The sequence below is a fragment of the Myotis yumanensis genome, unplaced genomic scaffold (genome assembly GCF_028538775.1).
Source record: "Myotis yumanensis isolate MYYU_CA2020_CCGP unplaced genomic scaffold, mMyoYum1.0.hap1 SCAF_4, whole genome shotgun sequence".
NCBI lineage: Eukaryota > Metazoa > Chordata > Mammalia > Chiroptera > Vespertilionidae > Myotis > Myotis yumanensis.
The window spans coordinates 67,500,408-67,561,355 of NW_027223755.1; the positions used below are offsets into that span (position 1 = coordinate 67,500,408).

The 60,948-nt window shown below is 37.9% G+C and overlaps 1 protein-coding gene across 2 annotated transcripts; it reads right to left on the minus strand.

Annotated features, from left to right (window-relative positions):
* Window positions 1-18,990: 18,990 nt before the first annotated feature.
* On the minus strand, window positions 18,991-53,291 carry FEM1C (fem-1 homolog C). 2 transcript variants are annotated; one of them, XM_070412486.1, is made up of 3 exons: window positions 53,155-53,291; window positions 51,552-52,301; window positions 18,991-23,572 (listed from the first exon to the last, which is right to left on the minus strand). In XM_070412486.1, the coding sequence occupies exons 2-3, from the start codon at window positions 52,093-52,095 to the stop codon at window positions 22,263-22,265; spliced, it is 1,854 nt and encodes a 617-aa protein (XP_070268587.1). In that variant the 5' UTR covers window positions 52,096-52,301; window positions 53,155-53,291; the 3' UTR covers window positions 18,991-22,262. The 2 variants fall into 2 exon arrangements, with proteins under 2 accessions (XP_070268587.1, XP_070268588.1); XM_070412487.1 differs by lacking the exon at window positions 53,155-53,291 and adding an exon at window positions 52,499-52,821.
* Window positions 53,292-60,948: the final 7,657 nt, after the last annotated feature.

The window sequence follows — 60,948 nt, forward strand, 5'->3', positions numbered from 1 at the left end:
TGTCCTCTCTGCTTCATCACTCTAGCTTTCTTGCTTTACTGAGAGCCCTGGGATTCCCCATGTCTCTAGAGCAGTGATTTTCAACCTTTTTCATCTCATGACACACATAAACTAATTACTAAAGTTCTGTGGCACACCAAAAAATATTTTTTGCCGATCTGACAAAAAAAAAAAGTATAGTTTTGATTGATTCACACCGGGCTGTTATTGTTGTGTTAGCTGATGTCATTTTTTTACTTGACAATCTAAGGGAAAAGAGGTCAGTGCCCCTGACTAAATAGTCAGGTATTGCATGTTTTAAAAGTTTTTGTGGCACACCACTTGAAAATTGCTGCTCTAGCCCTAGCTGGTTTTGCTCAGTGGATAGAGCATCAGCCTTTGGACTGAAAGGTCTTGGGTTCGATTCTAGTCAAGGGGACATGCCCAGGTTGCAGGCTCAATCCCTAGTAGGGGGCATGCAGGAGGCAGCTAATCAATGTTTCTCTCTCATCATTGATGTTTCTATCTCTCTCTCCCTCTCCCTCTATGAAATCAATAATAATATATTTTTTAAAAAAAGAAAATCACTGCTCTAGAGTATATAAACTTGCTCAAAAATCCACACCTCAACTGTGAAATTATTAGAAATTCTCTATGGCCTGCCCTTTCTCTGATAACATCTTCTGGTTGCTATATCTCTAACAACCTTTGAGCTCGAGAAACATGCCCAGATCCCCTCTGTCTGCAGAGGGGTCAGGAATGCTGGGCAATTTCAGAAAAGACCCAGCACCAGGTTTCCCCAAGAACAAAGGTCCTTTGGCACAAACATCATCCTGGGCCCACAATTCCATTTGATAAAGCTCTGAGAAACAGTGCTCTGTTCCTCCTGTGCACGAATTTCTGTTTTGAGGACAAGTCCAATGCCAAGGCTCACTTTCCTACACTCTCTGGGAGGACAGGAGGAAGGCAAGGAAGAACTATAGCATTTCTTGTTGTTTTTGAATGAAAAGTAATTTTCCCCCCACTTGTTAGGTGGTTGAATCTGCTGGGACTCTTTGTGAATTCCAACTGAGAAATAGCCCAAGACAAGTAGGCTTAAGCAAAGGGGAATTTATTGTCTCAGGGAGATGGAAGGTGGGTCTTGCTAGATACATAATTCAAATCAAATGATGCCAGGAATCAATCAAACTCTCTCTTGCTAAATTATTCACCTAATTTCCTCTGAGTTGGCTTTGTTTTCAGCACACTCTCACATTGAAACCCCCCCCCCCCCCCCCCCCCCACCAAAGAACCCAGGCTTTCACCCAATTAGACTAAGGAAAGAGAACTTCTCTCTTTCTTAATAGCTTTACATAAGTCCCAGCACTGATTCATAGTGGACTGACTGGAGTGGCATGCTCTGCTTGAACAAATCAGGTGATCGAGAGATAAAACAAGCTGATTTGCCACACTAGTCCCTCCCCCTGCTACTCCAAAGGAAAGTTGAAGTGATGCCACCTGAAGAAAGAAAGGATGGAAGTCAGACAAGAAAATTAATGCCCTCTACAGTGGGCTTGTGGTGGTTTTGGGTAGCAGATTGTGTCAGATACAAGCAAGGAGTGCTCAACGGTCAGCAGTTTCAAGGATCAGTCATGTCAATCACCCATAAGCTAAATGCCATCAAGAGAGCAGGGAAATAACTTGGAGAAGCAATGCACATCAGATTGTGGTCTAGAAGGGAAGACACAGGCTCTGGGTGGGCAGAGGTGAAGCCAGAAGAATCAAAGTGGTGGCCCTCTTGCCCCTGTCTAGGGGAGATACTGCTGACAGCAAAGGTATGTCACAAAAGCAAGGCTCATCTGGGTAGCCTGGCACCACACTGCTGGCCCGAACCTCCACCACCAATCCTACTACACCACTCTCTCAAGAGGCTGGGGACAACATCCAAAGGCCAAGCCCAAGTCACCTGTCTTCCTTAAGGCTATTTAAGGCAGGAAGAGGCCCCACATGGGCCCTAAGGCTTCCTCCCAAGACCACACACAGAAGTAGAAAGGGAATCTATCAAAGAAAAATCAGGGTGCTAATCAGAGAGCCCAGAAGAACAAACATAGATAGCCCTCTCTTAAGACTCATGACTTTTCCATTCATAATAGCTGTTCACTCTGTGCTAGATCTAGAAGCATGACCATTACCAATCACACCCAAAGGAAAACAAATCTTCTAGTCAATACTTATTTTTTATATACCCATCCATAAGATCAAATTACTCTATCTTCCTACTTCTTTCCAGATCTCCCCAACCCCACCCCAAAAAGGTCTTCACTACCTTGGTACTTACAAATTGGCAAAAGTACTAAGAAAGTAATCATAGACTGTCAGTTTAAAAATCCCTCAGATGGGCAACAGAGTCCTTTTAATATGGCAATGAAGAGAAACCAGTTCTAGGACAGGAATTGATAGGGAGGACTTATAATCTGGTAGATAGAGCACCTGAATTAATCTGAAAAATAATCATATTATTTTAAATCTTAGAACACATATACTTATGTGAATAGAGCATTAAGTTTCTTATACATGGGTTGAGGGTTAAGTTTTAAGTTTCCTTTCTAAGGCCTATGCAAAGCGATTGAGGAGGTGACTCAGCTGTGAACCCAGCAAGCAGAACCGATAAGCATGGTCAGACCAACCCACCAGCAGTCAAAACATCATCTCATCAACAACCCGAGCCCAACTGGGGGTTTCCCAGTAACATATTGGGACCCTCCTGACAACAATACCATTCCGGACACATGCCTGAGATCCAAGGCAGGTTGGGGAGTGGGGGACAGCAGAAAAGAAGTTGAGAGCATGAGAGAATCCTCACTAAATAGTCAGACATCATAGGCTTCTATGTCTATTCCTTAACTTAGAGAAAAAGAGAGAGAGAGAGAGAGAGAGAGAGAGAGAGAGAGATTCGCATTAAGTGTGCCAAAATATTATTTAAAGAAAGCTTCACATGCACATGCATATACACAGGAGGGGAAGAAGACCATCCTTTAGAAACATAGAAACTTTTGTGTCCAGATTTGTAATAATGACCAAGACATTGTTCAGTAGAAAAGGCAAGTTGCTGAACACTGTGGTGAGAATGGTACCCGCTGTGTAAAAATAAGGAGTAATTACATATACATTCATAATTGTACATGTTTAAAATATGTCGGAAGAGTATATGAGTAAACTGGTGAAAGTGGTGGCAGGGGCTGGACGTTGAGAGACCAGGAATGAAGGGATGCTTTTCACCACTTTCTCTGGTGCAGTTCCTCCTGAAAGTGTTGTGAAAGCAAAGAAAAAATTTGAAATGCACTGGTTTATATTACACCACAGATCTACAAAAGAAGGGAACATCCACATACATTTATTATCTACTCAAAACTGTAGATGGAAAAAGAGGGAAACGCATTGCACAGTTAAGCCAACAGGAAAGTAAGCCACAGTGCTGGGGGTTCACAAAGATGACCCTGACCCTTTCAGAGAACACAGCCTTTACCCACCCTCCTAGCAGCGAAGTCTTGAGCAAATGGGATATTTTAAAAGAAATCATCGAGAAATCCTGAATTGCTTGATTGATGTATGATTGAGACCTGGAATTTGCTTCAAAAAAATTTTTTTGTTTTGTTTTGTTTATTTATTCCTTCTGTAGTAGAAGCACAAGCATCAGCAACATGACTTTCTAACCTTTGGAGAAACAATGAGATGTGGGTGGAGGAGATTCTAAGAAGCCAAGGAGCACTAGAAGAACAGCGCCCAAATGCTTTCATCGACTTCTGGGAAATGTCTTAAACATACTCAGGACCATGGAAGAGCAGATTTGCTGAAGAGAAAGGAACTTTGAAAGGAATGAATTTTGAAAGGAATTATGAAAGGGAAAACTTACATGCCTCCCAAAGGGGAATTCAACTTATTGTTCTATTAACTAAAGACTACTCTAGAATTGCAAAATAAGGAGTTGCAAGTATATTGTTGACATTCTGAATATATCTATATTATATTTTTAATTATATTTTTAATAGTAAAAAGGAAAGAAAGATATCAGCTGTTTGAAAGAACATATGAATCCTCCAACACTGCTGGAATAATTGTTTTTAAAAAGTATGCTCCTCTCTGTTAAAAATGCGAATTGAGGAATAAAGGACACTTGGTGTGTGGACACTTGATAAACAGCATCTGCTTTAATCCTTCCAGCCACTGTGAGGTAGGTACTGTTATGCTCCCTATTTGTCAGATGAGGAAACAGGCACCAAGAGGTTAAGTATTTGCCCGGAGCCACTCAGCTGGAGCAGAGGAGCGAGTTGCTCCATTGGGAGTGGGCTGGGAAAGGCGTGCTGATGCGGGGGTGAGGAGACTCAAAATCTCCCAGGTGCTCCTAACCTCACTTCTATTGGGGCCAACCTAATTTCACACATGGCCTGAATTCCCTTGTGCTCAAATTAATTTGTAAGATTGTCCTACATTTTCCTTTAGAGAGTGATTATTTGAAGGCTCCTCGTCACAAGGGCATGAACATCTTTCCTAAGTGGGAACTGTTTCTGCTAATTAAGGAAGAAGAACACTGGAACAAGTCTCTAACTCACCTTCTTTAGCTGCAGCTATGAAAATGGACCCTGGAGATTCAAAAGAAGAGAGATGATAAAAGGCACAGCTGGGGCACCATCCTTTAACTGATTGAGAAAGGTGTTTTGAACACGGCTTCTGTCTGACCCAGAAATAAGGCTTCTACAACTGAAATTTGTTCAGATACTCATCATACATATTGCTGCCTCTTCTCTCTCCCAAAGTGCCTCTGGAGCCACAGAAAATCTCAACTCAAATATTCCTGAACACCTCCTCCCTTTGGCAAAGGATGGCCAAAGCTGTCTAATTTTAGGGTCTAACAGTTGGCATGCAATTAAAACTATATTTATTATGGGCTTCAGGGGAGAATAATTTATGGTAAATTAGGATCATTGCAATACAAACATGCTCCCACGGATCAGGATTTAACTAGCTCAACCAGGGACAGTAAGAACTCTGCCATTTTTACAACATGAGGCTTATTGTTTCAAAACAAGCAAAAGATCAGGCACTTCTGGTCCACTTTTTAACATCAATCCCAGTGCTGCAGTGGGGTTCCTGTCAAGACTATATTTCAGCATGGCTACTGATCTGAGATCAAAGGAAACTATAAACAAGAAAATGTATTTCCCTTTCTGAAAAGAAATTTATTATTGTTTATGTTCAAAAATCAGACTGAGAGGTTTTTTTTTGTTTGTTTTGTTTTGCTTTAAAAACTTTGCTGACCAGAAATTTAGGCTGGGATAGATGAGTTTAATTATACTGGTTTATTTTGTGATATTGATTTGCTAAAAAATAGAGTGAATAAATGCATATCTTATTATTTAAATGAGAGAAAAGGAAAAATAAATAAAATAGCTTACAGTATGCAACCATCATTCTCCTGAGAACAAAGTTACCATAATACTCTTGGCAATTCAGGACCACCTTTTATTTAGTTTAAGAGTTTTCCACCTCCACCATAGCCACTTTACAAAAAGATATAAAGCATATAAAAATACACAAAAGTATGTGTCCCTCCCAAATAAAAACTATAACACAATGTTCTATGTGGAGGCAAGACATTTGGTTTTTGAACTTTTTGTGTGTGTGTTCAGATATAGAAAGAAGTCTAAAACCTAGAGCTAGGGTTTAGTTTTGCAGCTCTATTATTTCATTTAGGTTCTCCAAATTGAGTACTTTGTTATTGGTAACCTGAGACTACATTCTCTGGGTTATGTTTCTGCTGCTTTTTATCCTGCCCACTCACTATTATGCATTGGCCCAGGCATAAGTTCTTACACATGATTTCTAACTAGTACCTTTATGGCCAAACCCATTCAGCATAAAGAGAAATGGAGAGCTGATAACTATCCCTGAACACCCATCCAACTGAGGACACAGAGACCCTCTCCCAGTTCATGCTGAAACCTAATCCCTACTGTGATGGTATCTGGGGGTGGGGCCTTTGGGAGGTGGTTAGGCAGAGCCCTCATGAACGGTTTGAACAGGTTGACCTCTAGATGGAATCCATATCACTTGCTTCCTGGATCCACCTACAAAAGAGGCGGGGTCTCCAGACTATCCAAAAATTACCTAGTCATTGTTGCCTCATAACATACAGAGCCGCGATAGCAAGGACAGAGAGAAAAAAATCTCCCAAAGTACGTACAGAAGGTGGGTTCTCGGCCTGACCCAGATGTGCTTACTGCATGGAGGACAGGAGTGAAAGGAGAACGCATCTGCTGCGAGGCACAGGCTGGCCAGGGAGAAACCTGCCAGAGCTGAGCCATCAGATGCTACTTCTCCTCGAGTAAGGGATAGAGAGGTGGCCTGCAAATGAAAGATCGTTCATGGAAACACAAAGTCGGGGGAGTAGGAATTTCTCCATCAATTTAAGGTAATAAAAATATTGTTTGCGTGAAGGGCTGAAAAGCAAGTTGACTAGTTTATCTCTAGAAGACCCTCCTCCAATCACAACTCAATGCTAGAAGAAATGCAGGCTCGGTGAGGGCATCCAACTCATTATTATTTTATATGAACATTGCTCACATTTTACTGGTACTTATCTTTGGCAAATTAAAGCACACGTTGCCCTGCTCCCATACCCAACACCTATTCTACTTGAACCTGGTTATGTAAGCTAATGATCTTCCTACTTCTCCTGTCTTTCCTGTCATTTGCAAATTAAGTTGCCTTTCTCTTTGGTGGCTTTATTATCCTTCTGTATCTCTGTGACTATTGTGCTAAATTGTAGGTTCTTCATTTCAACCGAGGTAGCAATAGGGCAGTAACAGACTTACTGTGAAGAATGACACCATGTTGAAGGTGCTTAAAAAAATAGTAGAGAAAAGAAAAAAAACTAAACACCCACTCTTTCTTCCATCTTCTCAAATGCACCCTCATCATTCCCCATGTGTTGAATGCTAGGCTAGGCCTTGGCCCTGTTAAGTCACATGACCTTGCGAGCCTGATCACCTGGCCTGATCTGTGCCTTGTGTTTGATCTGCACATCTACCATTTCTCTTGACAGCAAATCACAAGTGAAAAAAGTGTCATCTTAATTAATTGTGAACATTTCTGAAAACAGAAAAGCAACAGAAACTGAATATGGACCTTTTTAAAATGTATGACATGTAGTTGTTATTTTAAAACACATATAAAGAAGATTTATAGGAACAAGGGCAGCATTAGAGTAAATGAATATCTGTATCACAACAGAAGTCGATCTGAGAAAGTCATGGGAACTGATGTAGCATCTAAAGCCATTTCTAAATATGCAGATTCTTAACACTACTATCTTTGAAGCCTTAACTATCACTAGGCATTTAAAGAGCATAAGGGTCTCTTAGCATTCTTTTGCAAAACAGTTAAGCCAAGGTTTTATTAAAACCAGGGTTTGTTGCTCTTGCCAGTGTTTCTCAGTGGTTAGAGCATTGGCCCATGCACCAAAGGGTCATGGGTTCGATTCCTGGTCAAGGGCACATACCTGGGTTGCCCAACCCCAGTTGGAGCCTGTGCCAGAGGCAACCAATCAATGCATTTTGCTTACATCCATGTTTCTCTCTCACTCTCACTCTCTCTCTCTCTCTCTCTTTCTCCCTCTCTTCCTCCCTCCCTCCCTTCCACTCTCACTATAAATCAATGGGAAAAGTGTCTTCTGGTGAGAGTTAACAAAAAAAATTTTTAAACCATCAGGGTGTGTTACTAAAAAGATAAAATTTAACTGTTTCAGCTAAGATGCTTCTATTGCAAGCAATAGAAACTAATACCACCTAACTTAGCAAGAAAAGGGATTTATTGACAGGATATGGGGGGGGGGGGGGTGATATTCACTAGGGAAAAGCTAAAGAACCAAGTCTCAACAGGGACAGGAATCAGGCTGCTCTGGAATCTAGGTAATCGAAATCAACAGGGAGTCACTTTAAGATGTCATTGTTGAGTTTAACGAGTTCAGTCCTTTTTGTTTGTTTGTATTAACTCCACAGAGATGGTGCATGTGAATGCCCTGCCTTGGTCAATGTCACACTAAGACTGTAATCATTGGGAGAGGGTTAGTCTATCAAACAAAATCAGAAAGCTGTTACGAGAAGACAAGAATGGATGACGCTGGGCGGTGGGGTTGGGGTTTGGATGGTGCAGGGATGGATAAAGGTCCACTCTAGACCACTAATGATTTACTGATGGAAGACGTTTTCATCTTAGTTGTGTACTTTTAAGTATTAATTTGATGACAACGAGTAATTTAATACACTAAGAAAAGTCTCTTTATGCATTGGCTTAGCAATCAGGGACAGCAACTTTGCATGGTGATTGTCTTGAATTTGCACCAGAGGGAATATCATATGTCCCTGAAGGCATTGTCTTCCTTTCCTGTTAGCTCACAAATTCTTTTCATCCATTTCTCATGGTGTGCAACCCGCACATTTAGTTTGTGCTTCTTTTTTTCTGTTTTATAGCTCCCATAAGCTAAATATTATTACTCTTTTCTTTTTTAACTTTTGCACTATTGTTATTTGGGGGAGAAATATATACTCCAAACATGGATGGTCAGACTGCCTTAATATCTCCTCCCATGAATCTTTAAGTAGGAAAACATTTTTTTAAAAGCCTTTTTCATTGTGGATTTTATATTTATGTTCCATGTGAATCAAAGTCACTTACACAGTTCATTTATTTATGCCTATGGGTTTTTTTGTTTTCTTTTTCAAAATTCTAACAGATACTTTCAGTATTCTACATAAACCAAATCATTTCTGGTGGTATGTGTATGTGTGTGTTGAGTGTGTATGGATGGATATTTTTTTTTCTTTAAGATTCTGACAGCTAAGGAAATATTTGCTGTTTCCTTTCTGAGACAAAATTAAAATAATGATTTAAAACATTTTGAAGCTCAATTTTAAAAATCCCATCATCACTCACAAGTGCAAATATACTGCCAGTCACTGCCGCTGTTTCTAGGAGTGACAGAAATGACTGGGTAATCATCAGCAGGTTGCCTTTTGTTTGATAACTGTTAAGAAAGTGACAAGTTGCCAAGCATTTGTTGAGTCCTTGATTCCTCATCTTACCCGCACACTCTTCATTCAATCCATCAACAATCCTTTAGGAACTTCCTCTAAGCATTAGCCTATATCCTTCCACTTCTGTTTTCATTACTATAATCCTAGGCCCAGCCATCATCATCTTTCATCTGGACTATATAGTAACAGCCTTCTAAAATTTACCAACTTCCACTTACAACTAATTCTCCAGACAGCAGCCAGAGTTATATTTCAATAACATATAGCATGTTAATTGTAGGTCAGACCCTCTAATGCAGTGGTTCTCAACCTGTGGGTCGTGACCCCTTTGGGGGTTGAACGACCCTTTCACAGGGGTCGCCTAAGACCATCGGAAAACACATATATAATTACATATTGTTTTTGTGATTAATCACTATGCTTTAATTATGTTCAATTTGTAACAATAAAAATACATCCTGCATATCAGATATTTACATTATGATTCATAACAATAGCAAAATTACAGTTATGAGGTAGCAACAAAAATAATTTTATGGTTGGCGGTCACCACAACATGAGGAACTGTATTAAAGGGTCGTGGCATTAGGAAGGTTGAGAACCACTGCTCTAATGGCTTCCCATCATACCCATAATAAAATCCAAACTCCTCCACACGGCCACCAAGGCCTGTAATGCACCTGTCAACCTCTCCTACTCACATGTTTTGTCCTTGTCATTCCTTAAATAACCAGGCTGGAGCCCACTTCTGGGCCTTACACTAGCTAGTCTGTCTCAAACACTCTATCTCTTGAAGGTTGGACAGCTCTCTTTCCTATTTCTCAGGTCTCAGTGCAGATGGCAGGTCCATGAAGAGACCTGAAGTGATCACCCTTTCTAAATTGCCACCACAGTCCCATTCCTATTCACTCTCCATCCCTCTATATTGTTCACACATATATTTCTTTCCCTGACGAGCACACATTACTATCTGAAATTATTTTCTATATGTCGCTCTTCCATTAGAAGATAAGCTCTATGAGAATAGGAATTCTGCCTTAATTGCTGCTAATTCTCCAGCTCCTGTGATACTGCCTATCACATAATATGCTCTCAATCAATGCATGTTGGGTGAATGAATTCTCCTACTTCTGGATACAATGGTTATTCCCATGAGCTATTCCCAGTTGTCATCATAGAGAAAACTTATTTCAGTGCTAAAGACGTGAGAATAGATGTCTGAAAATGTGGTGGTATAAAAGAAACAAAATTGGAAGGACCCTAGAGATCCCAATCATCTCAGACAGTCTCCTACATCGTACCAAATCCCATTATCCCTAAAAGACTGTCAGTAATACACTATTCTCTGTGCCTTAAAGATCTCTAGCAAGAATGCATAGTCACTTGTGTGTATAGTACCTTACAGGATGAAAAATGATAAGAAAGTGCCCGTTCTTTGGCAGACAGAAGAAACCAGGAATCTGGGCCTTCTTAAAAATCTAGGCCTATGTCTTGACAGTATAGAATTTGCCTAATTTCCTTTGCAGTTGTGGTTTAACTCTGACCCTACTTTCTTAGTCTTTTTAAAATGGAAGCTGATGGGTGGAAGCTCTAGTGGCAAGAACTCCGCACTTGGAGTCAAATAACAAAGGCTTGTCATCAGGAGCACTAACACTTAACAGCCTGTGACACTGGTCAAGTTTCAGATGAACATATTCCCTTATCTGTAAAGTGGAAATGATGCACCTACTTCACCAGTGACCAGGTGGAGTCAGCAAGATGTGGCCATAACAGAGCCCAGTCCAGCACTTGGGTGGAAGCGCTCAGTGCATGTTAGCTTCCTTCCATCCTTCAAACTCTGTAGCTGTTTTCCTTTTGTCCTTCAAACACTCACAAGAGAATGATCTGGCATGCTATATATGCTTTTAGAGTTGTGGTTCTCAACCTTCCTAATGCCGCGACCCTTTAATACAGTTCCTCATGTTGTGGTGACCGCCAACCATAAAATTATTTTCGTTGCTACTTCATAACTGTAATTTGCTACTGTTATGAATCGTAATGTAAATATCTGATATGCAGGATGTATTTTCATTGTTACAAATTGAACACAATTAAAGCATAGTGATTAATCACAAAAACAATATGTAATTATATATGTGTTTTCCGATGGTCTTAGGCGACCCCTGTGAAAGGGTCATTCGACCCCCAAAGGGGTCTCGACCCACAGCCTTATAGGCTTTTAAGGTTTGTTTTCTGAGCCTCACATAATCAGATGAGTTATGCCTAATCAGCCAGAGATGCAGTCTTCTTTGGAGGGTAACAGCTTTAGATTTTGAAAATACATGGCCTTGACTGCATTTATTCTCAGTGCATCACTAAAATGACAAGTTTCATTCCTCACAACTATCAGGAATTCTGTTTCTTAGCAACACCCCTCCCACAAGCAATAAAAGACAGAACATGATTCCCTTTGGGCATTAGGAGTCTGCTCATACTACTAAAAATGTGGCAAATTTTCCCTTAGATGCAGAATTAGTAATCATTCTCTACTTCTGAAAGACAATACATTTGAGACCCTTCAAAGTAAAGCATTTGAAAAGTTTGGAACATTTTTCGTTCCAAAACTTGCTATTTCAGGGCTTGTTTTTAAAGATATTACAAAATTTTAATGTAATAGGTCTTACATGACCCAAAATTGAGAATTAAGCTTTTCTAATTTGTAGCTGTTTCCTCCTACCACCTTCCAAGTTCACTGTTCAAGAAAGTATAACAGCTTTCTAGTTTTGAACACCAGCTGCACTCTTTAGTTATATATTCAAGAATTCAGAAAATAAAAAATTTACATTTTTGGTCAAGTATAAAGTAAGCTCATTGTACATGTAAAGTTTATTTAAAGGTTAAAATCCAAATAAATCCAGTATTTATCTTATTTTATTATCAATTTTGTCACCAAATAATAATAGTTACTACATTTACTAAGAGATTATGTGCCAGTTGTTCTATTGAGCACTTCAAATGCTTTATTTTCTCTTCATAAAAACCTTATGTGGTGACTAAGATTGAAGTTCTCCATAGGATGTAATGGATGCTCAATAGTGCTATGTTCTCCTGAGGAGATATAAGATTTATCAATGATTGGTGATGTGGGAAAGTAAATAAATGTTTCCCAAGTTTAAAAAACAAAACAACCTCATGTGATAGGTATTATTAATTCTCATTAACTGTGAAACTAAGACTTAGAAACATTAAGGAACCAGCTCATGGTCACACAGCTAGTAATAGAGACCCATGCATGTAAGTAATATATTAATCTTTATACTTGAATAATAACCTATTTTGTTGAATCTAATTAAATGAATAAATAAAACCACCTGTAATTTCCTATTTCTAGGAAAGGTAGTCTTCAGTACTACCGAAGGAACTTGAACACATTCATAATTAATACTTAATCCTTTAACTCCGTAATTGTTTGTTACAAAGAAGGCACCTTGAATGATTTGAATGCACTAAAAAGGCCCCAATGAGCTTTGATGGCTTTTGGAACAGATAAGTTTCTCATCACCAGAGCCAGACTATTTTTTTCAGCTGTTTGACAATCAGAGTAACTTACCACATCTTCTCTGCAATTCTGTCCTGTCCTGTGGGTAACTAGGAGACCAGCAAGCACAACAAATGTAGTCACTATTATTTAAAGTGTGTTCCCATCTGATGGATCTAATTTTTTCTTAGACACCTGACATTTGAATGGCTATCATTTTCTATGACTAAAAAAAATTCTTGCCATTATAACTTAATAGGCCTCTCCTGAACTTTCCACAAAAACTCCAGCAAATATACTATGTGTTATGCTGTTGGCAGAGTCCAGCAAAGTGCATGATCATTTAACTATATATTAAAGTATCTTGAGAGGGATTGCTCTCTCTCTCTCTCATATATATATACATACATACATATATGTAAAATGTAAACTTAAATATATTCTATATAAATCTATATAACATGTATGTATTTCTATATAGATGTATATATTAAATGAAGTATCTTGGGGGTCAGTATGTAATACATAGTAAAAGGGGTACTTGTAATGAAAAGATATATTAAATAAACATTTCTTCTTTCAGCTACCTTGTGATGTTAGTCCATTGCTAGAGGCATAAGATATTCTCTTAAACATTAAACACTAAATATGTGTAAATAATAAAAATAAAAATTGTACTCTGTACACCAAAATAACCCAAGTGAATTTTTCTAGTAAATTAGAGGAAATGCAATATACAAACTTTCATCCTCCCTGTTGGCCTGGACATTGCAGGAAGGTTTACTTGAGCTAGGTCTACAGTGACTACAAAATGAAGACTGCTCTGTGGCTCAAAAGATTCTCAGCCCCAAATCTTGGCCTCATTACAGGTTGCTCTAAGCAACTTTGCTTTTTATTGTGGCAGAGAAAAAAAACAATGTTCACATTCAAAACTAAATTCCAGGGGCATGACCAAGGTCATATAAAGACTCTCAACACAATTATAATTCTATGCTTTGCTGATCCATTAACAAAGTATAATTGAATTCTAGGGAAAATATCAATGTAAGAATGACCTTGATTCAACTCTAATTTATAAAACTGAAATCCCTTAGTAACTCTGGTACTTGTGACAATTTGAAATGAGACTAGTGGACTAGCTTTGAGACTACCTACTCATTCCAAGCACATGGAAATGGTGGATGAACATACCTTGCCTCCCAAACCCCCAATTTGTTTTAATACATAGCTGAGTTTGAAAGAAAGGAAGACTCTTAAGTTTCAGAAATAAAGAGGGGAATTCAAAGCTAAAGTGTAAGTGTACAAGCTAATGCCAACATTGATGGAGGTGGGGTATCTAATGGCCAGGACTGAAGGTTTAGACCTACAGAAGGCATCTCCTTGAATCCCAACTAGACAGAGAGCTGAAACTAAATTCTACTAGTACATATAAGAACCGAGAAAGACTACTCCTTGAGTATAGGAGCCAAGACCACCTTATCTTTCTAGTCCAGTGAAACAGCTAGGAGCCTTGGTTGTCTATCCATTAATACAAAGTGGATTGAAAACAATATGCTCCAATGAGAAAGTAGAACTTTAAGCCTGCACTTGCTGCATAGAATCCAAATTTACTTCACTCTCTTCATATAGGATGCCCAAGCTGAACATTTTATATAAATGCTGAAACCCCAGGGGCCTGGTTGGTCTGGAGAGATATTTATTCCCAAAGTCCTGGACACAGAGATCTTCCACTTGAAGAAATAGCACCTGTTGAGGATAGCAACAAAAATAAAATTACAGCCTCCAGGAGGAAAGGCTTCATCATGAAAAAAAAAAAGCACTATAAATAAGAGGATTCATAGTATAACTACAGGGGAGCATAAAGTAGGAATGTTTAAGGAGGTGAGAGAGAAATTGAAAAATCAGCAAGAAAACTTGAATAGAACTTCTAAAAATAAAAACATAGGCATTGAAATTTTAAATTTTCATAGATGTATTAACATATTAGAGATAATAGAATTAGTGAACGGAAGAAAGTTTTAAGCAAATTACAGAATCTAGTATAGAGAGATGAAAGATATGAGAAAAGTTCAGAGACAAAGAAGAGATTGGAAAAATCTAACAATATGTATGATAAAAGTTCTAGAAGGAAAGAATAAAGAGAATGACGAAGAGTTGATAGACAGATATAATGGGCGATAATTTTCCAGGATTAAAGAAAGGCATGAGTCCACAGACTAGACTCATGCTGAGTCACCAGAGGATAAATAAATCAACCCCACCTAATCAAATCGCAAAGAAACAGTAAAATGCTGAAGACAGAGAAAATCTCAAAGTAAATGAGAGAAAAATGAGTACCCAAAATGAAACATGGAATGACAGAACTCAGCAACATTAGAGGCCAAAAGACAATGAAAGAGTATCTTCAAAATGCTGAGGAAAAAGCTGTTAGACTGAGACAAACATAGTTTGACACACACAGTACCTTCCTCCCCCTGCTTCAAAATAGAAATATTAAAGTTACTTTACATTATCTCTAAAGTCTGAAAATTAATAAAAAGAAGCCTCATTTAAAATGGAGTTGGTTAGACTAGAAGAGAGAATTTTCATTCACATGTCACTCAATGCATGCACTAAACTCCAACAGGAAGAGGCATACCTTTCATCTCCAACAGGAAGTGATACCATTCTACTACCTTAGCAGAAGGAAGAAAAGATTTCTCCTTGCCTAATAACAGCTCAGCCAATGAGAGACCGCCATAGCTATACTTCAAAATTTCAATTTCCTCCAATGGCCCCTCCAAGTCCATAACTGAGTGTTCCTCTCCTTTGTTTCTCTGGACTTGCACTCAGTTTACCATTAGACTGCAGGCATATCCCGAATTGCAATTCTTTTTTTTTGTTCCCAAATATACCCATTTTGCTGGAGAAATATTTTGCTGTCTGTTACAAGTTAACAGAAGTATTTAAACTGAAGACAGAGAAAATCGCAAAGTAAATGAGAGAAAAATAAGTACTCAAAATGAAAGGTAAGAAATTGTTTTCTTAAAAGTAAGGATTAGAGTGTACTAGTAAGTAATGGTCAAATATAGAAAGAACCTGGCAGATACCATCTTAACCAAGTGATCAAGGTAAATATCAGTGATAAGTCATACTGGTATCATGTACCCACTGATGTGATGTAATGAGGAAGGCACTTCACCTCTGTGGTATTCTTCCCTAGAAAATGACAATCCTGATAAAATCATAAAAAATTATCAGATAGATTCTAATGGACAGATATTCTAGAAAATATCTGACAGTAGTCTTCCAAAATGTCAATGTCTAGGAAAACAAGGAGATTGAGAAACTGTTACAGACTAAGGAGATATGATGACTACAACATACACTGTAGTGTCTTAGATTGGGTCCAGGAACAGAAAAAGAACATTAGTAGATTATTAGAAAAACTGTGAAATATAAATAAAGTTTATAGTTTGGTTAATTGCATTGTACCAATGTTAACTTCTTAGTTTTCATAAATTAATTTTGATAAGCAGGTACCATGTAATATGTTAACAGTTGGGGAAGCCAGAGAAAGGATATATAGGAACTCTCTTTGACTACCTTTGCAACTTTTCTGTACAACCGAAATTACTCCAAACTTTTAAAAAGTATTAAAGTATTCAAGAAATAAAAATATTCTATAAATCTTACTAATTTATATAATTCACCTGTAAAATAACAATTTTTATAATTCACACAAATCTAGACTTGTTCAAAAGTAAGTCAGTGATAGAAAACTAAGCACTATAAACACGTTTATTTTTAAGATTATAGAAAAATCAGAAAGGTTTAAATGTATAAGCTCTTTATGTGTAACTAAAGATCCCAATTTCTTTAAAAAGTTACATTTAGATGAATAGAAGGTATCCTAACATCAGCTACTCCAGAGATTAGCAAGGAATTGTTGCCTACTAACAAAGAATGTGGACTTATTTTGCTACTTGGTACATATATTTGTCTAAGATTACCTTGAAAGTGCATGAGGACTATCTCCAATTTTCCTTTAAAGCTCCACTATAAACAAGTCACACACATTTAAATGCATCCTTGACCTAATTCTATTTTCAGAATTTCCCAAAATTTAACTACCATCCACTACTTTAACAATTTGTCCTGAAAGAATTTAACACATACACATAAAATATACTTAAGGATTAACTGTGTATACCTGGGAGATGAGATTGGTGGTTTTCTTTTTGCTTATTTTCCAAAGTCTTAGTAATTATCATTTGACAGTGCCTGGTCCTGCAGGAATTCAATATTATAACTAGCATTACTTTTACTATTAAAGAATCGAGGTGGGGATAGTGACCCAGAACCCGGACCCAGATACCTGTAAAGGAGTGGGGCCCAGTAAGGGGTATGTGAGGGGTTGCGGGGGGGGACGGGGAGAGTGGGTTCCTGGGCAAGAGGCTCCAGCAGGAGCTGATACTCCTCAGGATAATTCTCTGGTGACAAGAGAATTTCTGCCTTCCCTGACTTGGTCCTTTTCAAATGGGCGGACCATCCACAGAGCAGCCAGAACAGTCAGTAAAGATCTGAAGCCTCTCCAGGGAGTTCACCAATGGCTACAGTCACAGAGCCTACCTACTGTCACAGTTCCGTCACAGCCCACTCACCACCACCACGTGGACACCGGTCACTTCTGCCTGGACATCCTGGAGGACAAATGGTCAGCCCACCCTGCTCTCCATGCAGGGCTTGCTGAGAACCCAACACCAATAGCCCTTTGAACACACATGCTGCTAAGTTCTGGAAACACCCACAACCTTTGAGAACCTGCAAGGAAACTACTCACAGCAGGTCTCCCTCCAAGAGCCCTGACCTGCCCATCTTGTGTTGCCATTTTTCTCCTGATGGTCTCTTTTCTTTCTTTGATTGCTGTGTAGGACGCTGTATAAAGTTGCTGTGTCATTTTCGTTTTCTGGTTTTTTAAATGTCTCCAGTTGAGCCCTTGTAATGAGATTAAATATTTTGTTTTAAGAAATCAAGGTGGCTGCTAAATTCTAGGACTAAATATTACCACAAATAAAGTTTTATAATCTACAAAGACATTCAATTGTAAGTACCAATCCTAGGATCAATTAATACTGGTTAACTATTATGTAAACCAGTCAAAGTTATATTTGGTCTTTCAGAAAAGGAAAAAAGGAAATAAATAAGGCTCAAATATGTCTTTAAAGTAGATCTCACTTTACAAGAGATTGTTTACTGGAAAGTTTTGGAAATATTTTTTCTAGAATAGATTTTTTTCCATTTTTATTTTTGGCAATAATGTCAAATAATTTAAACCACTTCACTTCTTGATTTACAGCAAAGTATACAGTGGTTAATAAGCACCTAAATTGTTTTAGTTTAACTACTACTCTTTAAATCCTTCTTTAATGTGAATGTTTAAAATGTATTCCTTTTTAAGTATAAATTTTCAATTTTCTAAGGCAGAGAACTATAGTTTAATTTTTATATCAAATATTAGGAAAATAAATTATACATCTGAGATAATTACATAAAGTTGAGTTCATTTTACTAGAGATCTTATTTAAAAGTCTTTACAATAAACAAAATGTAAGGTAGCATGGCACCAAGGAACCAATTATTTCACAATTCCCATAACCCCAAGTTATTCAAGAAAGAACCTGCTGATAGTACAGAGATGGGAGAAAGGATTAAAAAAATATTTTAAAAGGAGTATCTTGAGGACATAAGACTTTTCTTTGTTCAAATCCTTAAAAATATATCCTTACCCTATAAATTTCAACTTTCTTTTAAATATTGGTGGTGGTGTTCAGAGACAACCACAGAACCAAGGGTATAGAAAACTATGGTTTAAAAGGGTCCTGTCAAAAGGATGGCAAAGCATGTACTTGTTATGGATGTGGCAGGTTAATGATTCAAAAGGGGGAAGCCTACTCTACTGAATATTTGTCTATGCATGAGAGTGTAGAAATTACAGCCAGTGCATTTTCTAGACCTATTAAATCTTTTTGTATTAGGAAGATTACATATAAGGAAAAGACAATGAGCACTTAGGTTTTATGATTTAAAAGTGATGGAAATAAATTTCTAAAACTTACCTTCACAGTAATATATTTATGACATGCTTCTGATACTTAATACCAAAGCAGTTTAAAAACAAAGAGTTAAAAGCAATCCCTCTCCCATGCATTTGACAACAAGTCTTCCCATCTTTAGTTTCTATGGTCTTCAATGAAACCCCCCCCCCCCAAAAAAACACAAACCTGTACCTAAGTCATCTTTTTTACATAGAAATATTAATAATAAATGCTGTCTTAAGTTCTAACCATAAATTGTTTTTTGAAGCAAGAGTCTGCTATCAAAAAGCATTAAGATAACATCAATCAAGTATTAAGAGTTAATAAAAATACACTTGTATTTGGTGCAAATTTAATTTTATTAGACCTTACAATGAATGTTGTGGCATATCATTTTCCATTGTGTGACAATTTATTGGCTGGCACCTGAATACAGTACTTCTTCTGAAAAATACACAATGGGAATGGACAAAAGGGAGAGAAACTAGTTGTTTAATGACCTATAACGGGAAGGGGGGGAGATGATGACCAATTAATTTTAGTTTCCTTAGTATCTAACTCTAAAATGGTTAAAGTTCCAAGCAATAATGCTGTTAGAGTGCACAAGAATGATTATTCTCTCATTCAGCCCCCACAATTCTGAGAAATTAATTTACAAGGATTATTATACCTGTAAAATTCAACCTAGGTTTCTGCTGGGCAATATGATTTTAAAGAACTAATTTTTCAAATATAGCCTAACAATTTTCCCAAGTCACAGATGGGGGTCTCTAAAATATTATACATTAGGTAGTCACTTTACAAGTGAGCAATTACTTAACTTCAAAATCATACTGGGCACAAAATTATCTGTTGCTGATTTGGGTTTATGTGCCTATCATATTTATGGATAAGAAAATGACGATCTTTTAAATCTATAATCCACTTGTCTTTATAAAGTGGACTAGTATCAAATCTGAGTAGAGTGACCATTTCTTTTACAGAAATGATCACTAGTGGAACATCTAAAATTCAGCAGGCCTTAACAGGGCATTTTTATAGAAATGTAATAAAAACTTACATATTAACTCCAGCCAACATCACGATGCTACAATGTAGTTTAGATGGACTCAAATGACAATTAGCTCATTAAGTATTAAATTACTCATTTGTGGTTTTTTAAAAAACCCACAAAATTTTTATCTTATTCAGTCTCACAACAATTTTGAGAATACTTTCTGACAAAGGCCTAAACAGTGTCTCAGGTCACATTACCAACCTCCTCTAAAAATCATGGACAATTTTTAGCTACTAAACTAACTGATTTTTCAAGCACTCCTAATGGCATTTGGGGAAATGGCAAACAGAGAAGAATTGCATCTTAAGTGAAATAAGGCATTTCAAGTTATCAAGATTGATGAACAGTTCTAAGTTACCTAAATTTAGTGGTGGAAAAATGCTAAGTAAAGAAATCCTTAATTTATACTAGGGTTGTACAATTCAAGTTCACCTGTACAACAGTGTGAGATGTGCCTTACTATAAGAGCATGTAGGCCCTTCTACCCACTCCCAAAAAAGGAGGAAATATTAAATCACTTAAAAGTCCAATTGCTCATCTTTTACCCAAAAATTATTGCGATCAACTAGTGTAGATTTATTCTACTGGCAACAGTTTCTTTAAAAAAAAAAAATTAGCTCAGGCATATATAATTCTTGTATCACAAGGTTAGAGTCAATGGTTTCAAAATATTGATGTCTGATATTTCTAGAATACTTGTCTAAATCACAAATTATTCTTAATGTATGTGGCAGTTCAAATATTTCATCAAATTTGCCCATGGTAAGATATTAAAATCTCTTCATCAAAAGATTAGAGAGGAACCATTTAAATCCAATTCACCTCTTTTAATGGTGAAATTAAATTTACAACCTAGTAAAATAAGGATATCTTTTTAAAAATTAAACTTCAATTATTTAACCACAAAATCTAATGCTGTTTTATTTATTTACTATTCTTCATTACAAGTATTTTACTGAGTAAAGATGAAATAAACCTAATGTGACTGTTTGCAATGATGACTCCTTAAATACTAGTACATCAACCCTCAGAATAAAATGACAGAAAAATCCCAGTGATCCAGCTCACTAAACTCACAGGTAAACCGAGTTTTTCTCAAACCAATAAGGAGTTTTTATTTATAACAATTTCATTAAGTAAGACATTTGCAGGGCAAATATGCCATCATAAATTTTATTGTGAAAAACAATAAAGTGCTGAATAATAATTACCTGAATCTTTTTTAGTACGTTTCATTTATCTTAAGTTAAAAGAGCCCTTTCTGTGGCATTAGTAAAGCTGTTTAAAAAACACTGAGGGGGAAAAAAAAGTAAAGAAAAGCTAACTTTCAGTAAGGGAAAAGCACTGCAATCTTGTGTGTTTAACTATGGTGACAAATAATTGAGACCAAAATAATTCATGCAAGTTATCTTTAAAGGTATACTTAAGCTTGAAGAAAGAAAGAACACTGTTACTGACCTTTGATACAATGGCAGTCAATTGCATACTAAAATATCTTAATTATCCTAGATGTCTAGATTTGGCTTGGCAAGCATCATGCCATTGACATGCTTTAGCTCTTTTTGTAACTAAAAATGATTTGCAGTTCAATTACTGAATATTTCAATGTGACTCATTAAGCTGTGTGATAAATTTTAGTTTAAATTTAAGCTTCTCTATACCTAATCACTTCATCAGCACAAGCAGGACAATGCTGGCACAGCATGAAAGGTGGGTCACTTTAAAAAGATTCCTCCTTTTACTGCATGATATATTAAGATGACAGACCTAAATTTCAACTGGGTTAATGAATTAGATTTGTTTCCCAAATTTAGCACATAATAACTTCAGTGGATTAGAGAAAGAAATCTCAGATGTGGAAGGAAAAAAAGCTTGAGCTCAGGTAGCTAACCAATAGCTCTAAAAATTGCCATGCTACAAGAGTACTTTCATAAAATGAACTTTGTAACAAACTCAACAGTGTTTTGAGTTGAAGTTGATCAACTGCTGCATAGAAAATATGCTAATATACAACAGTCAAGTTTAAGCCGGTGCGTAGAGAAGATAAAGCACTTATGGTAACTGCATATGGTAACAAGTCCATAAAGTTTGTACATAAAGTTTATGGGTCCATAAAGGGATGGGGAAATGATAAGTAGAAATGGTTAGAAAAAATATAAAGTGAAAGTGGGAGAAGCTTGGAAAAAAGCAGAAAGGAAGACCTTCAATTGTATAAAATTCACAAACCAGAAGGGTATAAAGATACCACTGAAGAATGGTTAACTCTGTCCCAAACACCCAACAGCAAACAAAACTAGAATGAATAAGCCTTTGGCAGACAATTTTAGAAATTTGAATTATGACATTACATTTTTCAATAATTCACAAACAATATATTATATGGTATATTTATAGTAAATACTGGGAAACCAATCCTGTAAATTTGATGCTTATAATGTTTTAGCCAATGGGAGCACGATGATATCAAGCTAAATGAATGCTGGTGTTATCACAACAGTGCTCATTTATGAAACAACTGTTAATAATTCGTGCTTTAACAGTGCTAAAATACAGTCAAATTATCATCTGTGAAGTGAAACAAAGGTCTCTAGCTTTTCTGGGATATGCCCCTTATAATATATTCTATGATTCACTATGACACGAGCAGCAAGACACTGCAATGTGGTATGATTTATGGGCTGGATCAAATTTTTAGCTATTTCTTTCTCGTCCAACAAGTCACTAGCAGTTTGTTTGTGCAAGTTTGTGGCATCAAAATGTGCACCTGATTTGATAAGGAGATTCATGATGTCTGGATGGTTGTTCAGAGCAGCAATATGCAGGGGACTGTTGTCATCGGAGTCTCTGACGTTCACATCAGCACCACATTCTATCAGTATGGCAGTAACTTGCAGAGATGGAAATTTGCAAACAGGATACCGCCCTACACATGTAGTATTCCTGTCCACAGCCAGATGAAGAGGGCTGAAGTTATTCTTTCCCCTTGGATGCAGCTTAAGAAATCTGTATATAGTCTGCTTTTTGAAGTAGTCCTGTTCTAGAGTACAAGGAACTTTTTCTAACAAGCAAATTAAGTGCAAAATGATGGAAAGAGCCTTATTTAACTGTAAGGGGTCAGCTGGACACTGAGTCTGTTTGATAGCTCGCTCTATTTCAAGGACACTTTTGCACAATATGCCCATAAGATCATCAAATGTAACAGTGGTACCCAGCAGGCCTTTAGCCCTATCCTGTAACATAAAAGAAAACAGTTCTGCAAACGATAATAAGCTGCTGGCAGTCATTGGGCTTAACGGGTCCAAATTGTTCTGTTGCATATCCAAAGCATACTTCCATAGGTTGATGCATCGTTTGAAATTTCCAGAGTCTGCATAGACAGCGCCTCTATACCTAATATAGTAAGAGGTATCAGGATGAGAAGGACCAAGAATACGTTCTCTAATTAACAGTGCCTGCATTCTCATCTCATCAGGATCAGCAATAAGACCTTCTAGCTCTTCTGAACTGTTTACCTCCTTGGCATAATCATAAGCCATTATTAGTGTCTGAGGTACTGGTTTGCTAATTATATTAGTCCTATCACTGTACCTCATGTTCATTGCCTTTTTCCAGTATTTTAAAGCCCCAAGTAGATCTCTTTTTTTGTCTACAAATGTAGCTCCCAGAAGCTCTAAAGCATTGATCCGCTCTGTTTTGCTAGTCTGTGCATGGTGCGTCAGAAAATCCACAATATTTGTGTGACCAGTCACACTTGCTGAGAGAAGGGGAGTCATTCCATAACCATCCTTTTCCATCTTGGCACAATACATTAGAAGCATCTTCATGATGTCCAAACTTCCAGATTCTGCACAATCATGCAATGCAGTATTACCTTAAGGGGAGGAAAAAAAAGAGATAAAATATCTTGAGGGACCAGGATCCAGTGTAATAAATGCATATACTTAAGAACCTACAGAATAACAGGCAGCTCCAACCTACCCTTAATGGGACATATTTTAATTTGATTACAAATAAATAAACTGATACCGAGCACCTAAAACTAGTGTCTGACACGCAACAAGGATTAAAAAAATACTTGTTAAATTTGTTGAATGAAATGAAATGACCAAATTAGGCATGAAAAGATATCCAAGAATGAAATTCAAAATTAATCCATGGCCTCTTGATATTTTTAAATAATGTTTCCAGGTGCATATCTATAACTAAAACCTAATGAAATGAAAATAACCAGCTATTCACAGTTTTGCTGATAGTCACTTAATTTCCTGGGTCAGCTTTCATATTTGGAAATAAGAAATCTAGTCTATAATATCTAAGATTCTCCAATTTGATTTTAATAGTAGTCAGAAATTATTTCTGGTTGTCAAGAGAGCTGTTTAATCAAAATTCTTAGTAGCAAAGTACTTTCCTCAAAAAGCTCCCATAGAAAAACAAGTCCACTGAAATCTGAAAAATATGTGGGTGGTTCAATATGAACTTTAAAAGGAGACATCTGAAGTGTCTTTTCATAATAGATTATTTCCCACTATAATTTAATTTTTAAACAGTCTTTTTAGATGTACTAAATGTTCTAACACTGTCTTCTTCTTCCCACATATGGATTAAAACTGACAACAGGCACTGGCACATTAGTAAAAACATGTATAAAACATATTAAGACATTATAACCACCCAACTGTTTTAGCTACCTAAGTTTAATAAAACATTTTACTAATTATCAAAACAAAAATTATTAGAGGCCTTTGATATTCACATACCATGTTTACAGAAAATTTCAACAATTAGTCATTTTAGGCATGTGTACAGAAAAGCTTATAACACAGTCGTCTGAAGACAGCTATCCTAAGAAAGGCCTGCCTGCAAAGCCATTGGCTGAAATCTGACAACCATCTGGGAAACAGTTCCAAGACATACATAAAACTTTTCCTAAATGATAAAGGTGGCTCACCGTATGCAGTTTATGCTGAACACCTGCATTCCTTCTGGGAGTTTACAATTTTGGATATGTGCTCAGGAAAGGGTGCCTACATGACCAGCAGCACCTAATAAAAATCTTGGGCTCTGAGTCTCTAATGGGATTTCCTAGGCAGAAACATTGCACACATGCATTTGTGTTGTTAGGGGAAGATTGTAACCCTTGTGACCTCTCATGAGAAGAAGAGAGCATAAAAAACCCTACATACAGATTTCTCTAGACCCCACCTGTGCCTTTCTCATTATGATCTATCTGCATCTCCTTATTACATCACTGTAATAAGTCTTAGCTGTGAGTACAATTATATGCTAACTCACCTCCAAACATGGGGGTGGCCCTGGGGACCCTGCATGTATACTAAGAAAATGGTTTAAACCTATAACTAAAATTCAAAAACAGTGAAGATAATAATAGACTAGGACTTTATCTCTCCACAAGTTTAGTCTTCAATAGTATCTACAGGGACTAATTATTTGGATATGTTTATTCTGATCCAGGATTTCAGTGGTCTACAATGGAATGGTGTCTGACAGAATGTTTAGCAATATGTATGGTAACCAAGCACTGAAAGAGTACAGAACTTCAAACTACTGATGTTAATTTGCTGAAAATAATTTCAATTAAACATAACTACTACACAAAGTATATTTTTTAAACTCTTGAATTAAGAATTCCTAATATTCTTATTTTTCTTTAAGAAATGAAAATGTAAACAAAATATAAATTCAGGGGTGGTCAAAAGTAGGTTTGCAGGTGTTTGTATGCAAATACAATAATTAATAATAATACAAGAATAAACTCTGTATTTTGTGTACTCACAATTATACTTCTGCCTGCCCCATATAAAGAGAAGACTTAGATGGCATTCTCTATTCACTAACAAAATCAAGAATAATTATACAGCAAAAGCCAGTTTTGTTTGAGTTGATGTATTGGGAAAATACAGAATATACATATTTTGAATGCCCCATATATAGAAAAAAAATGGTAGTTTTAAAAAAAGAATAAGGAAGACTTTCACATTTAGAATTGGCAGAGGTAATATGATCACCTTCCCACTAAGAACTAAAAAAACTGAAAAAATGTATTTTTAAAAATCTATTTGACTTCATGTAAGAGCTAACAAGGGAACAACATCCAGGAAAGTAAAGAAAATAAGAAAAGTAAAGCCTACAATTTAGGGAAGCTTCCCTCAATGGCTGCTACCAATTCTAGAGAGACAGGTGAAAAACTGAGTAGAGCTTTTGACAACCATACAGAGCTAGAGAAGAAGTTGGAGTCCAGAGCCCACCGAAAAGGGAACTTTGAGCCTGGCTAGTGTGGCTCAGTGGTTGAACATCAAACTATGACCAAGAGATCATGGTTCAATTCCCAATCAGGGCACATGTCTGGGTTGTGGGCTCGATCCCCAGTGGGGGGCATGCAGGAGGCAGCTGATCAATGATTCTCTCTCATCAGTGATGTTTCTAAATCTCTCTCCCTCTCTCTAAAATCAATTAAAACATTAAAAGAAAAAGAAGGGAATTTCAAAATTCCCCTACACTTTGGGTTATAGCTCTGAAGGTCTATACTGTAGAAGTTAAGGTGAATTGCAAACATCATAGGAACTACAATCCAATTTTAAATCATCTCAATATTAAAGTAATCCAGGACTGCTCATATATATAATAAAAAACCAAAAAGCAAATACAAATACTATTTAGAAGAAGATATTATCATACTAAGGCTCAAATTATTTTTTATACAAGAGGCCCAGTGCACGAATTTGTGTACCAGTGGGGTCCCTCGGCCTGGCCTGTGGGATTGAGCCGAAACTGGCTCTCCAACATCCCCCGAGGGGTCCCGGATTGCAAGAGAGCACAGGCCAGGTTGACGGACCCCACCGGTGCACAATCAGAGTGGGGAGAGACACGGGAGGTTGGCCAGCCCAGGAGGGACCTTGGGAGGGCTCCAGGGCATGTCCGGCCCATCTCGCTCAGGCCGGATTCCAGCAGCAGGCTAACCTAACGGTCTGAGTTTCTGCCCCTGGTGGTCAGTGCATGTCATAGCGAGCGGTTGAGCGGCCTTAGCATATCATTAGCATTACACTTTGATTGGTTGAACAGCCCACAGGACAACCAGACACTTAGCATATTAGGCTTTTTTTATATAGGATTCTTCAACATAACGTTTTTAGTTTCCAATCAAAAATAATGGACAGAAGGAAAAAAAAGGAACCATAACAGAAAAACCAAGAGAACTAAGAGCTAATAGAAAAGTCCAACAGAAGATCAAGATAATATACTTATCAAACACAGATTTTAAAAAGAATAACTATGCTTAGCATATTCAGAAAAATTAAAAAACAATTTTGAGAATGAGACAGGAAATTGGAAACTACAAAAGAAAAAACCAAATGTGCATTCTAGAACTGAAAAACTCAGTGGGTGGCTTTAAAAGCAGCCCACATACTGCTGAACAGAGAACTAGTGAATGAGAAAATAAAAGAAGCATGGAGGTGAAGGGATGGCAAAGCAGGAGACTATAAGAGAAAGAGGGAATGTTGTCAGAAGAGTTACATACTTGAAACCAGAATTCTAGTGAAAGAAAACTGGCCCAAAGCAATATCTAAAAAGTTAAAGTCTGAAAATTTTCTGACGCTGATCAGAGATTAAAGTATAAATTTAATAAGTTTTAAAAACACCAAGATACATTTTTTAAAAAATCACTCTGGCCCTAGCTGGTTTGGCTCAATGGATAGAGCGTTGGCCTGAGGACTGAAGGGTCCCAGGTTCAATTCCCACCAAGGGCACATGCCTGGGTTGTGGGCTCGATCCCCAGTAGGGGGTGTGCAGGAGGCAGCCAATCAATGATTCTCTCTCATCATTGATGTTTCTATCTCTTTCTCCCTCTCCCTCCTGTCTAAAATCAATAAGATATATATCTTTTTAAAAATCACTCTGAACCACACTAGTGCAAAACTGCTGAAAATAAATGACAAAGAGAAGAATCTTAAAATCAGAGAATAGGTGGAAATGACCTGCAAAAGAGCAACAGTTAAACTGACAGGGAAGTTTTCATCAGGAAAAACAAGCCAGGAATCAACAGAATATCTTAAAAGCAATAAAGAAAAATAACTGCCAACTTAGAATTCTATACCCATATCAAAAATATGAACTAGATAGGGAGATGGCTGCCGACGGGAAGGCAGACTACAAGATAGTGTGAGAGGGAGAACAAAAAGAGAGCGTGTGGATGTATGGGGAGTGTATATTTGTGGGTGAGGGACAACTATACTCCAAGGGACTGTTGGGGACTGTCGGACCGGGCTCCCCTGACTGGGCAGCCTCCACTGCTGCTGAAATTTCTCCCGGAGCGACCAGCTCTGCTGCGGAGACCATGCCATCTTGAAGGGGAGAGTGGCTGTTATCAGAAGTCTATACAGCCTGGGTCTCTACAACCACAACACCCAGCAACTAGCTGTGAACCCAGGAACACTGGATCTCTAGCAGTGTGAATACGCAGACTCAGATGAGCTCTGTACCTTCTCACCGAAAGGTCAGATTTCGCCTAGGGAAAGGCGAGGTCTGCGATCCAGGCCGGAGACAGAAATGCGCAAATGGGATCTAGAGGTTCAGGAAGTCTGCACCCCACAAAATCCACAGCCGTTGGGGCTAGCATGATCCACGAATGTGGAAGCGGATCCGCAGGGCTGCTGGCAGAAGTGAACTGTAAAAATCAACCTATAGCTGGACTGGGCGCAAAAAGGCAGCCTGAAATTTTTACCAGTGTGCTGGCTGCTTAGTGCCAAGGGTAAAAGTTGCAAGTTCGTGCACTTACTCTGGCTCTTTTTTTGTTTAAATCCTTGCTTTTGATTACTAAGCCCAGTATATAGGATCACCCAATTGGGGACACTCTAAGAGACTACAAGGGAAAGTTGTTTCTGTGGAACCTGGGGATCAGAGCGGGGAGAATCAGCTCTGGGGCAGTCCATTCTCCCAAACCAGTATTAAGTGTGACAGGGAAAACAAAAGCTAAATACTGGCTAGAGAGGACTTATAGCCCCAGAGATCAATTCAGAAACACTGCCACCCAGGGGTGGAATCACAAATTGACCCTTGTGTAAATACAAATAAAGGAATCTAAGAAACAAAGAAATACTGCCTGCTTGAAAATCAGGACTGTGGTTTACAATACAGAGGAGCAGTGGAACACAGGGAACTTCAATACTGTCCTGACTACCTACAGGAAACAGGCGTGACAAACAGAACAGTAGAGTAAGTAAATGACTTTCACTACTGCATATTTTTATTTTTTCATCTTTTACCTAAGAAACTAATTTCTTTTCTTTTTTCTCACTCGATTTTTACCTTTTTAATTATTATATTTTTATTTTTAATCAGTATTATTACTACTACTATTTTACCTTTATTTTTAAAAAAGTATTTTATTTTCTCTTTATTTTATTTTGGGATTAGTGTTCTACATTCTATTTTCATTTTTCCTTTAACATCATATTACTCTATATCAACGTTACCTTTATGCCAACACGCTCTTCCTCATTTTTCGCATTTTGTTGTTCTGTTTCTCTTACCCATTTCCTGATTTAGATTTTACCTATTCCTTCTTTTGACCCTGTTAAAAATTCATCCTACTTATATATCTAATTTCCGATCCCCTGCTCTAAGTCCATACACACCTCTCTCTCCTCTTTCTTTACTACCCGATTTTTTCTTCTTTTTTCTCTTCCCTTTTTCTTTATTGTTTGTTTGTTTTTGCTGTTCTTGTTATTATTCTTGTTTTGTTTTGTGGGGGGGTTTTTTTGTTATAGGTTTTTGTGTTTTATTTTGTTTTGATTTGCTTTCTTTCTCTCTGTCCTATTGTTGTTTGCTTGATTGTTGATTAGATTGGGAGTTTTTTATGCTTGTTTGTGAGACTTTCTCTTTTTTTTGTTTTTGCTTGTTTATTTTTTGCTTCTGTTTTTCCTCTCCTCGCTTGTTATTAGTTGTTGTTTGTAGTTTCATTCATCTTTGGGCTTTTGTTGTTTGCATTTTTTGGGATTAGTGGCTGTTCTATTGGAGAACTCTCCCCATATAAATAGTTTTTCCCCACTTCTTTTTTTACTCTCTTTCTTTTCCCTCTTACTTTTTGTCCTTTTCTCAATATCATTTTTGTACTTCTTTCTCTCTTTCTTTCTTTCTTTCTTTCTTTCTTTCTTTCTTTCTTCCTTTCTTTCTCTCTCTCTCCCTCTCTCTCTCTCTTTCTTTCTTTCTTATCCCCTAATTCTCTTTTCTCTAGTGGTCACCTTTATTTGGGGTTACTAGCATTGTGAATACATTTGTGTTCAGTGCCTTGTGCGTTGTGCCTTGTTGTGTTGTATTTTGTGCCTTTAAATCAACGCAGAAAAGAGAGAGCTACAAAACCAGACACCTGAAGAAGAGAGATCATGGGGAGACAAAGAAACTGCCCACATATGAAAGAAAAGGAGGCATCACCAGATATGGAAGTAAATGAAATGGAGGCAAGCAATATGTCACAGTTAGAATTCAGAGAAATAGTCGTAAGGTCGCTGAAAAGAATGGAAGACAAATTCAACAATATGTCTAAAAACCAAGAGGAAATGAGGAAGACCCAAGAAGAAATGAAAAATGGCATTGCTGCTATAAGGAACTCAATAGGAAGCATCAACGGTAGACTAGAAGAAGCAGAGGACCGCATCAGTGAACTAGAAGACATGGTAGGAAAAAATACCCAAGCAGAGCAGCATCTAGGAAAAAAACTTAAAAAACAGGAGGAGAGCCTAAAGGAACTTTGGGACAACATGAAACAAAACAACATCCGCATAATAGGGGTGCCAGAAGGAGAGGAAACTGAGCAAGGAATAGAAAACCTGTTTGAAGAAATAATGACAGAAAACTTCCCTGATATAGGGAAGAAAAAACTCACACAAAACCAAGAAGCTCAGCAAAGAAACATCAATCCTAAATGACTCACTATATCAGATGGAATTAATTGACATCTTCAGAACATTTCACCCCAAAGCCACAGAATATACATTCTTCTCAAATGCTCTTGGGTCATTTTCAAAGATAGACTATATATTGGATCACAGGCAAAGTCTCTTCAAATTCAAGAAGATAGAAATCATACCAAGCATCTTCTCAGATCACAATGGCATAAAACTAGAAATCAACTACAATAAAAACAAAAAAATCAAAAACCTGGAGACTAAATACCATGCTATTAAACAATGACTGGGTCACCAGAGAGATCAAAGAAGAAATAAAAAGCATCATGGCAATGAACGACAATGAAAACACAACAATCCAAAATCTATGGGACACAGTGAAAGCAGTCTTGAGAATGAAGTTCTTAGCTCTACAAGCCTACCACAAAACACAAGAAACAATGGTAATAAATTACCTAACCCTACAACTCAAAGAGTTAGAGAGAGAGCAACAAGAAACGCCTAGCGTAAACAGAAGGAAGGAAATAATAAAGATCAGAATGGAGATAAATGAAATAGAGACCAAAAACACAATACAAAAGATCAACAAAACCAAGAGCAGGTTCTTTGAAAGGATAAACAAGATTGATAAACCTCTAGCCAGGCTCACCAAGAAGCAGAGAGAGAGGACCCAAATAAACAAAATCAGAAATGAAAGAGGTGAAATAACAACCGATCCCACAGAAATACAAACATTATGAAAAAATACTATGAACAACTCTATTCCAACAAAAAGGACAATCTAGACCAGCGGTTCTCAACCTGTGGGTCGCGACCCCTTTGGGGGTCAAATGACCCTTTCACAGGGGTCGCCTAAGACCATCGGAAACACATATATAATTACATATTGTTTTTGTGATTAATCACTATGCTTTAATTATGTTCAATTTGTAACAATGAAATTGGGGTCACCACAACATGAGGAACTGTATTAAAGGGTTGTGGCATTAGGAAGGTTGAGAACCACTGACCTAGACGAAATGAACATATTCTTAGAAAAATACAAGCTCCCAAAACTCAACCAAGAAGAATAGAAAAACCTGAATAGGCCAATAACTACCAAAGACATTGAAACAACGATCAAAAATCTTCCAGCAAACAAAAGCCCTGGTCCAGACGGCTTTATAGGGGAGTTCTACCAAGCATTCAAAGAAGAATTAAAACCTATCCTCCTCAGACTATTCCAAAAAATTCAAGAGGAAGGCACACTGCCAAGCTCTTTCTATGAAGCCAGCATTACCCTAATCCCAAAACCAGATAAAGACACCACAAAAAAAGAGAACCTCAAATATCCTTGATGAACATAGATGCTAAAATCCTCAACAAAAACTCTAGCAAATTGGATTCAGCAATACATTAGAAAGATCATACACCATGACCAAGTGGTATTTATTCCAGGGATGCAAGGATGATACAATATCTGCAAATCAATAAATGTGATACATCACATAAACAAACTGAGAGACAAAAATCACATAATCATATCAATTGATACAGAAAAAGCATTTGACAAAATCCAACACCCTTTCTTGATAAAAACTCTCAGCAAAGTGGGAATAGAGGGATCATACCTCAACATAATAAAGCCATATATGACAAACCTACAGCCAACATCATACTCAATGGGCAAAAACTTACACCATTTCCCCTAAGAACAGGAACAAGACAAGGATGCCCACTTTCACCACTCCTGTTTGACATAGTACTAGAAGTCCTATCCATAGCAATCAGACAAGAAGAAATAAAAGGCATCCAAATTGGAAAAGAAGTAAAACTATCCTTATTTGCAGATGACATGATATTATACATAGAAAACCCCAAAGACTCCACCAAAAAACTACTAGACCTAATAAATGAATTTGGCAATGTAGCAGTATACAAAATTAAAGCCCAGAAATCTATGGCATTTTTATACACCAATAATGAACTCACAGAAAGAGAAATGAAAAAAACAATCCCATTTACCATTGCACCAAAAAAATTAAGATACCTAGGAATAAACTTAACCAAGGATGTAAAACACCTGTACTCAGAAAACTACAGGACATTGAAAAAAGAGACAGAGGAAGACATAAACAAATGGAAGAACATCCCATGTTCATGGATTGGTAGAATCAACATCATTAAAATGTCCATACTACCTAAAGCAATCTATAGATTCAATGCAATACCTATTAAAATACCAACGGCATATTTCAAAGATCTAGAACAAACTCTCCAAAAATTCATCTGGAATAAAAAAAGACCCTGAATAGCCACAGCTGTCCTGAGAAAGAAGAACAAAGTTGGAGGGATCACAATATCAGACATCAAACTCTATTACCAAACCACGGTTCTCAAAACTGCCTGGTACTGGCACAAGAACAGACATATAGACCAACGGAACAGAATAGAGGATCCAGAAATTGACCCAAGCCATTATACTCAATTAATATTTGACAAAGGAGGCAATAGCATACAATGGAGTCAAAACAGCCTCTTTAATAAATGGTGCTGGGAAATTTGGTCAGATACATGCAAAAAAATGAAACTAGATCACCATACACAAAAACAAACTCAAAATGGCTAAAGGACTTGAATGTAAGATGGGAACCATAAAACCCCTACAAGACTCCATAGGCAGCAAAATTGCAGACATATGTCGTAGCAATATCTTTACAGACACAGATTCTAGGGCAAGAGAGACTGAGGAGAAAATAAGCAAATGGGACTACATCAAAATAAAAAGCTTTTGCACAGCAAAAGAAACCATCAACAAGACAACAAGAAAGCCCACTGCATGGGAGAACATATTTGCCAATGTTATCTCCGATAAGGGTTTAATCTCCAACATTTACAGGGAATTCATACAACTTAACAAAAGGAAGATAAACAACCCAATCAAAAAATGGGCAAAGGACCTAAATAGACACTTTTCGAAAGAGGACATTCAGAAAGCCAAGAGACACATGAAAACATGCTCAAAGTCACTAATCATCTGAGAGATGCAAATCAAAACAACAATGAGGTACCACCTCACACCTGTCAGAATGGCTATCATCAACAAATCAACAAATGACAAGTGCTGGAGAAGATGCAGAGAAAAAGGAACCCTCCTTCACTGCTGGTGGGAATGCAGACTGGTACAGCTATTGTGGAAAAAAGTATGGCGTTTCCTCAAAAATTTAAAAATGGAACTGCCATTTGACCCAGTAATACCACTTCTAGGAATATATCCCAAGAAAACAGAAACACCAATCAAAAAGGATATATGCACCCCTATGTTCATAGCAGCACAATTTACAATAGCTAAGATTTGGAAACAGCCTAAATGCCCATCAGCAGATGAGTGGATTAGAAAACTATGGTACATCTACACAATGGAATACTACGCTGCTATAAAAAAGAAGGAATTCTTACCATTTTCAGCAGCATGGATGGAACTGGAGAGCATTATGCTAAGTGAAATAAGCCAGGCAGTGAAAGAAAAATACCACATGATCTCACTCATTTATGGATAATAAAGAACATTATAATCTAATGAACAAAAAGATAGATACAGAAGTAGAGAAGCATCGAACAGACTGTCAAATTGCAGCGGAAGGCTAGGGAGTTTTTTGGGGGGGTGGTAAGAGACCAATCGAAGGACTTATATGCATGCATATAAGCATAACCAATGGACACAAGACACTGGGGGGATGGGGTAAGGGCATGTGCCGGGGGGTAGGGGAGGCCGGGGGAAGGTCAATGGGGAAAAAAAAGGAGACATATGTATTACTATTTGTAATACTTTAAACAAGAAAATAAAATTTAAAATAAATTAAAATAAATATAAAAGAAATATGAACTAGCCCTGATGGGATGGCTTGTTTGGCTGGAGTGTCATCCCATACACCAAAAGATTGTGGGTTCAATTTTCAATCCGGGCACATACAGGAGGCAACTAATCGATGTTTCTCTTTCTCTCTCCCTCTCCTTCTCTCTTTCTAAAATCAATAAACATATCCTTGGGTGAGGATTTTAAAAAAAAGAATAAATCTATAATAATAAAAGCATAATATGCTAATTAGACCAGACATCCTTCCGAACGAAGCCTGGGCTGCAAGGGAAGCCCGGGTCCCGGGTACCAGAGGGAAGCCAGTGCCAGCAGCCAGGGAAAGGAAGGCCTACTCTTGCATGAATTTTGTGCATCAGGCCCCTAGTATGAAATAATATACCATTTCAGGTGAGAAAGAAAAGCAAGAGAAAAAACAAAGACTACTTATTACCAGCAGATTAAATACTATAGGGCATCCTTTAGGCTAAAAGAAGATGAGCTACATGAAAGCCTGGGGATGTGGTCATAAACATCAACAAAAAGGGTAATTTCTAAAAATACTAAATAAATATTGACTTTAAAAATAATGTCTTATAGGGCTTGAAATACATATGTAAATAAAATACTCGACAGCAATAGCAGAAAAGTAAGAAGGGTATTTGGAGTTAAACTACAGTGGGGCAAAAGTAGGTTTATAGTTGTGACTACACAAAACAGTTTATTCTTGTATTATTATTTATTAATTATTGCATTATTTTCCATATAAACAACTATAAAACTACTTTTGCCGTACTCTGTATTCTAAGATTTCTGAAAGAGGTAAAATTTGAAATTTTATGTTAGCCTTTGATAAGACAAAGTAGATCTAGGGTAACCACTAAAATAATGATGGTTATGCATGTAATTACTACATATTCTCTTAATATAGAGAAAAAAATAAAATGAAAAATAATCCAAACAAAGGAAAAAAGGAGAGGCAAAGAATATAAAACAAGTAGGGCAAATAAAAACCAAAAAGTAGCTAGGAGTTTAAACCCAAATATATTAGTACTTACATTACATGCAAGCAAACTGCAAGTCCCCACTGAAAGACAGAAACTGTCAGACTAAAAATATAAACACATAAAACTGAACTACATGCTCCTTATAAGAGACACACATTAAATACAAGGAAAGAAAAAGGTTGAAATGTAAAGATGGAAAAAATATATATCTCCTATGCAAAAACTAATCATAAGAAAGCTGTCTGATATTAAATGGTCAGAACTAAGTAAACTTTAAAGTAAAATGCATGATTAGAGATAAAGAAGAAACATTTTGTAAATGATATAAAATTCAAAATAACATAAAAATTCTAAATGTTTTCATCTACAAACATAGGTTTGAATTATAGAAAGCAAAAATCAATGGAACTACAAGGAAAATGAGACTAATCCACAATCACAGTACATTTGAACACACCTTTCTCAGAATAAAAGACCAAAACCAATAAGGATATAGAAGATCTGAACACAATTAAGAAACTTGATTTAACTGACATATGTAAATGAACACTGAACTCAATACCCATAAAATACCATTTTTTCCCAAGGATACATGGAGTGTATATAAATATTTATCATATATTCTGGACCATAAAATGAGTCTCACACAAATGTCAAAAGACTGAAATCACTAAGTATGTTTTCAATTCACAATACAAGTTAGACATAAAAAACAAAAAACTAGGAAAATCTCCATATATTTCAAATTTATAAATAACCTACGGGTCAAAGAAGAAATCCCAATGGAAAATAGAAAATACTTTTCACTGAATGATAATGAAAATATTATCTTGTAGAATATGGCTAAAACTGTGCTTAAATTAAATGTACATTAGAGAAGGCTTTTAAAAGATTACCTAAGTTTCCATCTCAAGAAGTTATAGGGGAAAAACAACAGATTAAAACCAGAGGAAGTAAAAGCAAATAATAAAAAGCAGAAATAATGAAGAAAAAGGTATCAACATGCTAGCACAGAATTTTTTATTTTCCTAAATTTTATTTAACTATTGCCCCTTTGTTATATTAATAACTGCACAAAGGAGAGAAGAGAAACTTACTCCACAAATAGAAAACAGAGACATTAGCAGTAAAACATAAACCTACATTTCCCAGTCACCATTTCAGAATACCACTCGTTTCTCAGGATTGGTCATATTTTAAATGCTAGATTCAAATGAATAAGTTATCCTACATAATAAAAGAGTAGTATGCAAATTGTCCCCTCGACCAGGAGTTGTCCAGGAGTTTGACCAAGGGGCAAGGCTAGCCAGGGGAAGGGAGGGAGTACCCAGCCAACAGCTAGCGGCCGCTAGGGACCCTACCAGTGCACGAATTTCATATACTGGGCCTCTAGTACCTAATATAAGTCAAACTGCATAATAAAACTCTCACCAATCACATTACTTTCCAACTCTAAAGCTTTAATGATTCCTGTAAGGAAATAGCTGAAAATTTTTTAAGATGGCTTTAGAAATTCTACAGCATTGATTCTCAACGCACCATCTGTGGGAGGGCAATAAGGAAGAAATCTATGAGGAAGTCATGGTATATGAAGTAAAGCTTAATTGTGATTAGTGGGAATACACATAAGATAATACTATGGGAAATGGACTGTACAGATGGAAAAACAGCCCTAACCGTTTTGGTTCAGTGGATAGAGTGTCGCCCTGAGGACTGAAAGGTCCTAGGTTCAATTCCGGTCAAGGGCATGTACCTTGGTTGCAGGCACATCCCCAGTAGGAGGTGTGCAGGAGGCAGCTGATCCATGTTTCTCTCTCATCAATGTTCCTAACTCTCTATTCCTCTCCTTTCCTCTCTGTAAAAAAATCAGTAAAATATACTTTAAATATAAAAATAAAAAATAGCCCTAACCGGTTTGGCTCAGGGGATAGAGCAGTGATGGCGAACCTTTTGAGCTCAGGGTGTCAGCATTTTGAAAAACCCTAACTTAACTCTGGTGCCGTGTCACATATAGAAATTTATTGATATTTGCAACCATAGTAAAACAAAGATTTATATTTTTGATATTTATTTTATATATTTAAATGCCATTTAACAAAACAAAAAATCAACCAAAAAAATGAGTTCGTGTGTCACCTCTGACACGCGTGTCATAGGTTCGCCATCCCTGGGATAGAGCGTCGGCCTGCGGACTGAAGGGTCCCAGGTTCGATTCCGGCCAAGGGCATGTACCTTGGTTGCGGGCACATCCCCAGTAGGGGGCATGCAGGAGGCAGCTGATGGATGTTTCTCTCTCATCGATGTTTCTAACTCTCTATCCCTCTCCCTTCTTCTCTGTAAAAAAAAAATCAATAAAATATATATTTTTTAAAATAAAATAAAAAATAAAGACTGAAAAAGAGTTCTTCCTACCCTACCCCTCCAGCCTCATTTCTTATTACCTCAAGTATGAATGCTGCACTGTGAATCTAGCTCAAAGTTTTGGCAAAGAGTTGGCAAAGTTTTTTTGTAAAGGGCTAAGCAGTGTTTTAGGCTTTGTAGGCCATAAGCCTAAAAGGCTCCATAGGCAATACAGTAGTTCCCCTTACCCACAGAGGATACATTCCAAGATCCTCAGTGAATCCCTGAAACCGAGGACAGTTGTTCGTATGAAATATAGTAATTAAGAAATAATAATACAATAAACTGTTTCACATCCTCACAACTGTAAACCTACTTTTGCCCCACACAGTAAATTGTTTTTTCCTATTCATATATACCTATGATAATGTTTAAACTACTTTTGCACTTTGGAGCCATTTAAGTAAAATAAGGGTCACTTGAATACAAGCACTGCAATGTGCTTACCGAAGTCTACTAAGTGACCAAGTGAGAAGTGTATACAGTGTGAACATGCCTGACAAAGGAATGATTCACGTTCCAGGTGGGACAGTGAGAAATTTCATTCCACTACTCAGAACAGTGTGTAATTTAAAACTCATGAATTGTTTCTTATGGAATTTTCCATTTAATATTTTCAGACTGTGGTTAATCTTGGATAACTGAAACCATGGAAAGTGAAACTTCAGATAAGAGGGAACTACTGTATGTTAAATTAATGGACATGGTGTTCTTCTAACAAAACTTTACTTATGGACACTGAAGTGTGATTTTCCTATAATTTTCACATAAAAAATATTATTATTCTTCATCTGATTTTTCTCCAACCATTAAAAAATATAAAAACAATTTCTTAACTTTCAGGCAATCCAAAAAAAGGGAGTAAGCAAGATCTGACCCCTGAGCCATAGTTTGCCAACACCTGCCCTAATTCAAAAGACATTACTAGCCCTAGCTGGTTTGGCTCAATGGATAGAGTATCAAACTGTGGACTGAAGGGTCCCAGGTTCGATTCCGGCCAAGGGCACATGCCTGGGTTGCAGGCTTGATCTCCAGTAGGGGGTGTGCAGGAGGCAGCCAATCAATGATTCTCATCATTGGTGTTTCTATCTCTCTTTCCCTCTCCCTTCCTCTCTAAAGTCAATAAAATATATATATTTTTTAAAAGACATTATTAATACCTGCCATCCATAACACAGATATTCTGCTTATGCTTCACATCACTCCATCCTAAGTATCTCTCCCAACACCAGGAACAGTCTGCTCACTCCCATCTCCAAACCTCTGCTCTTAATTTTTCCTGTAATATGCTATTATCTTTTTAACTTCTTGTCCTTCAAGTTTCACCAAGAAGTTTAGCTGCTCAAAGAGGCCTCCTTAGTTATATCATATCAATTTGCCATGTTGGTAAATAAATGTATAACTCATTCTGGTAGTTATTCATATTGCATCTACTATTATAATATTATGCAATACCTTATAATAGTATAATGTCACTGCTTCAGAAATAGGTTTTCTTACCTAAACTGTCGATATTCCTAAAGTACACAGATCCTATATTTCCTTTATATCCCAGATAGCAGTTAGCACACTGTTAAAGCTGAGATAGATTGTTACATTTTTAATACTTTATATCACAAAAAGTGATTCAAACTTAGCCTCTGAAGATACAGAAGTTTAAAAAGCAAAATCTTAAGAAGGGGATCTTCTTAATTAAGGGCATCTAGTTAATATTCTAACAACATAAGTATATCAAACCATGACTTTCATGCCCTGGAAACCCTAAAAAAATTCTAAATTATAGCATTACTTAAAAGTTTAGAAAACAGAGGCTTAAAAAAAACAAACAAATTTTAAAGCAACCATAATTTTTGTTTCATGTCTCCAAGTCTCTTTTACATAGTATGCATTGATAAAGTTGTAATCAGTACATATACAACTACTGCATGCTTTTCTCCTACATCTTGGTCATTTTTTTCATGTTATGTTACTACATGAACTACATAATAATTCTTAATATCTTTATGGTGAAAGTTCAAATAAGGAGGCATGTCATAATTTACATAAACACTTCCCTGTTAATGGACATCTAATTTATATGAACACTTTCCTGTTAATGGACATACACACTGTTTCTGAATTTTCACTATTAGAATTAGTGCCTAAAAACTGTAAGGACAGATAACAGACCAATGATTGCCAGGGAGTGTGTATTGGAAGAGGGGTTGATTACAGTTAAATTATAGTATATAATTGTCAAAAGTTATAGAACTATATACTAAAAAGGGTGGATTTTATCTGTATATAAATTATACTTCAATAAACACATAACAAAAAAATGCCGACCTTAAAACAGAATCACAAATGTGTGATAGCTTAACACACCTTTAATTCACTTTCAAAGGAATTATAAAATATTTCAAAAGTTCCAATTTTATAGTATTCTTTCTAGCACTGGAATCAATCTTTGAATTTTAATTTATATTACCTTTATACCTAGTTATATAGAACATTTTCCATGTCTATTCACAAACTTCATTTTCTTTTATGACATGTCTATTTATGTTCGTTTCTGAGATTAGTAAATGATAAGTTGTCTATTATATTTACTGTATACAGATATACCTCAGAAATATTGCAGGTTTGGTTCCAGATCACTGCAATAAAGCTATTAACACAATAAAGCGGGTTACATGATTTTTTTTGTTTCCTGTGCATATAAAAGTTATGATAATATACTATAGTTTATTAAGTGTGCAATAGTGTTATGTCTATAAAAACAATGCACATACCTTAACTTAAAAATATATCTTGCTAAAAAACACTAACCATCATCTGAGCCTTCAGCAAGTCGTAATCTTTTGGCTGGCAGAGGGCCTTGACTTGATGTTGATGGCTGCTTCTTGATTAGGGTGGTAGTTGCTGAAGGTTGGGGTGACTGGCAAGTTCTTAAAATAAGGCAAAAGGCATTGACTTCTCTCTAGCTATGAAAGTCCTAGATGGCATCTTCTTCCAATATAAGGCTGTTTTGTCTACATTGAAAATCTGTTGTTTAATGTAGCAACCTTCATCATCTTAGCTAGGTCTTCCAGAAAACTTGTTGCAGCTTCTACATCAGCCCTTTATGTTATGGAGACAGCTTCTTTCCTTAAACTTTACGAACCAAACTGTACTAGCTTCAAACTTTTCTTTGCAGCTTCCTCACCTCTCTCTTTCTCTTCATTAAAGAAAGTTAAGGCCTTGCTCTGGATTAGGCTTTCACTTAAGGGAGCACTGTGGCTGGTCTGATCTTCTATCCAAGCCACTAAAACGTTCTCCCTATCAGCATTTAAGGCTGTTTTACTTTTTATAATTTGTGTTCACTGGAGAACTTTTAATTTCCTTCAAAGACTTTTCCTTTGCATTCATAACTTGGCTAACTGGCAAAGAGGTCTCAATTTCAACTTAACTCAGCTTTTGACATGCCTTCTAGCTTTTGATTTAAAGTGAGGGACCTGTGACTGTTCCTTTCACTTGAACACTTAGAGATCATTAATGGGTTATTAACTGGTCTAATTTCAATACTGTTGAGTCTCAGGGAACAAGGGAGGCCCAGGAGAAGGACAGATAGGGGAACAGTCAGTTGGTGGAGTAGTCAGAACACCAACAACATTTATCTATTAAGTTCATTATCATATTGGCATGGTTCATGGCACTCAAAAAGAATTTTAATAGTAATATCAAAAATCAATGATCACAGATCACCATAACAAATATAATACGAAAAAGTCTGAAATATTAGATAATTATCAAAATGTGACACAGAGACACAAAGTGAGCAAATGCTGTTGGAAAGATGGCACCAACAGACTTGCTTGATGCAGGGTTGCCACAAACCTTCAATTTGTAAAAAACATAGTATCTGCAAAGCGCAATAAAGTGAAATGCAATAGGACGAGAGATGGCTGTATATTTTGCTCTATCAGTTGTTTCATTAAAGAGTGTTAGATATGCTATAAGTATTAAATGCAAGTTCTTGCAAAAAATATAACAAGCTGAATAAGTTACTATGTTGTGACTAGTCTATGCTAAGTTACATGCCAAAGACCAATAAAATCATATTTAATTTTAGTTAGGTAACTTCGTTGATTTAAACTTTGGGTGCATAATAATATATATCAAGCACTTTTGAAAAAATTTAATTCCGGCACTTTTTCTGGTTTACATGCCCCTTACAAATGTTCCCACAATGCAATAAGTGCACTTTCAAAAATTTTGCATCTCCACCTTTTAATGTCTTATTTTTGTATCCTTAGAGAAAGACAATGAAAATAGAAAACAAAGTAAAAAATAACTACTACCAGTCATCTTAGATAAAATTGAGGATATTAAGCAATAATATTAAATGAACTTACCTTTATCTAAAAAACAGGTAAGTGTTGTATTATATAATTCTCAAGAAAAATTTAATTTGGAAAAAAAATTAAATTTCTGAAACTGAATTCATAATGGAAAATTTTTATGATTTCTCAAAATACATATTTGTTAAATGGACAATTCTTAAAACTCAAGATAATAGTACCCTAAGTGTTGACTCAGTTAAAGTATTGTTGTAGAAGTTAAAATAGTATGATCCAAATACACTAATTTTCAACTATATAACTTAACATAGAAATAGTGTTAAGAACATTTAGAAGGATAAAAAGAAGCCATATTTGCCTGGCCGGTTTTGCTCAGTGGTTGAGTGTTAACCCATGAACCAGGAGGTCACAGTTCGATTCCCAGTCAGGGCACATGCCCTGGTTGCAAGCTCAATCCCCAGTAGGGAGCATACAGGAGGCAGCTGACCGTGATTCTCTCTCATCATTGATGTTTCTCTCTCTCCCTCTCTCTTCCTCTTTGAAATTTAAAAAAAAAAAAATGTTTGTGTGTGTGTGTGTTTTTTAAGTAGCCATACTCATTGTGATACTTCTGAGATGGCTATTAAGGGAAGGAAATTATGGGAAGTACTCATGCATTAAAACATGGTAATATTCATTAAGAAGACCTAAAGGGCCAATCTTAGTTGCTATAATTTTAAAGAGACCTGTAATCTCTTAATAGCAGGCACAGAAAAAATAGGAATTCATGTTGAATTGTAATAGTTTAGGTGCATAGCAATGTGGTCAAGATTTTTTTAAAATAAGCAATCTGAAACATACTAGTATTTTGAGTGAAAACTATTTTGGATCCCAAGAGTTTCCTGGCTCCAAACCAGATGGTTTGGGTTTGACTAAATGATAAATAAATGATTGTTTGCAACTGAATGTTATCAATCAACCACTTAAATTATGACAAACTTCAACAGAGCATTTATAAATATCTCAATTTGGATAAGATTACTTACCAGAATCAGAATTCAGTCCATTTCTAAACCACTCCCAAAGAGTAAACAGAATTTATCTTTTTAATGAAACAAAATTGTCCTCATAAGGTAATAAAATATTTAACAAATACAAAATGTTTGTTATAACTTAAATTACTTTTTCTAGCAATATCAATTCAACAGATTCCACTGCCTGTAAAGTCTTCACATAGTTCAAGTTTTGTGTTTGTTAGTATAAGTCACATAAAGTTGTTCTACTCAAACTTCAGTGTACAAACACCAGAGGATCACAGTAAAATGCAGATCCGAGTCAGTGATCTAGAGGTAGTTCCAAGTGGTGCCTATACTGCTGGCCTTTGCTAATTGAGCAGCAAGGAAACAGAGAATGAATCTTATACAGCAGGTCCTCAAATAACATTGTTTCATTCATCATTGTTTAATTATAACATTGATGAGATGTCCTAGGAACTTAACTCTTGTTTATAAAAATTAGCCCAAGGTAAAATTGGTTTCATTGTACATCCTTTTGCTTAAAGTCACTTATTGATGACATTAAGTGAGGACTTACTATATATATTTGTCATATAGCTAACATATCTAATAGCACTATCAAGTGATATGAATATAAGTTTAAAAGGAGAGTTATGTCATGGCCCTATTTTACACCATACAGAAACAAAACTTCACTCTTCTTCTTTACTCTAAATTTAAATACTTACATGCCATAGCAGACACAGGGTATATTATACAACTAGATTACACAGTTGATCCACAGAAAAGTTCCTGTTTATCTAGTAAAGAGTATCAGTAAACTCTGAAATCTATTCCTACCAATTTTCTTGTTTAAGTCAAATCTAAGTAAATGACCCACAGTCGAATATTTTTAAATTAGTTTGTAAAATATAATCAATATTGCTGCAAAAAATACCTTCAAAAGAATGAAAATCCACAAAATGTTGAAAAAAATTTTTCAAGTTATATGTTATAGAACTTGTATTCAGAATATATAAATTACTCTTAAAACTCAGTAATAAAAAGATACAGAACCCAATTTAAAACGGTGCAAAGGATATGTACACACTCCCCAAAGAAGATATACAAATGGCCAATAAGCATATGAAAAGATGCTCAGTCATTAACTATTGGAGAAATAAAAATCAAAACCATAATGAGATACAATTTCTCACCCACTAAGATGGATATCTTAAAAAGAAGGGGAATAACAAATGTTATTAGTAAGGGTATGTAAACAATGGATCCCTCCTACATTGTTAATAGGAATGTAAAATGGTGCAGCTACTTTGGAAAACAGCTTGGCAGTTCCTCAAAAGGTTAAACAGAGAGTCACCATGTGACCCTGCAATTCTATCCCTACCTATGCTAGAGAAATGAAAACATACATCCTTAGAATTTCTACACAAATATTCATAACAGCATTATTCCTAATAGCCAATAAGTAGAAACAACCCAAATGTCCGTCAACTGATGAATGAATGTGATATATCTATATAGTGGATTCAACAATAAAAAGAAATAAAGTACTGAAATGCTACAAAATAAATGAGCCTTGAAAACATTATGCTAAATAAAAGAAGTCACAAAAGACCAATATTATGATTCCATTTATATGAAATATCCAGGACAGATAAATTGACAGAGACAGAAATATTACTGGTTGTCTAAAACCAGTAATATTTGGGGATGAGGGAGGAGGGGGAAAATGGCAGTGAATATTAATAGATATGGAGTTTTTTTACGAGGGTGTAGGTAGGTGTGAAAAGGTGACTGTGGTGATGGTTGCACAATTCTGTGAAAATACTAAATAAAAACCACTGATTTATACACTTTAAGTCAGTGAATGGTATGTGAAAGCTGTTTTCAAGTCAAAGTTCCTGTGTTTTTGGTAAGTTTTGACTTATAGAAGCAGCAATTAAAGTGTCTTTCATTTTAACAGATTTGTCTGGAAATGCCCACATCTGTTACAATAGGACCACTTTAGCCTACTGTGTTTGGCATCATTCTTCTTCAACTTTGTAGCTGGGACTAAGCTTCCATAAGAGAACTACTTGTAAAGATGGGGAAAAGGGTAAGCAGTTCAACTAGGGATAAAAAATTGCCTTTTTTAATGGCTCTTGAAAGTAAGTAGAATTTTCAAGGCTAAGCACACTCGAGCTAAGGAATCAGGACTAAAACAACTAGTAATAGCGTAATTTAATAAAAATTACACAATGAAACTTGATAAAAGCATCAACAGTATAATTCTAACTTCATTAAAATTTCCTTTCTGGTCTCGATAGTTCACTCTATTCAACTGTAGCTCTTCCCAAAGGGAGAGAAAAAAGAGAAAGAGATGTTTCAGTCAGATTTGTAACCTTGTAACTTCTTTACTTGGGCCTCTCACCACCACTTCCACCTCCATCTTCCAACACATAGATTCCTGATGTCTCAGTAGCATAAATCTCTAGAATACCAAGGGCTTCCAGAATTTTGTTTTAAACAAATTTAATTCATCAATCTAGAAAAATGTGATGCAGATGAACTCAGTGAAAGAACCACATGTACCCACAAGTCATTAAGTAAAACTTAATCTCTGCCTTCAATTCGTGGTATTGCCTACAGCTCTTGAAATAGCAGTTAGTGCAAATGATCTATTCATTTCAATTCAACTTCAATTCTGCGAGAATTCACTTTTCAAAATCCAATCTCCACTATTTTCCTACTGAACTCAATTTACACATCATCTACAGCTTAGCTTTCCAACTAGGATAACGAGTTCCCTGAGGATACAGGGAAGTGTGCAAGGAGATACAAGAGGGAAAAGAATGAACATGGATTATATACATATAATCTTTCCCTTTTTAAAATTTTCTTGACTGAAATACATCTATACCCTAAAATGCCTATACTATGGGAGAGAAATAACGTATTGCCTGGGGTTTGCTTTAAACTATTGCAGAAAACAAAAGGAGAGGAGAATACACATTTTTTAAAACTCTGGCAGATGTGGATAATTGTTGAAGCAAGGTGATAAGTATCTTCTTATGTATTCTTCTTTATACTTACTTATAAATTAAAAAGTTTCAATAAAATAAAAACACTGCATGAACTAGCTCTCTACAAACCCTTACATGCTAGCTACACTTAACATGAGCCTATGTGGATTTCTCCCTTTTCTAAACCCTATAGAATTCCACCTGTACCACCCATTTTTCACAATTATTGACAATTTTTCACGCATGTTTTTATTTCCATATTGAAAGGACTACAAAACAGAGTCCTTGCTATCAAGTAACTTATAATCTTTCTTCTATTAAGTCCAAGACATTCATTCAACAAGCCTTTTTCCTAAATATTTATCATGGGCCAGATACTCTTTCTAATGCATGGATACAAACACCAGGCATCTAACCTCAAAGAGCTAAGTAGAATGTAGTGAGATGGGTTTCTCTAAAAAAATCTCAGTTATTCCTCTGATGAAAACTTTCACTAGCTTACCACTGCATAAAGAATAAAATCAAACATCTTTACCTAGAAGTCAATATCCTTTATAACTTAGCCCTTTGGTCCAAACAGTACACCTACCTTCCAATTCCTGGGCCTTCCAAGCATATTTCTCAATGTGTCTTTCCTTATGCCATTTCCTCAGTTTTAAGAACTGTATCAAATCTCTTCTGCATATCTGAACCCTAACAATCCTTTCAAGACCCAGTTCAACTTGTCCATGAAGTCTAGGTAAGTCCTACAGCATAGATTTATACCATTCCTTTAGCAATTAACAAATGTGATGTCCTGTATCTTCTCATAGCCTTCACAATGTTCAACACAATGTCTTGCCTACAGAAAATGCACAGTAATTATCTTATTACCAGTTTACTAATTACCTTGGGTATCTAAAATGACTGGCCCATGCATGAGGACGGTGTGTCCTCTAGGGCCAGCCTCCCCAATTCCAACTCAGAGCTGTTCCATTGATCTGTAGTACTCAATCACTTTCAGCTGCTCGTTTGCCAGTTAAATTTTGGTATAAAAGCAGAACTGAAGGGCTTTAAGTAACTTTACCATAGATCTGCAAAGTCCCATTCTAAGTTTAAAAAAATAATAATAAAGAACAAAAGAGCCCAGCTGGCATGGCTTGGTAGTTAAGCACTGACCTATGAACCAGGTGGTCAGGGTTCGATTCCCAGTCAGGGCACATGCCAGGTTGTGGGCTCAATCCCTAGTGTGGGACATGCAGGAGGCAGCCAATCAATGATTCTCTCTCTCATCATTGGTATTTCTATCTCTCTCTCCCTCTCCCTCTCCCTTCTTTTCTGAAATCAATAAAAACATATTTTAAAAAAAGAACAAAAGAAAACCAAAAATGACCAACTATATAGGGCTGAGATCAATGTGACAGCTCAAAGACTGGCCTGTATAATCGCTTCTGATTTAGGGTCTGTAGTTTTAAATAGCAAACAACTCTCCTGTCTCAAAAATCAACTGGGCTAAACTAGAGAAGTTTCTCTAAATATTTCAAAGGTTTTCTTCCCTTTTTGAATACCAAGGGAAAAGGAGGAACCCTCTGTCCCCTAAGGGAATGAGTTTTTTAGGAATAAAGTATTTCCAAAAAAAGAAAGCACTGCTGTTGCACTTACCACATTGTGGTTTAAGTATCTGCTTATGAACCTGTCTCTCCCATCAAACTATAAGCTCCTCAAGGGCAGGGAATCCAAGACTGGATATCTTGTCTTACTCATCTTTATATATCCTAAGTCTAACAGCCTGGCACACTGAGGGACTCAGTAAATGCTTTCTCAATTAATGAATGAATTCTAGCTTAGGTTAAAATATGCTCAAAATGCCAACACCCTGTTAAAAAGTAATGGATAGAGGTTAAATAATATATTCAAATGCCAACTGCATGTTAAAAGTAAAGAAATATAGAAGTCACATACATTTTATATTTAAGCAGACTAAGCATAATCTATTGGCATTTTCTTTCTTCAAAATCATTTCCAACAGCTGACATATAAAATTTCCTAAGAGCGCTGGCCAGTGTAGCTGTTAGTTGAGCGTCATCCCATGAACCCAGAGGTCACTGGTTCAATTCCTGGTCAGGGCACATGCCCAGGTTTCGGGTTCCATCCCCAGTAGGGGGCTTGCAGGAGGCAGCCCATGGATATGTCTCTCTCTTCCTCTCTCTCCATTTTATCCCTGGTCTTATCAGTGTTTTCCATTTTCTAAATGGAATTAAAAATGGGGGGGGGGGGGGATTCTCCTTGATGCTCTTTCGGATCTTTCTCCAGTGTTCCTGCCTCAGTTTCAACTGATCCCTGCATTTTTATTACCCTTTAACCCATAAAAAAAAAAAATCTGAAGAGCCAATGAGAGTGATCATCAGAGAATGGAGGTTTCAGAATCAGAGTGAGAGAGGGTGCAATGTACTTTAATCTGCCCCAACAATCATTAAAAATCATTGTTGAAATTAAAATGCACCATGAAAAGGCAGAGTACCACACACAGAGCAATATATATTATAGACAGGATGTCCCCAAAGTATGTATACACACTTTAACAGCTGAAAGCTCAATTGATGTTTCTTTTTCAGATTTAACCCATTAGAATAAATAATTATTCAAAGTGCATATACATTTTTGGGACACCCTGTATATATAAAATACACATATATGTATGTGTATATATGTATGTATATAAAATTGGGGCTACGTATATTTTTTAGAGACATAAATATATGATACTGACACTGGGGGAAAAATGACTCTAGACTAAGCAGACCATTGGCCAAAAGAGGAAGGATATACACAGCTATACGATAGTGATTAAAAAGGAATATTCTTCTAAAATAGCAAAGGTAATCAAGTCAAATACTGTTCAGAGTTTAAGAAAAATGCTCACAAAATAATGAGCTATTTACAATATAGTTCTCTCAAATACTCTATTTCTAGGAGTATATAAAGCAGCTCTGAAAAACACAAGGGAAATAGTACCAGTACTCATCTCTCCAATGATATATAAGAGTTTAAAACATACGCCAATTTTACTTAAATATATGAACTTATTAACAATCTGTTCATCATTAGGCTGATAATAAAAAACCCAAAACAAAGAAACAAAAAATCCAACAAGCCTAAACAAGCAGCCACACCTTTTAACCCTCTTTTAGTTATGATTTCAAAGCATTCCTAGTATGAATATGGTCTCTAAGCAGCAATTTGTTCTATTAAAAATAAGTGGTTTTTAAAAATGATGAGTGTTTAAAAAGTCATGCTGTCCTCTGACCTAACAACCTATCTCAAAGACAATCAGGAACAGTTGAAAACATATATAAGAATGCTAACAGGAACATGTGTATCATACTGAAAAGCTAGAAGCAACATAAAATTCCATTAGAGGAGTATGCAGCTATTGAAATTAAAGAGCTATAATTAATGGTATTAAAGATAACACCTAGTGCCTAAACCGGTTTGGCTCAGTGGATAGAGCGTCAGCCTGCGGACTGAAGGGTCCCAGGTTCGATTCCAGTCAAGGGAATGTACCTGGGTTGCGGGCACATCCCCAGTGGGGGATGTGCAGGAGGCAGCTGATCGATGTTTCTCTCTCATCGATGTTTCTAGCTCTCTATCTCTCTCCCTTCCTCTCTGTAAAAAATCAATAAAATATATTTAAAAAAAAAAAAAGATAACACCTAGTAAGCTAAAAACAGGCTATAGAAGAGGACATAAAATAAAATTGCATAATATCTATTCACAAAATTCAGAAACATCTTGGAAGGATTAACTCTAAATGTCTGGATTTTGTGATATTTTTATATTTCCTCTGGGAAGAACATTTTCAGAAAAATCACAATGAGTCTGAATCACTTTAATAACAAATCTTTTTTTAAAAGATGATACTAACTTCAATAAATATATCCAGTAACTATATGCCCCATACTGTGTAGTTTAGTGTGTCTGAAAGGCAATCAGACACTATTCAGTGATAAATGCACATATACTTTGATTCAGCAATTCCACCTGTGAGTATTTACAATACAGCTACTTTCACACAAATGTGCAACACTTTTGTTCAAGAATATTTACAGCAGCACTGTTTGTATTGGATGTGACAGAACTGTCCATCAATAGAGAATAGATAAATAAATTATATACAATGAAGTACTGTGTAGCTATGAATCAGACTGAGGTAGCTATGTGTGTTGGAGTTGAATGACATCCAAGATAAATTGTAATTTTTTTTTTTAAAACAGTATGTATCAACTAACAGAGGAAAGGTGAGATTGATATAGGGGCATATCCTTGTATTTGCATAGACTATCTCTAGGACACACACAAAAACAGTAAATAGTGGTTACGGATGGGTTGGAGGTCTAGAAATCAGGGGTGATAGATAGGACTTAATTTTCACTATAAACACTGTAAACCAATTTGTGCTGTTTGAATATTTTTTTACCATGTATGTATGCTACTTTTAAGTTTTAATAGTTTTTTTTCATTAGACAGTGAATTATTTTGCTGCTATATAAATAGATGTATAAGAAAAATAGGTCTTCAAGTATAAAAATTGTAGTATCAGGACAGTTGTTTTTTAAGAATTTAAAAAAATTCTAAACTATCATTTGCTGTTTTAAATTTATTACAATCGCTGGAAATTATACTCCATTGTAAACCTTAACTTTTGTGGACAAAGATTATTTACATTGTTGCTAGCCAACAAATCCACATTTGTCTAACCTAATCCTTGTTTTGCTCTCAGTATTGTTAGCAGTTTTAAAAAATCTGTTTTCTTTCTTGCTATATTTAATACATATTCTTTATTAAAAAAAAATTTGGCCAAACAATAAATAGGGAATAAGGGAACAGATTTTTCTCCCTTTTCCAGTAATACTTATCCTTCTAGGTCAGTTTGCCCTAGCCTTCCCTGACAGAATAACAAAAGAAATGCCGACCTAAGATAAACAAGATGACTCACTAAATATAGTTTTTACTCCAAGAGTGTTCTACAAAAATTAAAGCTAAGAAAAACATAATATATTGAAGTATATTCTGAGGAAGATGAAATACAAGCTAATGGCTCAGATCCAACTACCATTAACATGCTCTGTAACTTTGAAGAACGCATTTGCCAGCAATTAGGAGTTATTTGAAAAAGAGACAGAAAATGCTGCTTAACATAGTAACAGAGGTCTTTCTATTACACTTGTTCAATGTTATCAAATAACAGAGAAACATCAACAAGGTTATACTGGAAGGGATACCTAATCAAAACAAGTCAGTGTTGACTTACTCAACATCACTGCTTATATTTATGTACCAAACTTCCAGAAAATAAGTGGTACACAAAAATTCAAATGAAAAAGCGAAACTCACCTTTAACACTCTTTCTATTAACATCTGCTCCCTTTTCAAGTAAATACTGCGCAATCTCTTTGTGTCCTTTGTAACATGAAATCATCAAGCAGGTATGCCCATGCCGGTTTGACACTTCCAAATCAGCTTTGTGTTCTACAAGGTACTTCACTATTTCCAAGTGGCCATCGAAGCAGGCAGCTCTTAGAGGAGTGGAATTGGTCAAAGTCGTGTTGTTCACAGATGCTCCATGATTTAACAGAGACTGGACCACCTTCAGATGTCCTGCGGCAGAAGCGGCCCACAAAGGGGGAGCCCCCTCGATGGTTTCGCCGTCAAAATTGACCGAGCCCCCGATTTCTATGGAGGCGCTGCACTGCTCCAGGAGGAACTCCACCATGTCCAGGTGCCCATACCTGGCCGCCATCAGGAGTGGCGTGGCCCCATTCGTTTTCTCAGAGATCAGGGAGGAAATCTCCTCTTTGGATTTGCTGGCCAACAACTTGGTGAGAAGCCGGAGTTTGCCATCGCGAGCTGCGTTAAACACGGCTGTCTTCAGATCCATTTATGTCCAGGTGGGAGGCGGTGCTTTTATTTATCCCTCAATGCAAAGCTCAACTCTTATCGACACAGGCACGAGTCACAGGAACCAAAGTTCACTTTTCATCACAGAACCCCAGGACGGATATCAAAAAAAAAAAAACACAAAAAAAACACGGAGAGTATGTTCTGTCCTGTTGCCTTCCGACATCTGACAACCAGAGCAACAAACTGGAGAAAGGAAGAAACAAAACAAAACAGTTTTGATTTTTTCATCGGTAAAAGCAAAAAAAAACATTGTTTTGGTTTTTTTCATCATTTCTACTCCTGTGGGGAGGAAGAGTCCTAGTTTAGGGGCTCCCATGCCACCGTCACTCCCCCACCCCCCACCGCCCAAAAGGTGAAAAAGAACACACAAAGGTACACACACCCCCGAACGGCTCGGTGGGAGGCGGACTCCTCTCTACATATGGTGAATTTAAGCCCGAACAGGCACCGGGTTTCTCGGCTCCTCTCTAGCCAAGCTTCGCTCTAGTTTGGTGCCGCACACGCCCGGGGAGAGTCCGACCGACAGGGGCGCGAGGCGCGGGTCCGGGACGGCGCCTTCTCCCGTCCGCAGGGCAGAGCCGGCCAAGGGCGCGAGGCCGGGAGGCCTCATGGTGGCCAGAAGGGGTGTCGTGGAGGAACAAAAAGTCAGACACCACCAGCCACGGCCAGCCGGCGCCAAGCCCCGCTCCGCAAGGCTCCCTCGCCTCCAAAACTCCGAGAGGCTCTCAGGAAATCCGGCCGCCGCGGAGCTCCCTTCGCCCGCCCCATTTTGATCCCCCGCCCCCAAGGGATCGCAGGTCCCCACACCTCAGCCGCCCCTTCACCTCACAGAACCTTCACCTCGGCCTTTCCCGGACGCGGGCAGCCCCTCCCCAAGGTCCTCCACTGACCACGACCCCCTCCCGGCGGGCGGACCGGCCGGCGGCCTCCAGCCCGCCGCCACCTTCAGCTGCCCGGGACGCCCTCCTTCCCCTTCCCGCCCAGGCCTCCCCGCGGGCGCCTCGGGCCGCGGCAGGGCCGCCGCCGCCGCCACTACCTGCCCGTCGCTAGTCCTTCCAGCCGCCGCCGCCGGCCGCTCGGGCTCCAGCCGCCCCCTTCAAATGGAAACCGTTGTCCCGGCCGCCGCCTGCGCCGCCCAGCTCCGCCTGCGGCCGCTCAGTTCCTCCATGCCCCGCGCCCCACAGGAATGAGTGCGGCCGCGCCGCTCGCCCCGCCCCGCCACGCCGAGCCGCCTCCCGCCCTCCGTCTGCGCGGGCTGCAGCGGCTGCAGCGACTGCCGCGGCGGGTGGTGTAATGGGCTGCGGGCCTGGGGCCGGACGAGCCTGAGCACTATCCCACATCACCAACGCGGCAGCCGCGCCATTGGGCCGGGGAAGGGCGGCGGCCGCCCGAGCAACCGCCTAGGGGCGGAGCAGCCGGCCGGGGCGGGCCGGCGCGGAGGGGCGTGGCCACAAGCCTGCGGAGTACGCGCCTGCGTGCGGAGCGCGGGCGGGAGGGGGCGGGGGCGGGGGCGGGGGCAACTGCGTGCCCCGAGGGGGCGGGGCCACCAGCGCCGCGGCCGCCGCAGGTCAGCGGGAGGGTTGCGGTCGCCTGGCGGGCTCCTCGGGTCTTCAGCTTTCTGGGCGCTTGTTTCGGGGAACCTTTGGGTCCCAGTGCCGTGAACCCCAGAGGGTAGTAACCACTGTTACTCTCACACACAGTAAACTTTCTCGGACTAGCCTGTTCTCGCCTTCCTTGGGTGGGCCCGAGAATATTCCGATCCGATCTCAAGAAATAAATTTGAGAAAAAGATTAGTTTTGGAGGCTGCCAAACATGACTACCTTTTTAAAGTACGGATTTTAAAAAATATAAAGGCTATGAGGAATGCTAAAACTTAAGAGCAGTACAAGTTAGCAAGGTCGGGTTCTTGAACTCTGAACAACCAGGAAATGAAAGAAAGCTAAAAAATTAATATGAACGAGATTATTACTTCACACAGCAGGAAATAAACATCTGTAACTCGTCACATTAAGGCATGGTATGTATTCGATTGAAGAAGAGATTAAATATATTTGGGAAATAACATCCTTAATGAATCATGATGAGAAATTAGTTTTTGAAAAAAGGATCTTCAATTTCTTGAACACTTTATTTTGGGGAATTTAAACTCACACATGGTTTCTTAATGCCATTGGAAGAAAGAGAATATTAGATTTGACAGATTACCTGACCCCCCAGCATCATAAATTTTATCATTATTGAGTCATGCAACATTGAAGACATTTTACAAAAAATCACTTCATTTTTGCATATTCACTTATAGTGTTGTCCAGAAGTTTATGTAGTTTTGCATAATTGAAATTATAATTTTTATACAACTATATTTTGCTTATATCCCTTACCATACTCTAAAGATTTCTTATATTTTTAGTGGTCTTAATTGTGAATCCTGAAAGAAAAAAAAAAAAAAGAAGAAGACACCTAACTAATAAGGGCTCCTGGTGGCTAACTGGGCTCAAATTTTTAAAAACAGACGCTAATAGCCATTTCTGCACAGGGGCCTCTGGCACAAACTGCACTTCAAGGAGTAGCCTGCACTGAACTACCTGCCTCTATGCTGAACTGCCTACCTGTACTGTATCTCTGCCACCTGAGCGAGCAAAGGAGTTCCTGGCATCCTATTTCAAACAATAGGATTGAGGATTTCCCCATCCAGTCAAAACTGTGAAGCTCTAACAATTAGAGTGGCTCTATTCTGACCAATCAGGACAGTGCCTTTTGGACCAATCAAACTGTGAGGATTTGGAGTCTTCATTTGCATGAGGCAGGCCAATCAGGGACCAGGGAGGGGACTCCTATTTATATAAACCTTCTCCGCTAGGGTTGGGAGAGCACACTTGCCCTTTCCACTGAAGACTTACTGAGCTGAGACACCCACACGTGGCAGGGCTTACTAGCTCAGTTGATTAGGGCATCAGTATAATAGAATCTCCTCCCCCATCAGGGCACATATAAGAATCAATCAATTAATATATAAATAAGGGTAACAACAATCTGTGTCTCTCTCTTTCTCTCAAATCAATTTTAAAAAGAAAAAAGAAAAACACCCACAGATGACTCTGCAGTGCTGAACAAAGCAGATCTGCCCTGAGCAGAACAGAGCAAATAATCCAGGAGCAGTGCAGATCTGTCTAGCTGGAGAGGGGCCTGGCCCCAGAGCTGTTCTTATAGCTGTGCTGTTTCCCAGCACTTTGTCCTGAATAAAGTTTCCTTCTTTTCACCACAACCCCAATCTGGTGTTGAATTGGCACCGACTACTACAGACTGACATAATCATTTTTTAAAAAATATATTTTATTAATTTTTTACAGAGAGGAAGGGATAGAGAGTTAGACACATCAATAAGAGAGAAACATTGATCAGCTGCCTCCTGCACACCTCCTACTGGGAAGTGTGCCCTCAACCAAGGTACATGCCCTTGACTGGAATCAAACCTGGGACCTTTCAGTCCGCAGGTGGATGCTCTATCCACTGAGCCAAACCAGTTAGGGCTGACATAATCATTTTTAAGTGGGGCATATTTCCCTTAGGCAGTCAGTATACAGACAGCCCTCGGGTTACGTCCAACTCGATGTACATCGTTTTGTGGTTACATCACCATCTCCCATTTATTTATTTTTTAAAAAAAAAGTTCCATCATTTCGACGTATGTACATTTGTGCTTTATTTTTTTAATATTATTTATTTACCACAAGTAAAGGTCAGGAATTGTGTTTTTTTTTACATTTTTTTTACTGTTTCACTTCATTACTGCTGTGTATGTGCTCCATGTGAGTGACCTAGGTGCTTATGTAGGTGGGTTCCGACGTATAGCGAAAATCACATTACATCGAGCTGTAGGAATGGACCTCTGACGTAACCCGAGGACCTACTGTATAGGCTCAGCATAAGTACTCCAATATGAAGGGAAGGTTACTATAACTGACAAGAAAATATAGAACAAATATAAAGGATGAGATCAGCCATCTATAAAAATGAAACAACCAAGAGGATTGGCTATTTGATGCCTAGTACACAGGTCTCAGTTCTCAGTTCTATACTCCCAAGGTATAGACACCAGTGCACAGTGTCCCCAACAGAGGCCTAATCTGAGATGACCTTTCTCTCATCAAATTCAATAAGTTGGTGTAAAAATTTACAGCTGTGGTCTTTAAAGTGATATGTGCCTATAATTTATGATGTTATTGAATCCTATTATGTACTATGTTAAATAATAAATGAATATGACTCCTGCCTTCAAGGAATCTATAGTCTGTGGGAGAAATATAACTATAAACAGATCAGAGTCAAATATGTATATAAACAAATGTGATAGACCAAAGGATGGAGCTTCTAACTCTCCTTGGGCAAGTCTGGGAAAGAGGTGATGGTTAAACTGGATCCTAAATGATTAGTGGGCAAAGGCCCAGCCAAAGGGTAGTAGGAGAAGGGAGGAAGCCCAATGGAGAAAGCAGAGATTGAGCAAATACAAGAGATGGCCCCTTCCCTCTTCCTCACTTACCCCCCACATATAGGGTGGTACCCTAAGTGACCCTCTAAAGATCCAAAATCCCCCACTCCCCTCTCTCAAAGTGCATCATAATTCACCATTTCCCATTTCTGCAGCTCAACCAGAATTCACATTCTCTCAGTGCAGCTGCTCTCTTAAAAGGTTTTAGAAGCCCTGCCTGGTTTAGCTCAGTGGATAGAACATCGGCCTGGTTTAGCTCAGTGGATAGAACATCGGCCTGGTTTAGCTCTGTGGATAGAACATCGGTCTCCCAGGTTTGATTCCATTTAAGGGCACGTGCCTGGGTTGTGGGCTCAATCCCCAGTGGGGGGTGTGCAGGAGGCAACCAATCAATGACTCTCTCTCATCATTGATGTTTCTATCTCTCTCTCCCTCTTTCTTCCTCTCTGAAATCAATAAACTTTTTTTTTTTAAATGTTTTAGGAGTCTGGCTGGGTGAAAGTAATCTACTTAAAGCAAGAATACATTTTAAAAAAGAAACTTGTGAGCTCAAATGAATATTAAACTTGCAGAAGTATGCAGGGAAGAATTCTTTCAGCAGGGAAATTTCCAGATTCCCCTTGTGTATTTTGGTCTAACCGCTCTTTTTTTTTTCTTTATAAAATCTTTATTATTGAAAGTATTACATAGGTCCTCTTTTTCCCCCATTAACCTCTTCCAGCCCGCTCCCATCTTCCCCTCCCCCCCGCCCCCCGGCCCTCACCACCCCATTGTCTGTGTCCACCCGTTATGTATGCTACTATGCCTACAAGCTCATTGGTTGTTCTCTTCCTACTCACCCTCCTTTGCCTTCCCTCTGAGGTTCAACAGTCTGTTCGTGCTTCTATGACTCTGGGTCTATTTTTGATTATCAGTTTATTTGGTTCATTAGATTCCACATATGAATGAGATCATGTAATACTTATCTTTCTCTGATTGGCTTATTTCGCTCAACATAATACTTTCTAGTTCCATCCATGCTGTTGCAAATGGTAAGAGTTTTTTCTTTTTTATTGCCACGTTGTATTCCATCGTGTAGATGTACCACAGTTTTTTTATCCACTCATCTGCTGATGGGCACTTAGGCTGTTTCCAAGTCTTAGCTATGGTGAATTGCGCTGCTATGAACATAGGGGTGCATATATCCTTTGTGATGAGTGTTTCAGGTTTCTTAGGATATATTCCTAGAAGTAGGATGACTGGCTCAAATGGGAGTTCTATTTTTAATTTTTTTAGGAAACTCCATACTTTTCCACAGTGGCTGCACCAGTCTGCATTCCCACCAACAGTGATAGGGTTCCCTTTTCTCCACAATCTCACCAACACTTGTCATTGGTTGATTTGTTGATGATAGCTATTCTGACAGGTGTGAGATGATATCTCATTGTCAGGGTTTTTTGTTTGTTTGTATTTACTCTTTCGTTTTTTTCTGGCTTTGTTGCTCATGCCACTTTGATGGAGGGGCAAAAAAGTTTAGTTACTTCATTTCTCTCATTGTTATTTTGATTTGCATCTCTCAAATGATTAGTAACTTTGAGCATTCTTACATATGTCTCTTGGCTTTTTGTATGTCCACTTTGGAGAAGTGTCTATTTAGGTCCTTTGCCCATTTTTAATTGGATTGTTTATCTTTCTTTTGTTAAGTTGTATGAGTTCCCTGTATATTTTGGAGATTAACCCTTATCAGATGTATCATTAACCTCTCTTTATTTCCCTGAATAATACAAAATGAGGAGGCGGCAACTTGATCACCAAATTCAAATAATGGGATCATTCAGATAATGATCCCAACCATGTTTTTCTCTTGACGCTGTCTCCTACTTTGATATGGTTCTATCATTTTACTCATCACATTTTTACAAACTACAAATCTTGTGTCATAAAAGTATCTGTTTCTTTCCTCTGTTACCTCATTTCCTGAAGTTTACAGGGCCCTAACTCTAGCTCTGTAGGAGCAATGGATGAGAAAGATTCTGAAGAGTCTTAAGAATCAACGTCTACCTCACATCTCAACCCAACTCACCCAATATTGTCCAGCAATTCTAGCATAGAAGCTCAACGTTTCCTGGAGAGATGAGGATGTATTTGGTAGCTCAGTGCAGGGGATCTGTCCTGAGGAATTTTTTATAGCTTAAAAGAGTTTCTTAGGTGTGAGACAGATGAAGGAGACCAGAATCACCTCACATATGAGACCACTGTCAGCAGTACTCTCCTGTCATACATCAAGAACGGCTGGGCCCAGCTGGCATGGCTCAGTGGTTCGATTCCCGGTCAGGGCACATGCCCAGGTTCTGGGCTCAATTCCCAGTGGAGGGCGTGCAGGCGGCAGCTGATCAATGATTCTCTTCTCATCATTGATGTTTTAATATCTTTCTCCCTCTTCCTTCCTCTCTCTAAAATCAATTAAAAATATTTTTTTTAAAAAAGAACAGCTGGAAATGATCCTTTTATGTACTGACGATCTTGGCTACAGCTTCAGTCTCAGTTCTTCTTTCTGTCCATGCCCCTGACTGGCTGCCCATGCTTTTGTGGGTGTCCATCCAATCACTGAGGAATACCTAGCTCCAACCTCACCATGACTCCTTGGCTGCAGCCCAGTCATCCTAATGAGTAATCCAGAAATGATCCAGCCTCAATATCTGCCCATCTTATATAATTTTTATCAAATATTGCATTGCCTGATGACCACATCTCTTCCAAATACCACCACATCTAGGCCATCATGAATAAGCCAAATCAGAGCAGTTTTCATCCAATCCCCATATAATAAAAAATCTACCTCTACTTGCTATTGCAGAATGGGCCTCCACATTAATGTTTCTTCGAATATGGTCCACAGATCTCAAGCATAAGAACCACCTAGGAAACTTGTTTAAAATGAAGATTTCTGGGACACATCTCAGTAATGAAGATTCACTAGTTTTAATGTGAAACATGAGTCTGCATTTTTAATAAATCCTAGAAATGATTCTTATGCTCATAAGAACCATGGTCTATAGGTCCTTGTCCTCCAACTTTCTAAAGAGAAGGTGACATCACGGGTGTGTATCCCACCCACGTTTCCTCCAATTACATTAGTGGACACGTTGGGTAGAAAACCCAAGACTGCTCTAGAGCTCTTTAGCCCAAGGATATGACTTTATGGCTGATGGATCACCCTACCAATGTTGTGGGATTTGCTTATTGGGGATTTACCAATCTGGTTGACAGTCTGATGAGTCACACCCTAAATGAGGAACCATGATGTTGAGTTTTCTGACATCGCCCAGACTGATGTGAGATGAGGCAGGTTCTTGTCAGTTACAAACATATGAGACCCCACCCAAAGTCTTAGGAGCCACACTTTATTAGGAGGAGTCAGATGGCTCCTAACCCACTAGTCCATTTAGGTCCCCTAGTGCCACCCCAACCTGGGTCTAGGGCATTCCAACCCCCTCTCCCAGCCCTGAGGACATTACCTCAGACACCACTCCAAGGACCCTGTTGGCCAGGCCTACACATCCAAATGACCTTCTTGTGCCTTACTTTTTAAAAATTTTCTGGTGTCCAGGAAATACATGTTGCTTTCACAGCCTTCACTCCTTTTGTGTTTTCATATTGGCCTCAGTTCCAGAATCTACTTCAAAGCAAGAATACATCCCTGGGGTACCAGCCATTTTAAAAATGCTCTCACACCACCTATACATCCCCACACAGGAGCTCCCCTCCACTTCCTGGGACACTCACCTTGAAGGCCATCTTCTTCATACATAGGGATGAATCATCATTGCTGATCCCATCTCTCCAAGGTGATCACCACACATTCCAGAGATGTTTCAACACCTCCTCGGTGCTCACAGCTCTAGAAACCTCCTGCCATTTGTCCTCCCAGTGAAATCCACTATGTCCTAGTGTAGAATTCTGTAAGGTGATTCAACTCCACCTCATTTCCTATCTTTCTGCCTTCCTGAGCATCTAGTGACCGTGTCCACTGATTTTGTGCCTCCCACTCCTTCTTTAGGTCCTTTCTACATGGCCCCAGTGTGTTTCACTGCTGACCCCTCTCTAAAAAGGCCAGTACTGCAGCGGAGTCACTTTCTGGTGATCCCAATTCCACTTGTTTCTGGCTTCTTTTATCTGCCACCAACTGGCAGTTTCAATATGTCCTGCATCTACTCTAGCTCTGAACTCAGCCATGATGGTGAGGACTCTTTCCTGCTGGAGGCACCCGTGAACACACCTTCAAGCTCCCAGTACTTCTGATTGGAAACCACTTGCCAGTTGTCTCTATTGTGACTGAGGCTACAGCATTTCTTGATAAT

Excerpts from the sequence above, each read along its gene's own strand:
- FEM1C (XM_070412486.1), bottom strand. The coding sequence starts at position 52,095 with ATGGATCTGAAGACAGCCGTGTTTAACGCAGCTCGCGATGGCAAACTC. Across the intron at positions 23,573-51,551 it reads TAATAGAAAGAGTGTTAAAG|GTAATACTGCATTGCATGAT; the intron begins GTGAGTTTCGCT and ends CCTCCCCTTAAG.